Here is a 70,401-nt window from a genome sequence, read left to right on the forward strand (position 1 = left end):
CTAGTCTCTTGACTTACAGGTCTTCATGTCAGTTGTCAGGTCCGTTGACCCGACTGGACTTCTGCCAGCTGTCAGGTCCTGCAGACCCAACCAGACTTTCTGCAAGATCTCAGGTCGGCCCGTTAACCTATCTGGACTTCACACCAACTATCTGGTCCTGCGGATCTGGCTGGATGTCAGGTCCTTCAGACTCATCAATTCCTGCACACTTAGTAAAACAATCAGATCACAAAAACACCTAACTTAACTCACTTGTCATTCATCAAAATCTGAGTTAGACCGTTTGTGCAAACTGTACCAACAAGGTATGCATTTTTTGTTTCCTCTAATTCTCATTTGGATCTATGAATGCACCAAAGACTCTAAATGCATAGTTAAATCAAGCTTGGTCAAAAATTTAATTTGTGAGAAATAATATAGGTTTTTTAAAAATGAAACAAACTGATTTCAAATTGATGATTGTTAGATCTATTTAGCATTGCTGAGGACATGTGGTGGTATATTAGAATATTAAGAATATTGTGGAGACATTTCTTTGGCAAAACATCTGAGCAGAAACTCTTAGAAATGGGGTGGAACAGAGACTACCTAGATCCAAGGAGCCTTTTCTTATCATTCAAATTTCCATTATTTCTTTGGTTTCGTGAAATCTCAACTTTAACCAATGGAATGTGCAGGCCTACACTAGAAACTTGATGATTCATCCCTAGAATATAGTTGACTTTACCAACCACTGGTTCCTTTATGGTTACAGTCAGTTTGATATCAGTTTAAAAATTTTGAACGCTGATATTAACAATAGAAATACATGACATTTCAAATCTTATGGAATTAGGTTTTAGTGGAACATGGATATTGTTTGATGACAATATTGTCAAATTCTATTTTATTTGTAAATAACAATTAACAAGCATTTCCAGCTGTTGGTCCAAGCTGAGCTTACTTTGATGGATAGATAGGAAGGGGAGGAGTGGGGAGAGATAAAGCTTTAACAAAATTGCACATAGAGTATGAATTCCTTATCTACTTTTTCTGTGTTACTTTCCTGCTTCCCCTTCTCCCTCCAATTTTTCTATCCAAGTAAACCTAGCCTTATGGTACTAGAGAAGTTGTGATAATAAATGTCCGTAAATGTATTAAAAAATAAAAGCATCCTTTTGCTTCCAGAAAGATAATTATATTTCAGAGCATACTAATATATGTGCATAATGTTTGCTGAGATCTACAAAGATAATATCTACAAATAACCTCTATAGGTTTCTACATCACTAGAATTAGAAGCTTAGATATATAAAATCTGTCAGTAGAAATATAATAGGATAGATGATGTGTCAAAGCTATTTAAAAATTAAACTTAAAATAACTATTTAATCTGAGAAATGGCAAACCACATGAGGAATTGATTAGTTCCAATGTATGGTGATAGTTTCAAACAATTGTTTGAGTGTCCTTCTGAAGCTTTTTCAAGAGTTTAGAGTGTCTAGTGAAGTACACGGATTTTCAATGGCTTGTGAAGTGAAAGGGGCATTGACTATACTTATTTATCCTCATATATCTGTTGGTCCCCGTGGGTGTTTTGATGTGATCAACCAAGTTGGTTAGGTCCTGCTGTGTTTGATCCCTGTGTCTGAGTGTGCAGGAGTTTAGGAGCACAGGGAGTCGAGCGGAAGACGCAGCTAGCGAGAAGGACGGCACGGGAAGGGAGCCGACGGGCTCGGTGAGTCTGAAGGACGAGAGAGCTGCGGAAGAGTACTCCGGTGGAGCAAGAAGAACGTGCGCGGCGTTCGAGGGACGAGAAGCCGGACGGAAGTCTGCTCGAGGAAAAGGCCGGGAATTGGGTTCGGGTGAGCCCTATTCCGATTGGCCGCAATCACCCAAAAGATTGGAGTATCGGAAGCCAACGCAAGAGAGCTGGAAAAAGAAGTTGTGCTGAAAAACCAGCTCAAGGCGCCTTCAACAGTCTTGAAGGCGCCTTCAAGGCTTGTTCAAGGCGCCTTCAACGGTCAAAGTTGACCATTCTTGCGCGGATATAGTTTTATCCGCTGACCCAGCTTGGAGGCGCCTTAGACCCTCAATGGAGGCGCCTTGGAGCTTCGGGATAGAATTTCCAGGGGCTATAAAAGGTCCCCTGGAGCTAGGAATTAACAATAACTTCTACATTCAACTCTGTAAACAATTCCAGGCAATAGTTCTGAGCCGTTAGAGTGTAAAAGGCTTCTCCGCCTTCAGCAAAGGAGAATTTTCTTAGTGTGCTTTCTTACTGCCCTGGATTAACAACCCTCTTGGTTGTAACCAGGCTAATTCTGTTTCTACTTTTATTTCTGCCTTTATTTTATTTTACTATTGCATTAATCGAGTTGAAATTCGAGGAGGGTAGTTTTATTTTTGTTTTCAGTAATTCACCCCCCTCTTGCCGGCCTCCGCTGCACCTACAATTGGTATCAGAGCCAGACAGCTCAGAAGGACTAACCGCCGACTGACGCACAACGATCAAAACGATGGCCGGAGACAGTGACTACCCACCTACATTCGAGGGGGAGTTTGCTTCATGGAAGCAAAAGATGGAGGTATACCTTAACTCTAATTTTTCTATTTATTTAATTATGAAATCTGGTTATGAAGCACCAAAGAAAGCAAACGGAGAAGAGCTCGAGAAATACCTCTGGAACAAGAAGCAACGTGACGAGTTTATGGCAAATGCACGGGCTGAATTTCATCTTCTAACCACAATACCAAATGAAGATCTCGACAAAGTCGGAGAGTACAATAGCGCAAAAGAACTTTGGGAAAAGTTCTTAAAACTCCACGAAGAACAAATTGAAGTTGAATCCGACTCCTCGATGGACACTGATCCAACGTTAGAAGAGTCTGAAACTGAGGTAAGTGCCGAGACAGACCAACTTGAAGACCTAGAATGCTCATCACAAATGAGCATCGATGAAGGGGGAGAAACATCAAAATACGAAAACAACTCAAAGGGGGAGAATCAACCGCCGACAAGGTAAGTCAGGTATGGTCTCCACCTCTTGGCAAATTAATTGTTTCAATTGAAATATTGCCGAAAGGTTTTCGTGAATTACAAATTATTTCGTCGAAAGAATATTTTAAATTAAAAATTGAAAAACTATTAAAGAATATTGAGTTAAAAGACACAATTTGTCAATTAAAAGATTTTGACAAACTAACAATAGAAAATGTACAATTTTTTGCATGCTCAATATTTTTTGCCATAATTCTAAAAAACTGTGAATTAAGAACTTATGAGAAGTTAAAATGGAAATTTAAAAATCATAATATTTGATCTTAATTGAAATATTAGACTTAGCGCTTTTAGAGAAGAAAATTAAACAGTAAATTTCTTTATAAAGTTTTGTTAAGGAAGTGGTTGTTGCTCCAATAACCAAAAAGGCCTAGTGCCTCGCCACGATCTGGAAGCTGAAATATTGAAATGAAAGGTTTAATTAACTTTCTGAAAAAGCATTTAAAAATAAGAATTAAATAATGCTTTGAAAGTTTAATCAAACATTTTTGAAAATTTTGTTTATAATTCATTTTTAGAAATATTTTTTCCTAAAAAAATTCTAAAGACTTAATTTGCTTTTTGACTTGAATTTCTTTTTCGAAATATTCTTTTGGAAAATTCTAAAAGTTCATTTACTTGGAATTTTTTTTAAAATTCAAAAAGCCTTTTAACTTAGAATTTTTTTTTCAAAAAATTCATTTTGGGTAGAAATATTTTTTCTGGAAAGTTCTGTTTGAAAATTCATTTACTTAGATTTTTTTTTTTAAAAAAAGTTCCCTTTAATTAAGACCCCATTTTTGCTGTGATCAAAGGGGGAGAGAAATGTACAAGTTGAGGGGGAGTTAGGAAAATTAAAATTTTTCTTTCTAACTATGTTGCAATTTTATTTTATTGCAAAACTTATGCTTAATATGTTAGTTTAGTAATTTTTCTTTAAAATTACTTTTTGTGTCTATTTTACCCTAACTTGAACTTGGGTTGATGCACATCAAAAAGGGGGAGATTGTTGGTCCCCGTGGGTGTTTTGATGTGATCAACCAAGTTGGTTAGGTCCTACTGTGTTTGATCCTTGTGTCTGAGTGTGCAGGAGCTTAGGAGCACAGGAAGTCGAGCGGAAGACGCAGCTAGCGAGAAGGACGGCACGGGAAGGGAGCCGACGGGCTCGGTGCGTCCGAAGGACGAGAGAGCTGCGGAAGAGTACTCCGGTGGAGCGAGAAGAACGTGTGCGGCGTTCGAGGGACGAGAAGCCGGACGGAAGCCTGCTCGAGGAGAAGGTCGAGAATTGGGTTCGGGTGAGCCCTATTCCGGTTGGCCGCAATCACCCAAAAGATCGGAGCATCGGAAGCCAACGCAAGAGAGCTGGAAAAAGGAGTTGTGCTGGAAAAACCAGCTCAAGGCGCCTTCAACAGTCTTGAAGGTGCCTTCAACAGTCAAAGTTAACCGTTCGTGCGCGGATAAAGTTTTATCCGCTAACCCAGCTTGGAGGCGCCTTAGACCCTCAATGGAGGCGCCTTGGAGCTTCGGGATAGAATTTCTAGAGGCTATAAAAGGTCCCCTGGAGCTAGGAATTAACAATAACTTCTACATTCAACTCTGTAAGCAATTCCAGGCAATAGTTCTGAGCCGTTAGAGTGTAAAAGGCTTCTCCGCCTTCAGCAAAGGAGAATTTTCTTAGTGTGCTTTCTTACTGCCCTGGATTAACAACCCTCTTGGTTGTAACCAGGTTAATTCTGTTTCTGCTTTTATTTCTTCCTTTATTTTATTTTATTATTGCATTAATTGAGTTGAAATCCGAGGAGGGTAGTTTTATTTTTGTTTTCAGCAATTCACCCCCCTCTTGCCGGCCTCCGCTGCACCTACAGTATCGTGGTTTGCAGGCTCTATTCATGCCATATGATCATAGGAACATCACGCCAGCCGAATCGATGTCAAATTTGATGGATTTAGTATTGAGGGAATTGAACCATGTTCACTTCGAAGACAAGTGCTTAGTTGGGTCAGGTGGAGGTTTGGTTGGGTTAGTTTTATAAGAAACCAGTTGAATTCTTAGTAAATTCAATAAGCATATTTGTGTATAATGGAACGAACTTATTTCAGGTACCTTGCTCATGGAACCACAACTGAATATATGTATGATGCCATTAAAGTGCCAATGGCTTTCACTTTTGAGGTTAGTTGAATACACTCTTTTACCATGTCGTTTACTTTGACATCGCTAATGTAGGACTGATTTTGTCTGCACCACAGATTTATGGTGATCCTGAAGCTTCCTCGAAAGACTCTTTCAAAATGTTCAATCCAATTGATAAACATGTATTCAACGTATGCCATTTAAGTAACACGCCTAACTATCTTTCATCCCACACGCTTGATTCCTCCAAAGTTCATAATGCCTTTTTTTTCCTCCCTGAAAACTGTCCATAACACTATTCATGTTAGGAACTTTGCGGCTCATGGACGCCCATTTTGCTCCATCAACTGACTTAAGAGAGTGGGTTCCATTTGGCGATAGAGTTGCAGATGGAAGCCTTATTGGAGAGATCAAGAACAAGATGGATGGACTTGAACTTGGCAAGCAAGACACGCACACTTATTTCCGGCTGTTTTTGTTATCATATTCATCTGTGCTTTTATTGTTCTTGTTCTGCTCAAAGATTACAAAGAGCAAATATAGACAAATAAATTAATACCGTTAACTTACTGAAGCTATAATTTCGACATTCCTGTTGAGCCATGCCTAGCAACTTTTCCTGGCACCATCAGCTGCTCCGCCAGCATTGTTAGGTATGCACACCAGTAGCTATATTTCCATTACCTAAACTAAATGCTTAATCTTTAGGATCTTATTACTGTGCATGAACTTTGCAGGTCTAAATATTTATTGTAACTAAGCTTCCAAGGTACTGAATGCGGAAGAACATTCTTGCAACTTGGTAGATTTTAATATCAGAAGAGTTTCTTCAACAATTCTATCACAATCATTGCAGCCCATATTTCTCTTTTTTTTCTTCCTCTGTAGAAATATTATAAGTTCATGCCTTACTAAATCCGAATTTGTAAATTTGTTTGAGAAATAACATGTGTAAAGGTTCAGACATATAAAGAAATTGTAACCAGATTGTCCATGGATGGATGCATATTAGTTATGAATAATTTATTTTATATATTCTTGCAGTCTTATCCTGTTTTTATATAAAGGTTTAACAGGGTAAAATTGCATATAATAAATTTTTCCTTGGGATCTCGCATAACGAAAATTTGGTGCATCGGATTATTTTTTTTATATTCTGGTCAGAGTTTACATCAATTTGCAAGTATATTTATGATCACCTAACAGTGTAGTCTAAATTAATGGACGCTAATTTAATCTTTGAACTTTCTTGCATAAATTGTATAAAATACTTGGTGTTGCATCTCTATTTCAACAAATTTAATTCTATATAATGTATAAAAATAAACTTAATTTGTCATTTGTGCTGCTATTTATGCCAATTAATTCAAAATTATAAACATACACAATTATTCATGTCACCAAGAAAAGGACCACTCACCCAATCCCCTAAATACGGATCATCCATTTCAAACTAATAGTAAAATTAATTGATCATGACTCCATGATTCCACCTAATTCCAGCTGACGAATTCCATAAACACTTGTTGGTAAATATAAAATATTCTTTTTTTGACAAATACAAATGAATAATTACTAAAAAAACATTTCTTATAATGTAGATAGATCTTTGGGTTTGACTTTCACGGCTGGCCCATGACTCCATATCCAGATGCGTACTCTGCGCACGACGTATCTTTCAAAGGTCAACGTTCTCCTCATCTTTTCAGTTGCTAACAAAAGACGGCAAGGCCACCTGTCTGTTCTCGCCGTCAGCAGCCCGAAAAATTTACCAAAAGGTGCGATTTTTAATCTTGTGGATTTTTGTACGCCTCTTCGTTTCCGAATCTTCTGAATTTCCCTTCTTAACTACCTTAATCCTGTAGAGTCGACCAATCCATCCGTATCCAATTTGTTCATCCCCCCTTCCCCCTTTCAGCTACTCCCATGGCCGCCGCCCTGCGCCTACTCCTCGTTCTCGCGCCCCTGGCGGCGCCGGCGGCCTCTGCCGGCCTCGGCTTCGACTTCCACCACCGGTTCTCCGACCCCGTGCGCCGGTTTGTCGAGGCGCACGGCGGCGGCGGAGGCGGCGCCGCTTCCTGGCCCGGAAAGGGCACCGCCGAGTATTACTCCGCCCTCGCCCGCCACGACCGCCGCCGCTCGCTCCCGGAGCTCTCGTTCGCCGACAGCAACGCCACTTTCCGTATCAGCCAACTGGGATTGTGCGTTCCTCGTCTCCTCGATCCCTCAAATCAGTACCGAAACTCGAAAGCTGCGATTTTTATTTCCATCTGATCGTTTTGATGTCGGTGGATTGTAGCTTGCATTACGCGATCGTGGCGTTGGGGACGCCGAACGTGACGTTTCTGGTGGCGTTGGACACCGGGAGCGATCTGTTCTGGGTGCCCTGCGATTGCAGACAATGTGCTCCGACCACTTCTCCTTCATATGGAGTAAGTCAAATTCTGTTCTGCTGATGTTCTTGTTCTTGGTAAAAGAATTCATGTATGCAAACAGAGTTCAACAGATAATCAAGCAATCCCAATTCCTTTGCTGAACAAATTTGATTTGTTTCTGATATCTCTTTGCCTTAACAATGATTTTAATGGTGACCATTCCAATCATTGTTAACAGGATATCAGGTTTGACATCTACAGTCCGAGTTCATCCTCAACAAGTCAAACAGTATCCTGCAGCAACAGCTTATGCGATCGGAGCCAAAGTTCTTGCAGTGGAGCAAACAGCACTTGCCCTTACTCGGTGCGATACGTATCGTCTAATACCTCATCTTCTGGAGTTCTAGTTGAGGATGTTTTGTACTTCACAACTGAGAATACTGCTGTGCCTCAGATTGTTCAGGCACAAGTTGTTTTCGGGTACTAAGTTGAGTTATAGCTTTGAATCACTATCAGTTTGCTCAATTCAGTGATACATTTTATGCTGAAAATGTTCTTTTGCTTTAACCAAATCTTGTAGGTGTGGTCAAGTTCAGACAGGCTCATTTCTAGACGGTGCAGCACCGAACGGTTTGTTCGGGCTCGGTATGGAGAACATATCTGTTCCTAGCATTCTATACAATCAAGGACATACTTCCAATTCCTTTTCGATGTGCTTTGGAGACGACGGGTTTGGAAGGATCAATTTTGGAGACAATGGTAGCACAGGCCAACAGGAAACTCCATTTGTGATTGACAGGAGTTTGTAAGTAATGTAGGTGTTTTCTTTTCGATAATTTTCTTGATTGCTAACTCAGTTTGATCCAGGCCTTATTACGCGATCGGCATAACTGGAATTGTAGTCGGGAATAGCTCGATACAAACTTCTTTTAGAGCAGTGATTGACTCTGGTACCTCCTTTACTTATTTAGCTGATCCAATGTATACTGAACTCGTTCAAAGTGTAAGATGTCTTCTAAACATATCCCAGACAATGTGCATATCTAGTACCTCACAATTTCCTTTCTTTTATTACAGTTCAATTCACAAGTACAGGATCAACCGAGCAATCCCGATCCGAGAATCCCTTTCGAATATTGCTATGATGTCAGGTCATTTTCATGAACTAACCCACTCGAAAACTTGTAAATGTTCCTCAGATGTCACCTAATGTGATCCCAATTTTGCTACAGTCCCAATCAAGATGCGATAGTTACACCCAATATAAGTTTTACGACGAGCGGTGGTGACATTTTTCCGGTCAATGATCCAATAATCTTGTTCACCACCGATCGGGTAAGGGCTAGATAGTTTGTTGTTGTTCAAAGTTCTTGAGAAAATTTACCTTTCTTGTTCTTTGTGATTTGCAGGAGAGTGTCTACATGTATTGTTTAGCCGTGAACCGGAGCGATGGGATGAATATATTCGGGCGTAAGTTCACAAAAGATTGAGCAAATATTTCGATTCTTTGATGGCATTGTCGATGAATTAGAGTATTCAACTTGATGAAGCATACATATCTTATGTAGAAAATTTCATGACCGGCCTCCGAATTGTCTTCGATAGAGAAAGGATGGCATTGGGCTGGATGAACTTTGATTGTAAGTGAAAAAACCAATCATTTGCATCCAAGTTCGATACGACCTTTACCATAACTTTGCAACCCTTTCCTTCATGTTAGGCGGGAACTCGACCGACACCCCAGAAGGACCAAACACCACCCCTCTGTTCCCTGTATCGAGGCCTCCAAGCTCCGGTAGTGTGAAACATAAAATGACCACAAGAGCCCTCTTCGCGTTGTTCCTAATTCTAACGACTTCGGTCGTTCTTTCATCGCGTTCCACTTGATCTTATTGCAGTTAGTACAAACTTATAGGAGACACGGTGTACATGAATTTTGATCCTCTTCATGTTCATTTTATCTTGTTAATAAAATAGAAACATGTTCATTGTGATTCTCTAAAGTTGTGTGCTTGTTAGTGTTTGTTAATTAGGCAGTTGGAAGTTATGTAACTATAGACAGAGACTCGATCGAGCAACAACAACGGGCCGGTTGTGAATCGCCTTTGCCTTACGCCTAGTTTACTTGCGAAAGAGAGGAAATGCGCACACATTTATCCGGTAGTTAACGAGCCGAAAGGCGAGATTAGATTGAAGTATCTCTTGTGTTCTTCAGTTTGCTTGTCACAAAGCTTCTGTGTTGTAAATGTGTAGCCATGCCTGATTTCGAATTTGGGTTAAATTAAAAAAACTAAAAATAGGGGTGTAGTTTGGAAAATGTAAAGTTAGGAGCACAATTTAGGAAATGTGCCTTTGAATTATTCTGAAACGCACCTAATTTTTATGATTTAAGAGTACAACCAATTTGGAGAAGGGCCGATCGTGAGGGTATAAATTAAAATTTGCCTAAGCCTTGCTGATCACGGCCACCGCCATCGACACCGTCTATGGCGAGGATGCATCACGGCGGCGATTTCACCTCCCCGGACGACGCTTCCCAATACCCTCCTCCGCCTTCCAACCCCTACGCCTCCGAGCTCCACCCTCCCAATTCTATCCGGCCGTCCTCCTACGCCTCGGCGCCACCTTTCTCCCAATTCGCCACCGATTACTACGGCTACTCGTCCGATGCCTCCGCCGCCGCTTATTCCCATAACCCAGAACCCGTGCCTAACGTTCCCCCTCTCTCCGTCCCCCATTATCAACCACAGTTGCCGCCGCAAACTCCCCAATGCCCCACCTTTCCGCATTACTATCCCTCGCCGGAGATGCAGCCCTCTTCGCCTACCTATCCGCACCTCCAGGATGATTCTTTGTACTACCGATATGATCCCAATCACCCGGAAGCAAATTATGCCTCGCAGTTAAATTCTACCTCCAATCTCCATCCTTACCCTACTCAAAGCTCCTTCTTTTCTGCTCCTTTTAGTTCCTATATCGACTCTTATGAAATCAAAGGATCTCGATTTGATCAAGGAAACAGTTATTTATCTGATAATCCCAGTAAAAATGTCTCGAGCGTGGCTGGTGGATATGGTATTGGGATTGGCCGTTCCGGGTTCGAGCAGGATTTCTATGGAAAGAAGCCAGAGAGCCCGATGCGCTGTGATCCTGGTGATGGTATTTATGCTTATGATGGGGCTAAGTCTGAGCCTCATGGTGCAAGGGGTAGGGTGCCTAGTAGGTCTTCCACTTTGTTTGATGATTATGGGAGGTCGCTGAGCTTTCCTTCTAGTGAGAAGGACCAGGGACTGGACACGGAGAAGATTGTAAGAGCAGTGCCAACGACGGAGACTCAGCAGGATGTGAAGAATGGGGTACTAAAGTTCAGAGTCAAGATCCTACCGGAAGGGGGGAGTCAGAGTACCATGGATGTCCTTTGTCAGGTACTTATAAAAGAGAGGAAAAATAAAACACTTCTATTAACTGAAACTTCATTCAATTTTCATATCATTTAACTAGTACTACATGTTTTTAGTTGAATTGTTTATATTTGCTGCCTACCATGTTAGGGGTGGATATCTGTTTGGTTCTTTTTAAATTGTTAGTTGGAGCCATTGATCTTTGTCTGGTGCTGGCTGTACCTTGTTCTGGTTGACTTGTATTTTCTTATTGTTTGTGAGTTCAGGATTTCTTATTCATTGGTTATCATTGTAGCCATTTTTCATTCATTGGATAATAGAATATTGTTAAGATCATATGCCATTCTTATTGTCGTGGTTGTTGGCGAGTATCTGAGCAGGATTTCATATCATTGACTTCTGTTATGCATTGTTCTCTATTACTTACATTGAAGTACCTGGCTTGTTTTGTGGCAATATGCTTCCCCCTCTCATGGTTTCATTTTGAGAATTTATGCAATTATTAAAGCAAAAAGCATATGGGACTAACATCATGATCAGATGTCAATTTTGGCTAAACCTTTACAATCATGATATAAGTATTAACAAAACAATTTCTGAATTCGTCTCCTACCACTGCCTTGCCCATCTAAAGAATACTATTTAAATCAACTCGGCAGTTGTGATAAATCACTTGCCTTTTTAACCTCTGCTTGGAACAAGAAGTTTCGGACAAGTTTAAGTGCTTGCTTGGTCAAGTTTGTCTCTTATATTCTTGCCTATCAAAAGAACACAATTAATATCAACTCAACTGTTTTTTGAGTCTTTGTTTCTTTGCTGGAAACAAGAAGTTTCAGATAAATTTAAGCGATTTCTTGGTCTAACATATTATTTGAAAATTCTGACACCTAAGATTGTGATACATAGAGCTATTAGAGTTTCAAAGATACATTTTTTTTTTTCTTTAGTTTCTATTATAAAGCCAATTTCTTGTCTATTCTGCACGAAATAATATTTCATCATAGGCTAAAGAAAAAACACACTTCAAATGGATGATTGGAAAACCAGTTACTTTATTCAGGTACTTTTATGAACTGCTTATATGTTCTTTATGTGCTCTTACAGATTGGATTAGATGGAATCCGCATGCTTGATCCAAGCACTAGTAGAACACTAAGAATCTATCCTCTTGAGAATGTGACAAAATGGGAAGTAAGTTGGTTGCATGATTTTTCTTATAGTCATATCTTTTTTGTTTCACCTTGATGGGTCATTGTTTGTCAAATGCTTCTACTTCTAGGTAATAGATTCATCTATATTTGCCTTTTGGTCCAAAAGCTCAGTTGACAAGGATCCAAGGCGCGTCAGGCTGCAGTCAAATAGCTATCCTATGAATACCATACTTGACATTGTGACTGCTGCAGTAGTCCAGGTTAGGCACTGAACTAGTGATTACGTCAGTGTGTAATTTTAGCTTGATGGATGAATTAGCTTCAATGCAGTCCTGCTGAACTGAAGCCTAAAGTGCACATGATTCTCTATATTTATTTACTATAATTTTTTTTAATTGTATGCATATGCTAGCGGGTAAGCTTTGTACCAACTCTTCAAACAATGATAATATCATTTTATTTTAAAATTTGTGAATCTATTAACATTTATTGTCTTTTACAATATCATAATGTCAGCAATGATCATAATAATGCCGTTTAAGGAGTACCAAGGGAAGTTTAATGTTGATTATGAGTAGTAAATATATCACAGGCCAGAATCTATCATTAATTTATTCAGCTATTAGATGTGATTTTTCTGTACGTTGCTTTTATTTTTGCAAATGTTTTATTAACTTTATTTTTTCAACTAATTTTTATTTCTTCAACTTATTTCTATCGTGTGAGCATTTTACTTGCAAAATTCCTCACCATGTGATGCTAAATTATTAGCTGAAGGAGATCGGTGGGAAAGACGACTTTTTTGGTGGCAAAGGAACTGCTGATACTATAAAGCAAGTCCAACAATCCACTGAAAAGAAAAAGGCTTTTGATTGGATGAACTTGATAAGACCTCCCAATGAAGAGAAAGATCACTGGGTAATCTCAAAACTTTATCTGAATGCTCATTTGGCTGTGTTCAATTCGAGATTTGTTGGCAAATGAACTTCTAACTGTGGTCAGTGAAACAATCCATTCATTTTAGTTGTGCTGTTTTAAATTTTAACATGATTTTTGCATTATTCTGTGTTGAATGCTCATTATTCTGTTGGCAAATGAACTTCTTATTCTGTGTCCAATTATCTAATATTTGAGATTGAAGGAAAGGGACATGGAAAGGTTTGTATCTCTGTCTCTGTTTGCTTGATCTCTCCTTTCTGCTAGGCGAAAGATGTTTAAATTGATTTTATTCTTAATAGCTCGAGCTTTTGACATAAATGGTTACCCAATTAACTTTAAGATGCTTGAATTTTAATATCTTTTCAACTTGTTTTGAATGTATGAATCTGGTTTTAATTGCCTAAAGTACTTATTTATGTTTTCAGTTACCAGATGAAGCAGTTAGTAAATGCAGCTCATGTGGCTCAGATTTTGGACCATTTAATCGCAGGGTGGGAGTGCAATCCATAATTTTGGACAGACAACGATGCACCATTTATTAGTTGCAAAGTTTCATATATAATACCTCTCTTTTCATCCTCTTGCAGCATCATTGCAGAAATTGTGGTGATATTTTCTGTGACAAATGCACGCAAGGAAGAATTGCTCTCACCGCAGATGAGGATGCAAGGCCTGTTCGAGTTTGCGATAGATGCTCGGTACACATTTGCTCTTAAATTGTTTATAAAAGCATTGCAACATGATTATTTTACATTAGGAAAGAATAGAGTCTCTACCATAGCCACTTTTCATTAAATTTTCTTTTTTTGTTAAATTCTTTTGACAGGAATATTTGAGTATCCCATAGATATAAATGATTGTAGATCTTAAAAAGCAAACTGTTTCGATTAGAAACAATTGAGTAAAAACATTCATATGCATTGTAATAACTCTAATGAATGTCCAGTGAATTTGCTATACATTATAACCTCTAGTTGTCATTGGAACATTCACATCCAAGCCACAAAAGTTTTAATTTTGTTATTTAGTGGTTCAACTAGCCACATTCTTTGCCATTAAAATGTATCAAAATGAGTAAAAACTAGTCAAAACTCATCGACTAGTAGGACCAAAACCAAGAATGCATTACTTAAGTTATGTTTTGAAATAAGGTGATACCTATCTTCATTTCTTGGTGTCTTGAAGTATTTCCTGTCACATCAACAGGCAGAGGTTTCTCGTAGACTGAACATTTCAAAGGAGGCCTCAAACAAGTCTGTGGGGATGCACAGTCATGAAGAACTAGCTCGCAAACTTCAGGTTAGTTTTCAGGTTCGATATAATTCATTGAAGTTCCTTTTCCACCCACCTAAGATAGCATAAGTAATGCATGAATTTCAAACTTGATCTAAAGTTGCTCCAATTGCCTTTCCAAAAATTGTCCATCCAAATCTTTAGCTGTTGAGGATCCAATTCAATGAACTTCCTCTTCTGTCTTCTATAAGTCTGTCTTCGAACCTTTGACTTGTGATCTCGCCCATTTCCCAGAACTAAAATGAAATCTAAAAACTGAAACTTGAGATTACCCTATTCAGTCATACATTCTGTTTGTGCTAAACTGGTATTTGCTGCAGGCGGAAATGGATAAAAATCGGAAACCCTCTTCAGGTGAGTAAACATCGTCTTTAACGATCTCATATTGTCAGTTCGTAACTCGTGCTTTCCGACGACAATTCTTTGGCAGCTGATGTTTTTGTAGGCTCAAAATCCTCAGATAATTCTGGGAAGAGGATGACGGAAATCGCATGTCCAATCTGTACAGTCCATCTTCAGGTTTGTATCACTCAATGAAACTTTTATCTTTTCCTTTGTTACCAAATTGATAAATTACTACACTGCATTTGCCTACATGGTCGAATGTTTCTCCAATCGGCTCTCTTTCAGGTACAAGTTCCAGCCTTAGGTTCCGAAACGATGGAATGCAGTGTGTGCCAAAATCCATTTTTAGTCAGCGCTCGTTGATATCTAGTGTATCGTGATAGTTCTGTTTGGGATTCAGATGTTAGATCTTGTTTCTTCGAGGGACAACGTAGTTTCTTGTAAGATGAATGCAATGTGTACAAATTGTCGTGTGATCCTATCTTTATTCTTCCGTTATGTTACGTCACAGCTATTGCATTGTTCAATGGAAATGATATTGTTAGTACATCCATACATTTTGATGCGAATAGATGGATTTTGATATGCTGCATGGCATATACCGCACTGCACCATCCGCAATTGAGGGCACGCCCCCCATGTGGGCATGGGCCCATTGCCCTTGGTTGCGGATGGTGCTGCGCAACGCGCAGCATATTAGGTTTCTTGAATAGACATCAAGAAGTTCTCATGGCGTAACATAGATGATCTTTTCGATTATATTTGTGAGATCAGTATCAGGGGTCGTTAAGATAGTAAATTTATTTTTTTTTAATATATATTAAGAAAATTATCCTCACACTAATGATTTAAAATAGATTTTTAAAAATAAGATCACTTAAATGTAACATATTATTTTTACAAGTAGAAATATTTTATAAAACAATATTAATCTTTATTTCTTTTTAATTGTCAATTAACTTATTAGGGAGTGTTTGGAAGAGTTTTATTTATTTAAAGTGATTTTTATAGAGATTATTTTGTGGTTAATGAGAAACTAAAGTACGGGGTGTTTAGAAATAAAAGTTAAAAATTAATACAAGGCAAACTTGGAATGTTTGATAAATAATTATTTCTAAGTTTATTTTTTAGTTAAATGATATTCTTAAACTATATAAATTTTAAAAAAAAATTATTTAAATATAATTTTGACACATTATTTGTTTATATAATTATTATTATATTTTAAATAATGTATGAAAATTATTTTTTTATAATAAAAATATATATATAATTAATCAAAATTAAAATTAAAAAATGACAAAATTTATATAAATACACAAAAATATGTATAAAAAATTCTAGAAATAAAAATTACATAAAAATATAAAATATTATTTAAAAATAAATATCTCAGAAATTTGATGATAATTATATAAAATGATAAATTTATTAAGATCTAAAATATGGTGGCAATTAGGTAAAATAATAAATTTATTAAGGACATAAATACTAATTTTTAATTTTAGACCATAAAAGAAAACAAAAGCAAGAATAAATATCAAATTCTTACTTTCAACTTTTAAGTAAAAATTCTAGAAGCTAAAGCAAAATTGACATACACACGAAAGTGTTTCCATGTAATTAAAATGTAACAAGCACTTAGTAAAAACTATCCCAAACACTCCCTTAATGAATCCATAAAATTATTGAATAAACAAAAACATCAAAAAACAAAAGTTGTTGTAAAATAAAGTATGTGGATGCTCATAGCCCCCAATAACTTCATAAATTTCCTCATCTATGTAACCTATCATCTTTTAAACTGCTAAGTTATCTAAATTCATGAGGAGTTTCAATATGATTATGTACCTATAAATACATATGTATATATTCATTTCAATGAGTAAGAAAGATAATGGAGAAAAGAAATATGTTAATAATATTTCCTTTTCATATGCAATTGTTTATATAATTTCACAATATGTTATCAGCACGAAGAGCTCTACTTTTTTTTTAAATCAGTTATAAGAAATATAAAAAAAAAATGTATGGATATATTTATATATTCATTTTTTTCTCTCAATCAAAATTATTCGCATGTCAAGAAGTTACATTTATAGTTCCTTTATCATTTGTTAGCTATTATTTAATTAACTATTAGTTAGTTACTTATTTGTAAGACTTGCAACATTTCAAAAAATTTATAATATTTTACAGTTAAGTATTACCAAATCATCTTTTGATTATATCATTGATCCTGTCCGAACGCTAAATTGATGGACGCTGGGCACGTAGTGCTCTCCCAACCGATGACGTGGCTATCTGACTGACCGTATGGAGCTCCGACGAACCTGCAAAGAAGTCGAGCCGGGAAAGGGTTCCCGGCGACGACCCTCCGACGCTCAAGTCAGGTAAGGGGAAAACAAGAAAGTGGCTCCAAGGATCGAAGATTATATCGTCCCCCTTTCCGGCGAAGTATGAGGACCCTTATATAGAGCTGTGAGGAGGTTTGTGCACACATATCGAGGTGGACACGTGTTCTGCACCATACCTCAGTATGGGTCTGTCAGAAGAACATGCCTTACGCCATACTGCTACAGTCTGAGCACCTCCTTGATGGGACAGAAGAGCCTTCCATTGTACGATTCTGTGTAGGGCCTGGTCCTCGAACATGCCTGCTGTCAGCAACAGGGGTTGCTAAGATGACGTCCCCACTGTTCCATACCTTTTGACTTCTTCTTCCCGGACCGACCGTCAAGCCGCTCAGCTAGAATATTCACCTTTGATTTGGCGTAGGTGGTCGTCCGTCCGGGAAGATTCAGGGTCGTCGCCTGCTCGGCTCTCATAGCCTAACACCCTGGCCGAGCGGGCGGACTGCTCGGCCTTTATACTCTTGCCTTGCACCACGGCCGAGCGGACTATCCGCTCGGCCATATGATCCTCTTTCCTTCATTGGAAACTCTGGCTCACGGCCAGGTAGTTGTTCCCTCGGACGGGGGTCATTGCCTAGTGATTGGCATGTCCCGCCCGCTAGTCGAGCCCAGGGGGTTGACCCCCCTTTGACTGTTGACCTCCACGTGTCGTTGACCTTTCCCTCATGAGGGCCCCCCGGCTTTACCTCCGGATCAATCATGTTTTATCGTTTATTAATAAATATATATGATGCACGATAATTATTATTATTAATTTAGTTTTCTTTGAAATAGATTCTCACCATGTCCAATCTTTCAAAGTTAGAGTTTGTGGCTCTTGACATTTTGGGAAAAAATTATCTATCGTGGATTTTGGATATGGAGATTCATTTGGATGCTATGGGTCTTGGAGATACCATAAAAGATGGAAATAAGGAATCTTTACAAAATCGTCCAAAAGCAATGATATTCATTAGTCACCATCTTCATGAAGCATTGAAAATTGAATATTTGACGATTAAAGATCCACTTAACCTATGGAATAATTTGAAGGAAAAGTATAGCCATTATAAAACCGTGATTCTTCCAAATGCTCGTTATGAATGGATTCATTTACGTTTACAAGATTTTAAATTTGTAAGTGAATATAATTGAGCAATGTTTAGAATTAGCTCAAAATTAAAATTATGTGATGAAAAGATATGTTGGAAAAATCATATTCTACCTCTCATGCATCTAACATGCTCCTACAGCAGTAATATAAAGAGAAAGGTTTTAAGAAATATTTTGAGTTGATTACATGTCTTCTGGTGGCTAAGCAAAATAATGAGCTTTTGATAAAAATCATGAGATCCGTCCAACTGGTGCTAGTCCAATCCCTGAAGTGAATGAGATAACTGGTAAAAATGATAAACGACAGCACAGACAAAAATTTCATCATGGTCGTGGTCATGGTCGTAGATACGGAAATGATCGATCTCAAGAAAATCATTATGGTTATAATAAAAGAAACACAACAACTCACCGGAAGTGGGTTAACAATAATGTTCACCAAAAGTAAACAAATGACAATGATAAAAGGGTTCAAAGTGGACAAGATAATGACAAAAAGAAATTAGAAAATTCATGTTATAGATGTGGCATGAAAGGACATTGGTCACGTACTTGTCGTATGCCAAAATACTTTATTGATTTCTACCAAGCCTCTTTAAAGGGCAAGGCAAAAGATATAGAGACAAATGTTGTCTTTCAAGATAATAACACAATTGTTGGTCCTTCTATGACAATACATTTGGATGTTTCTGATTTCTTTACAGATCCTAATGGAGGGATAGACAATTTGATTGGAAATGAAGATATTTATGGAAATATCTAAATTAATCAAATATTTTAAAATAAATTAGTTCATTTGCTATTATGTTTTTTTACTAATCTTTTAGTTGTTTTCATTATGTATTTCTTTTGTTTTAATGAAGAATATCATGGCTTTTGGATTCAATAATGGAGATTTATGCTTTATTATTAGTGTAACGACACATTCTATATTCAGAAAGAAAAAAAATCTTATTTAGAAATGGGTGAAAGATATGTTAATACAATATTTGGTACTACAAATATTATTGAAGGTTACGGAAAAGCTAATATATCATTATTTGGAAGAACAAAATTTGTTATTGACAATGCATTGTTCTCTTGTAAGTCTCAAAGAAATTTGCTAAGTTTTAAAGATATTCGTCGAAATGGATATCACATTGAGACATATGATGAGAATATTAAATATCTCTATATTACAAAATTAGTGTTGGGTAAGAAACATGTATATGAAAGATTACCCGCTTTTTTATCTGGTTTGTATTACACAATAATATATGCAGTAGAAACAAATACAATAGTAAACCCGAAGTTTACTAATTCAAATGATTTTATACTTTGGCATGACCGACTGGGACATCCTGGTTCTACAATGTTTCGAAAAATTATCAAGAATTCACATGGGCACCCATTAAAGAACCAGATGATTCTTCAATTTAATGAATTCTCAAGTTCTGCTTGTTCTCAAGGAAAACTTATTATGCGGCCTTCACCATCTAAAGTTGGAATTGAATCCCTTGCATTTCTGGAACGTATACAAGGCGATATATGTGAGCCTATTCACCCACCATGTGGACCATTTAAATATTTTATGGTGCTAATTGATGCCTCTACAAGATGGTCACATGTATGTTTATTATCAACTCGCAACCTGGCATTTGCGAGATTGCTCGCCCAAATAATTTGGTTCAGAGCTCAATGTCTAGAATATTCTATCAAGAAAATACGTCTTGATAATGCCAGTGAATTTACATCCCAAGTATTTAACGACTATTGTATGCCTATTGGAATAACTGTTGAACATCCAGCTGCTTATGTTCATACACAAAATGATTTAGCTGAATTATTTATTAAATGCCTCCAGTTAATAGCTAGACCATTTATTATGAGAACTAAACTCCCTACATCTATTTGGGGGCATGCTATTCTGCATGTAGCAACACTTATACTTATCAAGTCAACTAATTATCATATATTCTCCCCTTTACAATTGACTTTTGGTCGAGAGCCTAATATATCCCATTTGAGAATATTTAGATGTGCGTTATATGTGCCAATTAGCTCATTACAACACACTAAAATGGGACCCCAAAGGAAATTGGGAATATATGTTAGATATGATTCTCCTTCAATTATAAGATATTTGGAACCAATGATAAGGGATGTTTTTACGGTGCGATTTGCCGACTGTCACTTTAATGAAACAATTTTTTCCAAAGCTAAGGGGAGAAAATAAAGAGTTTCCCAAAGAAGTCACTTGACATGCATCATTATCGCTGATCCTGTCCGAACCAGGAGTCAACGGACGCTGGGGATGTGGCGCTCCCTGCTGGATCCTCGAGTGCTCCGGCGAACCTGCAACAAAACCGAGCCGGGGGGGGGGGGGTGTCCCGGCGACGGCCCTCCGACGCTCAAGTTAGGCGAAGGAATAAGAGAGTGGCTTAGAAAAAGTAGACTTGTGTACCTCCGGTTGAAGAAGTGGAGGCCTTATATAGACCTCTCGAAGGAGCCTGGGCACACCAATTGAAGCAATCACCTGCTTTCGACCATACCTAGGTGTGGGCCTGTCAGAAGGGCATCCATAAGACCATACTGCTACTGTATCAACCTTTCCGTGACGTGATGGTGGGGCCTTTAATAGTGCCATCTTGCGTACAGTCTAATCATCATGCCTTTGCTGACATACCATATCCCGAGCCGAGCGAATAGGCCGCTCGGCTAACCACTGTTCCCTCGCCACGATTCCGGCCGAGCGGACACCTCCGCTCGGTCACTCTGTCCTCGGCCGAGCGGACACCTCCGCTCGGCCATTCGGCTCCGGTTCTCCTGCTTTGGCGTCGGAAACCCAAACCTTTGGCTGGGTAATCTCTGGTTCTGCTCGGACGGGACCCCATCTGTGGGTCCCCCATTCTTACCGCCGGATCAATCGCAATTTGATCCTCATACAAATCAATGTGAACTTGAAGTTCAAAGAATAATACATTTGCAAAATATTGCAAATCAATTGACTGATGCATTCACTGACTTGAAGAGAGTGACTAAGTCACATATACCAGCTGATCCTGTCCGAATGTTGAATCAATGGACGCTAGGCACGGGGCGCTCTTCGACTGCTGTCGTAGATCTTCGACTGGTGGCACGAAGCTCCGGCGAACCTGCACAGAAGTCGGACCGGGAAGGGGTTCCCGGCGGCGACCCTCCGATGCTCAAGTCAGGCGAAGCTCAAGAAAGAAACAGTGGCTTCAAAACTCGTAGAATGCGTACCTCCGGCGAAGAATGAGGGCCTTTATATAGGGCAGCGAAGAAGTGAGTGTACACCTACCGAGGTGTACACATGTCCATGACCCATACTCCAGTAAGGACTTGTCAGTGAGCTTCCCTAACCCATACTGCTACAGTCTCAGCATGTCCTCGATGGGACAGCGGAATCCCCTGTCACAAGATTTGGAGCATGGCCCACACGTGAAACATACCTGCTGTCAGAAAAAGACGTTCCTTGTCCTTTTCCCCTTTGCTCCAGATCTGGCTTCCGGGCGGACAACTCCCTCAACATCCGACAGGACATATGCGGTGGTATACTTGGGGAGATCTTCCATCACGTGCTTTGTGGAGACTATTAGCAGTGTTACCTTATGGCTTTGGCCGAGCGTGAAGTCCGCTCGGCCCCGCGACCTTTTCCACTGAGCGCCGGAACCCTGATTTCGACAGGGCGCCTTTAACCATCAGCCGAATATCGTCCGGTCGGCCAGCCGATCGGACCCATCCCTCTCCGGACGTTCGATTCCACCGGGCGGCCGGCCGGCCGTCCGATCGGACCCGGCCCTCTCCGGATGGACAACTTCCACTATGACTTCCACGTGGCGTTGACTCCACAGGGCGGGGTCCCCTGTTCTTACTACCGGATCACTTGCCTCCCCTTCAAGTCTAGTCGAAGGAGGCGAATAGTCCGACTGACTGGACTAAGAATCTGGCCGAGCGGCTCCCCCGTGCTGGTATCCTCCGCTCGTCCAACCATAGAGGTAGCCTTAAGCGAATCAACAATGGCATTCACCGGATCCCCTCATGTTCTGCGCCAATCTTCGACATTAAGGTTGAGCCTGCTTTCATTAAATACTCCGAATGATTGAATGCCACGTGGAGCACTGCCATCGGCGTACGGCGGCGGTGGCATGGTGTTTTGATGTGATCGAAGCGATTCGAAATGGACGGCTCGATGCATGCTTTGATTCCCGTGACCTGGATCCAACGGTGGAGGCCGCCCGGCCTTCACCCTATAAATTCTTCGTTTCCTTCTATCCCTCACTTGCCTCCGCGATTTCGACCATTGCCCCCTGCGCTTTAGAGCTCCGGCGATCCTGTTTCTGCTCTCCGACGCTCTCCGGCGCCTTTTCCTTGATCCCTTTCCCCGCAGCAAGGTTTATATCTTTCCTTCCTCCTTTCTAGTGTTTCCTCCGCATTTCTTTCTCAGTTTCGATCCTTGAAACCTCCTTTCGTTTGCCGTTGTTTTTCTCCTGCCTTTTTGCCTTTTGATTCCTTCCGATCGGCCCATGGCTAGCTCTTCTAATCCCGAAGATCAGTCGCTCGGCCCATGGTACACCACCATGCAGTCCCGATTCGAACAGCGGGACTTCGATATTTTGACAGACAATTTCGAAATCCCAGAGGATTTCGAAATTCGATTAGCTGGTCCTTCCGCTCGGCCTCACAGGCCGCCGCGCGGAGCTTTCTGTGTCTTCCGAGACCAGTTTACCGCCAGTCTTCGTTTTCTTGTACACCCTTTCATCATAGATGTCTGTAATTTTTTCGGTGTGCCGCTCGGCAGTTTAGTACCCAATACCTTCCGTCTCCTCTGCGGTGTTGTCGTTTTGTTTAAGATTCACAACATCTCCCTCCGACCGGAGGTCTTCTTTTATTTCTATTACCCCAAGCAAGCCGAGCCAGGCACCTTCATGTTCCAAGCTCGGCCCGGCTTGGTCTTTTTCAACAAATTTCCTACTTCCAATAAACATTGGAAGGATTATTTTTTCTACATCCGTATGCCCGATCGGGCCAACTTCCCGACCCAGTGGCAGGTCAGCCTACCCCCCACTCCCGAGTTGAAGAAGTTCAAGACCCGACCGGACTATCTCCACGCTGCAAATATACTGGCCGGTGTGCGACTTGACATCAACAAACTTCTCCACGAGGGAGTGATGTACATCTTCGGGCTGAGTCCTATACGGACTCCTCTTCCGACCGGCTTCGGTAAGAACTTTGCTTGGGCATTTGCTTTAATTGCTAACTGATTTCTTTTCTTTCCCTTGCAGCGGATATCGTCATGAATTCGGTGATGGCCGGCGTTTTGAAGAGAAAGACGGCGGCGCTAGAGGCCGCGGCGGCCAAGGAGATGGAAGCGCTGGGTATCCAGCCGGTCGGATCCCACGAAGGAGAGAGCGGGACTCAAGCGGAGTCGGCCGCTCCACTTCTCAGCAAAACGTGGCCAGCGGAGTCACCCCTCCTGGAGAACCAACTGCCCCCAAGGAAGGTTCCGCTCGGGAGGAGGAGCAGCCCCTACAAAAGAGGCGCCGAGTGGAGACTCCCCTGCGGTCGGCAACCTCCGCGGTCCAACCATCCGAGCGGGTCACTGCAACTGCTCGGGGCAAGGCGCCAGAGACTGAAACCATCTCGTCCGACCGGACGCCTTCGGACTGGGACGAGCCAGTTGCTCCGGTGGAGGCTATTCCAATCAGCACCCTTCCGCCCGCTCGCCACTCAGCCCAGCGCTCGACCATTCATTCCCAGTTTTCTGCGCCGGCTTCTGATCCCCTCCCGACAGCCGGTCGGACGACCCCTGGTCACGGTCGCACGATTCGGGTCACTCTTCACCTACCGACTGAAGAGCTACTTCCAGAAGCCGAGAAGCCGACCGCCCATCCGCGCCCGAGCACACCATCACCTTGAAAGGGCCCCTAGCTGAGATGTGGGCCGATGCTCGGGCACGCACTGCGCTGATCCCCCTCCGAAACTTGGCCAATAGCCACATGCGGGAGGCCACAGGGGTAAGTTCGCTCTCTACGAAGTTTTGTATGCATTCTTTCCGCTCGGCATCTAACAACTATAATTTTCTTTTGCCAGAGATGGGTGGAGGAAATTGCGGTTTCCAACCGCTTGGCCCTAGTGGATGAAGAGCTGCGACAACTGAAAGCAACAGTTGGTCCGTCCGGCCCTCAGGGCCCTTCATATTCTGAGCTACAAAAGGAGCTGCAGAAAACTCAAAATCTGCTGGCGGCCGAGCAGAAGAAGACAGCCGATCAGGCCCACGCCTTGGCCGAGTCCGAGCGACAAGTCAAGTCGCTCGACACAAAAATAACATTGGCCACCACTCGGAAAAATACAGCTATCTCCAATCTGGAGAAAAAGAACGTGGAGGCTCGGGGCCTGGAGCTGAAGATAAAAGAGTTGACAGAGCAGCTCGACAGGGAGAAGGCGGGCCGCTCGGCCGACGCGGATAAGCTCCAGACTCTGAATGAGGCCCTTACTAGCTCCCAGGCGACCTTCAAAGAATATCAAGACGCCGAACCGAGTCGAATTGCTGCCTTAAGATAGAGCTACATCCGCTCGCCTGAATTCTCGGAGAAAATATGCGAGCGGATGTACACAGCTTTCGACATGGCTATGACCGCCACCACTACTTATCTGAAGTCTAAGGGTCTTCTTCCGGAGTCTACTACTATTCTGGCCGGCGATCAAGTGGAGCTTCTGAATAACATTCCCCGGGACCTCTATGATTATATTGAATAGTTTTATGTAACTCGCCCACCCGCCTGGATATCATCCTTTTTGTAATTGGGCCGCTCGGCTTAAAACTTTACCTTTAATGCAATGTTTTCCTTGTATTTGTTGTCTCCTTTCATAACCAAGATGTGTGTTTATCCGCTCGCCCATTATTACACCTCTGGCATTCGAAAGGAATTTTTGCGAAGTACTTGGCGTTGCCCTTCCGCTCGGCTAAATATTTCGGATGCGTAACATTCCGTTTTGATAGCAGAGACCGCTCGCTAGAAGCCGACGAGTACCTTTGGGCTCTTAGCCGAGCGGAACGTAGAGTCGGTGGAACGATATTGGCGGCGAGCTTCTCGGACACTTGCAGTCTTTTTTTTTTCCCGCTCGGACGTTTATAGACGTCGGCCCGTCTCTCGATATTTAACGTCGGAGCTCGACGGTCTTCCGCTCGGACGTTTATAGATGCCGGCTCGTCTCTCGATTTTTAATTTAACGTCGGAGCTCGACGGTCTTTCGCTCGGACGTTTATAGACGTCGGCTCTCTCGATTTTTAACGTCGGAGCTCGACGGTCTTCCGCTCGGAAGTTTATAGACGCCGGCTCGTCTCTCGATTTTTAACGTCGGAGCTCGACGGTCTTCCGCTCGGAGGGTTTATAGACGCCGGCTCGTCTCTCGATTTTTAACGTCGGAGCTCGACGGTCTTCCGCTCGGAAGTTTATAGACGCCGGCTCGTCTCTCGATTTTTAACGTCGGAGCTCGACGGTCTTCCACTCGGAGGGTTTATAGACGCCGGCTCGTCTCTCAATTTTTAACGTCGGAGCTCGACGGTCTTTCGCTCGGACGTTTATAGACGCCGGCTCGTCTCTCGATTTTTAACGTCGGAGCTCGACGGTCTTCCGCTCGGAAGATTTATAGACGCTGGCTCGTCTCTCAATTTTTAACGTCGGAGCTCGACGGTCTTCCGCTCGGATGTTTTATAGACGCCGGCTCGTCTCTCGATTTTTAACGTCGGAGCTCGACGGTCTTCCGCTCGGATGATTTATAGACGCCGGCTCGTCTCTCGATTTTTAACGTCGGAGCTCGACGGTCTTCCGCTCAGAAGTTTATAAACGCCGGCTCGTCTCTCGATTTTTAACGTCGGAGCTCGACGGTCTTCCGCTCGGAGGGTTTATAGACGCCGGCCCGTCTCTCGATATTTAACGTCGGAGCTCGACGGTCTTCCGCTCGGACGTTTATAGACGCCGGCTCGTCTCTCGATTTTTAACGTCGGAGCTCGACGGTCTTCCGCTCGGACATTTATTTACGCCGGCTCGTCTCTCGATATTTAACGTCGGAGCTCGAAGGTCTTCCGCTCGGACATTTATAGACGCCGGCTCGTCTCTCGATATTTAACGTCGGAGCTCGACGGTCTTCCGCTCGGACGTTTGGCACCAATCTTCGAGCAACTTTCCTGTGAATCGCCGCCCATTGTCGGAAACCAATCGACGAGGGATGCCGACCCGACAGATGATGTGTTGCCAGATGAATTTTTTGACCATTTGTTCGGTGATCCTGGCTAGTGGCTCGGCTTTCACCCACTTGGAAAAATAATCGACCGCCACTAGTAGAAATTTCCGCTGTCCGGTCGCCATAGGAAATGGACCAACGATATCCATTCCCCACTGGTCGAACGGACATGAGACCGTCGATGCCTTCATTTCCTCTGCCGGTCGGTGATAGAAGTTGTGGTATTTCTGGCACGAAAGTCACGTCGACACGGTCCTCGCGGCATCTGCTTGTAAGGTCGGCCAGAAGTACCCGGCCAATAGGATCTTCTTAGCCAGCGATCGTCCGCCCGGATGCCCACCGCAGGATCCTTGATGCACTTCTTGGAGGATATACGCCGCGTCTTCCGGGCTCACGTATTTCAGTAACGGGCGGGAGAAAGCCTTCTTGTAGAGCTGGTCCCCGATGAGTGTGAACCGACCGGCTCTCCTCCTTAGCAGCTGAGCTTCATTTTGATCGGACGATGTGGCGCCTGAGCGCAGAAACTCCGTGATGGGTGTCCTTCAGTCGCTCGGAAATGCGAGACCCTCCATTCGATCGACTTGCGCCACCAAAGATACTTGTTCAATTGGCTGCTGGATGGTGATCGGTGTCATTGAACTTGCAAGTTTAGCTAACTCATCAGCCGCTTGGTTCTCCACTCGGGGTATCTTTTGGATGATAACTTCTCGGAAGTTAGTCTTGAGCTTCTCGAAGGCTTGAGCGTAAAGCTTGAGCCGAGCGTTGTTGATTTCAAAGGTGCCTGTCAGCTGCTGAGCGGCCAATTGGGAGTCTGAATGGAGTGTTACCCGTCTAGCACCTACATGCCGGGTGGCCTGTAAGCCGGCTATGAGGGCCTCATACTCTGCTTCATTGTTGGTAGCTTTATAATCCAGCCGGACGGATAAGTGCATCTTTTCTTCTTGAGGGGAGAGCAACAGTATCCCAATCCCGCTTCCGAGCCGAGTGGATGATCCGTCCACAAATATTCTCCACATAGCTTCCGGCTCTGAATTCTGAACTTCAGTCACAAAATCCGCCAAGGACTGCGCTTTGATTGCCGAGCGGAGCTGGTATTGGATGTCAAATTCACTTAACTCCGTCGTCCATTTAATGAGCCGCCCGGACGCTTCTGGATTCTGCAATACACGCCCGAGCGGGCTATTGGTTTTGACAATGATAGTATACGCCAGGAAATATGGACGAAGGCGCCGAGCGGCGAGGACCAGAGCGAAAGCTAGCTTTTCGAGCCCAGTGTAGCGAGATTCAGCATCTTTTAAAATGTGACTAAGGAAATACACAAGCTCCTCTCCGCTCGCCCTCACCAGTGCTAAGCCGATTGCCTGCTCGGTCGAGGATAGATAAATACAAAGTGGCTCACCAATAGTCGGCTTGGCTAATACCGGGAGCGAATTCAGATATGCCTTTAAATCTTCGAACGCCCAGTCACATTCTTCGTCCCAGTGAAATTTTGTAGCCTTGCGTAAGATCCTGAAAAAAGGAAGGCTCCGGTCGGCGGTTTTGGAGATGAATCTGGACAGAGCGGTTATCCGACCGGTCAAACGCTGCACTTCCCTTGTATTTCTTGGAGGCGGCATATCTTGTAGAGCTTTCACCTTGCTGGGATTTGCTTCAATGCCCCGCTCGGTCACTATGTACCCCAGGAAACGCCCTCCTTTTGCTCCGAACAGGCACTTCTGGGGATTTTGCTTGACTCCATATTTGCGTAGCGTTCGGAAGGTTTCTTCCATGTCCTTGAAGAGATCGGCCGCTCGGACGGACTTAATGAGAATGTCGTCCACATAAACTTCTAGATTCCGCCCGATCTGCTCTCTGAATACTTTATTCATCAAGCGCTGATATGTGGCCCCCGCATTCTTTAATCCGAACGGCATCACATTATAGCAATATGTGCCGTCGGCCGTCACGAAGCTGACTTTTTCTTGATCTTCACGGGCGAGCGGCACTTGGTGATAGCCCTGGTAGGCGTCGAGCATACAGATTAATTCACAGCCGGCCGTAGAGTCCACTAGCCGATCTATCCGAGGCAGAGGATAAAAGTCTTTCGGGCAAGTTTTGTTGAGATCCCGAAAATCTATGCATACTCTCCACTTGTTGCCCGGCTTGGAGACTAATACTACGTTCGCCAGCCAGCTCGCGAACTACACCTCGCGGATATGGCCGACCTCCAAGAGTTTTTCCACCTCCGCTCGGATGATGGAATTCTGCTCGGCGCTGAAATCTCTCTTTCTCTGCTTTACTAGCCGTGCGTCCGGTCGGACGTGTAGTTCATGCTGCGCTATACTCGGTGAAATTCTGGGCAGCTCGTGTGTCGACCAGACGAAGACATCATGGTTTCTCCTGAGGCATTGGATCACCTCCTCTTTCTGGTTGGCCTCCAGATCGGACGCGATGAATGTTGTAGCCTCCAATCGGGTGGGGTGTATCTGTACTTCCTCTTTTTCTTCGTAAACTAAAGAGGGAGGCTTTTCTGTGATGGCGTTTACCTCAATCCGGGGCATTTTCCAAACGGAATTGGCTTCTGCTCGGACCATCTCGATGTAGCATCGCCGAGCGGCCAGTTGGTCTCCCCGTACCTCTCCTACTTTGTCTTCGACGGGAAACTTGATCTTCTGGTGGAAGGTTGAGACGGCTGCCCGGAATTCGCTGAGCGCCGGCCGTCCTAAAATGACGTTGTAGGACGAGGGAGAGTCCACCACCACGAAGTTCACTGTCCTCGTCCTCCTGAGCGGCTCTTCTCCCAGTGAGATGGCTAGCCGGATTTGCCCGACCGGCAGGACTTCGTTGCTCGTGAACCCGTAGAGTGGAGTTGTCATGGGCAGCAGCTCGGCTCGGTCAATTTGCAGCTGATCGAACGCCTTTTTGAATATTATGTTGACCGAGCTTCCTGTGTCAACAAAAACGCGGTGAATAGTGTAGTTGGCTATTACCGCTTTTATGAGCAGAGCGTCGTCGTGGGGCACTTCAACTCCTTCCAAGTCCCCTGGACCGAAACTGATTTCCGGTCCGCTCGCCCGCTCTCGGCTACAGCCGACTGCATGGATCTGGAGCTGCCGGACGCCCGCCTTTCTTGCTCGGTTGGAGTCTCCTCCGGTCGGCCCACCAGCAATGATATTGATCTCGTCTCAGGAAGTATTGCTTCTATTTTCTTCCTCCCGAGCGGATGGTCGAGACCTTTCTCTTGACGCTCGGCGATTCTCCTGTCTTGGAGAGCGATGCCGATCGGGAGTCTGTTGCTGTCGCCTATCAGCTCTCGCCCGGTCGGCTTCATGAGTTCTCTGTCGCTGGTCGACTGAGGGAGACCGTCGGCCGCCATTCCGGGGGACGGGATGAGCCACAAAGGGAAGACTGCGACAATCCCTTGTGTTGTGCGTGTCCGTCCGGTGGAAAGAGCAGAACATCGGGGTCCATTTCTTCTTTGGCTTGGGCCGGGCGGTAGCTACTTCTTGCATGTGAGACCTGGTATGGGGGGAGCGGATTGCTTCTGCCCTCGGTCCTCTGGGCGGCTGATGGCCGGCGTGCTGTTTCTGCTCGGCAGGAGGAGCCTGCTCGGTTGGAGTTTCTTTTTTCCTGGCCGCTTGCGCTTCCTCCACGTTGATGTATTCGTTGGCCCGGTGTAGCATATGGTCATAATCTCGAGGAGGCTTCCGAACGAGCGAGCGGAAGAAGTCCCCGTCCACGAGGCCTTGTGTAAAGGCATTCATCATAGTTTCCGAAGTGGCCGTTGGAATGTCCATCGCCACTTTGTTGAACCGCTGGATGTAAGCTCGGAGCGATTCACGGGCTTCTTGCTTGATGGCGAACAGGCTCACGCTCGTTTTCTGGTAGCGCCGACTGCTCGCAAAATGGTGGAGGAAGGCCATTCGGAAGTCCTTGAAACTTGTGATGGATCCGTCCGGCAGCCTCCGAAACCACCGTTGAGCCGATCCCGAGAGAGTAGTAAGAAAAACTCGGCATTTTACTCCATCTGTGTATTGATGGAGCGTAGTTGTGTTATCAAACTTACCCAGATGATCATCTGGGTCAGTTGTCCCATTATACTCGCCGATCGTCGGAGGCACATAGTGCTTGGGCAAGGGGTCTCTTAGAATGACCTCCGAAAATTGGCGGTTAATTCGCTCGGGCGATGCATCCGCTCGGGGGGCTTTTCCTTTTCTGTCATCCCGTCTAGGCCTTTCATCAAAAGAAGATCCCCGATCTCTATTAGTTGCTGCGGCTTCGGGGGTGCGGAATAGGGCCCGATGAAATGCAACGGTGGCCTGTAGTGCCTCCGCTCGGCCACCAGACCCTGACGTTGCTTGCTGCTCCTGCCGCTCGGCTGTGACTTTCTGTTTTTGCTCCACAAGCTTGGCGACCCTTATCTCGATCAGAGCGTCGAGTTCCTCCGTCGAAAGCGTCACCGTGTGTTGTCGTCCAGCCTCGTCCATTGTTTCCGTTCGGATGCAGGAGCGTTCCCACAGACGGCGCCAAATTGATCCTGTCCGAATGTTGAATTAATGGACGCTAGGCACGGGGCGCTCTTCGACTGCTGTCGTAGATCTTCGACTGGTGGCACGAAGCTCCGGCGAACCTGCACAGAAGTCGGACCGGGAAGGGGTTCCCGGCGGCGACCCTCCGACACTCAAGTCAGGCGAAGCTCAAGAAAGAAACAGTGGCTTCAAAACTCGTAGAATGCGTACCTCCGGCGAAGAATGAGGGCCTTTATATAGGGCAGCGAAGAAGTGAGTGCACACCTACCGAGGTGTACACGTGTCCATGACCCATACTCCAGTAAGGACTTGTCAGTGAGCTTCCCTAACCCATACTGCTACAGTCTCAGCATGTCCTCGATGGGACAGCGGAATCCCCTGTCACAAGATTTGGAGCATGGCCCACACGTGAAACATACCTGATGTCAGAAAAAGACGTTCCTTGTCCTTTTCCCCTTTGCTCCAGATCTGGCTTCCGGGCGGACAGCTCCCTCAACATCCGGTCGAACATATGCGGTGGTTTAATTGGAGAGATCTTCCATCACGTGCTTTGTGGAGACTATTAGCAGTGTTACGTGAAGTCCGCTCGGCCCCGCGACCTTTTCCACTGAGCGCCGGAACCCTGATTTCGACAGGGCGCCTTTAACCATCAGCCGAATATCGTCCGGTCGGCCAGCCGATCGGACCCATCCCTCTCCGGACGTTCGATTCCACCGGGCGGCCGGCCGGCCTTCCGGTCGGACCCAGCCCTCTCTGGATGGACAACTGCCACTGTGACTTCCACGTGGCGTTGACTCCACAGGGCGGGGTCCCCTGTTTTTACTACCGGATCACCAGCTATTAATGATCCGGCTCATATTGATGTACCAATTGGATAATCAATTAATGATATTACGACTCTTCTTAAGCGTGGTAGACCAATCGGTTCTAAAGATAAAAATCTTTGAAAAAGGAAAGGAGCAACTAATCAAGATGTTCATTTTGAAGTGTCTAGGTCTCCTATAGAGACAACTGACATAACTTTTGATAAAACTCCAGAAGAAGTCAAGATACTTGAAAATAATAAAGAAATCTCAATAAATTATGTCAGGACAGGGAAGAAATTGAATTGATCAAGATTAGTTATCGACAATAAATTTACATACAATGTAGCGCTTGAAATTATTTATGAAAATAATGATCAAGAACCTAAATCTATTGAACAATGTCATAGTATACATGATTGGCCAAAATGGAAAGATGCAATTCAAGTGGAATTATGAAGAAGTCCAAACACTTGCAAAACGTGAGGTTTTGGGACCTGTAGTCCAAACACCAAAAGGTGTAACCCCTATAGAGTACAAATGAGTTTTTTTACGAAAGCGAAATGAGAAAAATGAAACATAAGATATAAAGCTCGTTTAGTGGCACAAAGTTTTTTCTCAAAAACCTGGTATTGATTATGAAGAAACATACTCCCCTATAGTGGATGCAATCACATTTCAATATCTTCTTTGTATGACAACACAAGAAAAGCTTGAAATGCGTTTGATGGATGTAGTAGTAACTTATTTGTATGGAAAACTTGATAATAATATTTATATGAAAATCCTTGAAGGCTCACAATGCCAGAATTCAAGCATCAAGTTGAAATTTTAAAAATATTTATTCCATTAAATTACAAAGATCTTTGTATGGATTGAAACAATCTAGGCGTATGTATAAATGTCTAAGTGATTATTTGGTGCATTATCGAATCATTCTGAAATACTTGCAATACATGAAGTAAGTCGGGAATGTGTTTGGTTGAAATTAATGATTCAACATATCAAGGAAAAATATGATTTAACTATTAATAAGAAAATTCCAACAATATTATATGAAGACAATACAACATGTATAACTCAATTAAAGGGAGGGTACATCAAAAGGGATAGAATTAAACATATTTCACCAAAGTTCTTCTTCACTTATTATCTACAAAAGAATGGTGATATTAAAGTTCAACAGATTCGCTCTAGCAATAATTTGACAGATTTATTTATTAAAACATTACCTACAGCAATATTTAAGAAATTAGTACATGGTATTGGAATGCGGCGGTATAGAAATTTCAAATGATATTTCAAATAAGAGGAGTAAATTTTCACTATACCATATTATGTTGTCCAGTAAATTTATAGTGATACAGTTACAGAATGATGTTCTCTTTTTCCTTACTAGGTTTTTTTCCATTGGATTTTTCCTAGTAAAGTTTTAATGAGGTTGATTCCTTAATTATGGACATCCAAAGGGGAGTGTTGTAAAATAAAGTATGTGAATGCTCATAACCCCGAATAACTTCATAAACTCTCTCATCTATTTAATCTATCATCTCTAAAATTCTTAAGTTATGTAAATTTATGAGGAATTTCAATATGATTATATATCTATAAATATATATGTATATATTCATTTCAATGAGTAAGAAAGAGAATGGAGAAAAGAAATAGGTTAATAATATTTCCTTTTCATATGCATTATATAATTTCACAATAAAAGTAACTAATTGTAGAAGCATAAATTTTAATAGCAAGCAATCCACGAATTTATAATTAAAAGTTAATAGAGATATAAATTAAGATTTTTTGATAAACATATATTAATAACTGTAATAGACAAAAACATCAATAGACACTTGCACATATTAGAACAAGATCATCAACTTCCACAATCACAACAAAACACATCAATAGACACTTGCATATATTTGTAAATGACATGTATACATATATCCATGCATTCATGTCTTTCACAGTACATATCTAGATTCAAATACATTAGCCATCATCCATACATATTTTTTGCCTTATTGAGATCAAATTAGAGTTCTTATAACACCTATCGCGTCATCGACTTCACATATTGCCATCATCGACATATAGCATACTTTAAATAGCAAAATCCAATAACAATGAGTTAAGTCCCTCACAAGTTGAGGCCATGGAGAGTGGAAGTTGGATTGGAAAGCAGATGCACCACCTCCCTCATCGTCGGCCTCGCTGAGCTGCTCTCCTCCACGCAAAGCATTGCCACCTTGAACAGGTTAGTGATTAGGTCCATTGGAGTTGAGGCCAGCCTCCGGTCGATCACTGAGAAGATGGCAGCAACTTTGTCAGTCCCTCCGGTTGGCACTTCGGATATTGTCTTGCTAACCCATCGGACAATGTCCACACCGTCCCCAAACCCGCCCACCGGATGGCGGCCAGTGATAAGCTCCAGCAAAACAACACCGAAGCTGTAAACGTCGCTCTTCTCATCCACCCGCAGGGTGTATGCATACTCTGTCTCCCGCAAATAGATGCAGACAATAGCATTTTAGGAAAGTATCAAGAAAATGTATAATAGTGAACACTATCAATTCAAAAATAACATCTGAAAAAGAATCAAGTCAGCACAGTCTCCATTTGTTTCGGGCTCAACTCGATAGATTCTAACCACTACAGCTTATTCAGCTAAAAATTCTAAAAGTTCAAACAATGACATGTTTAAATATCATCACAACTCAGTTTACTCAACCTTGAATAAGAATGATCTCAAAATCAAACTGTAGATTTCTAGTTTGATCGTCCGACCATGTAGATAAATGCCGGATTACTTATCCCTAAAATTGTTATTGCTACAAACAGACCGATGTCAAACAAACCTCCATTATATAGTATAAGAAAAGAAAATTTGATTAGAATTTATGAAAGTTTGAGTAGAATGAGACTGAGGAAAACTTCAGCTAATATAACAAAAGAAAATAATTTAGTTATCGATCAGAATATTAGGAGTGATAAAGATAGGTAGTTGCCTCTACAAAAAAAAAAAAAAAAAAAAAAGGACACTTAGTTCAATCATAACTTAATCATAACTTCATGATGATGAACTTAGAGCTCAGTTTGGAGCTCCTAAAGTGTATCAGGTGTCCAAAAGTGTAGTGGGTCTGTAAAAGCCCCCCTTTATTTGGTTTCAAGGCGAGTGGCGGTCCAATAACGGAGCTCCGCGTGGATTGAACGTCTAGATCGATCCAATCCCTACAAGGGGCTTCAATTGTTAACTAGGTGGACCAGACAATTGCACAGGGAAGGAAGCACAGAGATTGAGCTTTCTTCAGATTGTCATTATTCTAATGCACATCAATATGATACTAAAAATTTAAGATTTGGAGAATGACTAGCATGAAATCTTATATGAATATCATCAAACTCTGTGAATGATGCTTAAAATCTAAGATAGATTTGTAAATTTATAAGTGGAAACGAAATGGATGAACAAGCAAAAACATGGATTATTTCTTCTTACTTTGTGCCTGTAAAGTGTTCGAGCAATTTACTTGTACCTGGAGCGATGTAGCCGTAGGAGCCGGCGATGGCGGACATGCACTCGGAGGCGCCCGGGTCGTGCAGGAACTTGGCGAGGCCGAAGTCGGCGACATGGGCCTCGAAGTTGGAGTCGAGCAGGATGTTGTTGGACTTGACGTCGCGGTGCAGGATGGGCGGCGAGCAGTCGTGGTGGAGGTAGCAGAGCCCCCTGGCTGCCTCCGCCGCGATGCGCCACCTCGCGCCCCATCCCAGGTGCGCCCCTTTGTTGCCGTGCAGCATCTCGCCCAGGCTGCCGTTGGGCATGTACTCGTAGACCAGCAGGTTCGTCTCCCTGTTCGACATGAAGCCCAGCAGACGCACGATGTTCCGGTGCCTGCCCCCAGCGTCGTCACCTCCGCCGTGAACCCCCGGTCGTGCTCCGCCCCGGCCCCCCGCCCCACCAGTCTTTTGATCGCCACCTCCCTCCCGCTCGCCATGCTCCCTCGGTAGACGATCCCCGCTCCGCCCTTTCCGATCACGTTGTCGTCTTTCAGGCATTCAATCACGTCCTCAGCCGTGAAGTCCAGCCGCTGGAACGCCGTCATCTTCCACCCCTTGTTCCGTCGGTCCCTCCACAGCGCCCAACCCTTCGCCGCTATCGCCGTCAGAGGCACTGCCGCCATGAGGGCTGCCCATGGCAGCACCCTCTTCGAGTCCCATTGTCGCGGCCGCACAGTGCCCCAACCGGAGGCGCCGTCGAAGTTGCCCCCCTCTGGGCAAGGGTCCAGCGGCAGGCCGCACAGCCCGGGGTTCCCTTGGAAGAAACTGCTGTCGTTGAACACCAGGAACTGCCCTTGTGAGGGAATTCGGCCGAAAAGGAGGTTGTGCGAGAGATCGAGTGCGGTCAGACTTCTCATTCGCTGTAAATCCGGCGGGATTTCACCGACCAGCAAGTTTCGAGAGAGGTTCAAGGTGTTGAGGATCTCCAGCTTAGCGATATCCTCCGGAATAACTCCCATCAATTTGTTTCGACTGAGATCGATCGAGCCGAGGGTGGAACAGCGGGTCAGATCAGCGGGAATGACACCGGAAAGCATGTTGCCGCTAAGATTAAGCTTGGAAAGCTGCCTCATCAGGCCTAGTTCATGTGGGATAGCGCCGGAGATCCAATTAGCGTCGAGAGCGAGAGTCTGGAGTGCAGGTAAACCGCCGATCGCCGGCGGTATCAAGCCGCTGATCAAATTGTTGGAGAGGATCAGCGTGCCGAGGCTATCCCCTCCGATCACAGAAGGCAACTCGCCGGATAGGAAATTATCGCTGAGCTCCAACATGTCGTTGCGAGGCAGATCAAAAAGCCCACTGGGGATCGTCCCATTCAAGAAGTTCTTGCCGAGTCGAACCCGAGTCAGCGACTTGCAGCCACCGAGTTCTTCAGGAATCGAGCCGAACAGTTTGTTGTTCATCAGCACCAGCATCTCAAGCCGCCCGCCGAAGCAGAGATCAGGCGGAATCATCCCCGTTATCCGATTCGTAGCAATGTCCAATTTCACGAGGCGGCCGTTGCGGCCCAGCGATTGAGGAAGCGCCATGGTGAAATTGTTCTCCCACAGCTGGAGCACCTCGAGATTTGGAAGATCCGCGATGAACGCCGGGATGGCTCCCCGGAGTTGGTTGTTGAAGAGGCTCATCAGCTTCAGCTCCTTAAGCTCGGCAAAGCTGGAGGGAATCTCGCCAGACAGCTCGTTGATGGAAAGATCCAGCGATTGCAACTTGTCGAGTCGTCCGAGTTCCAGCGGGATCTCACCGGAGAGCCGATTGATCTGGAGAAAGAGCGTATCAAGCTTTTTCAGCCGTCCAAGGCTCGGCGGAATCGTTCCGGAGAGGCCGCAGTTACCCATATCGAGCAAGACTAACGAAGACAACCCACCGAACTCCGGCGGTATGCCGCCGTCGAAATTGTTATAATACCCGAGGTACAAATTCTTAAGCTTCGACAGCCGGCCGAGGCTCGCCGGGATACGCCCGCCAAGCGCATTACCGTTGAGGCTGAGGTACTCGAGGTTGGCGATGTCGGAGTAAGCCTCAGGGATCATCCCGGTGAAGTAGTTCCCGCCGAGGTGGAGGTACCGGAGCCGCAGCGCACCTGCCAACCCCACAGGAAGCGGGCCAGAAAAGTTATTATTGTAAGCGTCGATGACCTCCAGCTCCGGGAACCCACCGGCGGCAACGTCCGGGAACATCCCGTCGAAGTTGTTGTCGGAAACGTTGAGATACCGCAGCGCAGGGAGCGCCGCCAGCTCCGCCGGGAGGGGACCGCGGACGCCGGCGGAGGAAATAGAAAGGTTGACGAGGCGGCGAAGGCGACCCACGTCCGCCGGGAGCGTGCCATTGAGGGGAGTAAACGAGAGGTCCAACGCCACCACCCGCGAGTCGTGATCGCAGGTGACGCCGAACCAAACGCAATGACCATCGGCGGCGGCCGTCCAGTCATCGAGCGCGGAGCTCCCGGTCGCCACCAGACCAGCCTTCACCTTCAACAAGGCATCCAACTCTCCGTCGCCGTGGTCTAAACCAGTAGCACCACCACCAGCAGCAGCTGAGCCGATCGAGGCAACCAAGGAAAACAGCAACAGTAGCCACAGGTACGCAGCCTCCTCCGCCATGCTTCTTCCTCCTCCTCCTCCTCCTCCTCTTCTCTCCGGTCTCCACTGGTTCGCACAATCTGCTCGCTTCCGCTGCTTTTGGCGGGTGTAAAAGCGAAGCCGCGAGGGAATGCGATGCGAGCGCATGCAGCCGGTGAGTGGCGAGGGAACAAGGTACCGTCCGGGTCGCGTTAATGGCCAAGGAATCGCAGGAAAAAGAGTGGCGGGGGAGCGAGCAGAGCGCGATAGCGTGTGCGGTCACGTGTGTCAGCGCGGGGGAGGGGCGCGAGCTGTGCGTCGTGACTCGAGGGCGCAGCAGCCTTTTTTTCCTCTGCACTCGAGTACCAACACCAAAAGGATACCTACCCTACCAGCCTAACCCAGAACGATAAGACAATTACAGAAAGTTAATTAATTCTTAACCAACTTTAATTAAATTAATCCCCTCAAGTCAACGTTAATTAGGAGCGAAAGCATAAGAAAGTCCTTCGAGGGGCACTGAGCGCTTGGAACTTATTCCGCTGTTAGCAAATGGCTTTAACCTTAATTAATTTATTTATTTGCCTCGCAAGTCAAAACTTTAGTGCATTTGCGCTGGGTAAAGCACGCTTAATGACTTGCTCGCTTTATTAAGGAGAATGTTCGAGAAGACAGAACATTACTGTGTTAAATAAACGAGACAAATGCCATGGCAGGTACGTCGACAAGGACATCCTTTATCGTTTACTTAATTTATTCTAGAATCTTGGTCCGTCTTCAACTTATATATTTATATCGGGATTTTAAAAATAATATATTATTGCAATAGCATAAAAGCTATTATAATAGAGTATATTACAACAGTAGGAATATCATTTTCGTTAATTTAAAATAATTTTAGTTAAATTAATAAAGAATATTCTTTTGGACAAAAATAATAATAAAGGATTGGGCTTAACACTGAAGAATCAACCCGATGGGCCGGTCACGTGATGAACGAACCATCGCAGTCATGCTTTTCTGAGGCAAATCCTACGGTCACCGTCATTTCAAGGATGTACACGAATCTCGACTCATCATCGTGGAGAGGTTTCGGAGTGCGCGCGACGACGACGCCGCTTTGCGCCGGCGGCGTCGTCGTTGCCGCTTGCAGCATGGGCGAGTACGCCGTCGTCGGAGTCCCATAAGGATTTTGACATCGAATCTCAGAGAAATATCTGCTCGAACCATCGCATTGGAGTTTCTGAAGTCAGGAAGAGTGTAAAGAGTTTCCTTCGCCGCTAAAGTGTTCGACGCAATGCCCCAGTGAGGCGGTAGTCCTTTTTTTTCTCCTGCCAATACGGTGCTGCATCCTTCTACTTGTCTTTATTCAAGCGTTCTCTTCTGGCACTGCTCGATGTTTACTTTTTTTTTCAATGGCATTAAAGTAACTGATCTTTTCCTCCGCCATCCTCTGTATCCTCCGCAAAGACGACGACAACCGTACCACCCTCGTCGCCATCTCTGCTCACCGGCCGCGCATCTTGGTTGCGGCTTCCTTTAGTTGCTGTCTCTCATCTTCTCAGCGCAGGGATGCCTTTGCTGTCAGACGTACGCCTTCATTTGCTGTCGAGTCAGACCTGCAGCCATAGTGTACGACACATTGCCTAGATGACCGCCTTATTCAAATTTCAAATTAGTTTTGGATATTTTTAATATTAAATATATAATAAAATAATATTTTATTTTTTTTAAAAAAATAGCATGAATGTTGATGATGGCAAAATGAGGTGCCATTTTTATTTTTATATCTGATAATTTCAAGCAATTACCAATGCGCCCTACATTGCTGACCCAAGTCCGGCAAAGCATCGGCCTGACCAATCCATATGCCGGTAGGAATTTGGGTTCATATTAAATGACAAAAAATTCTCGAAGGTAAATCCATTTCCAACGTGTTCCAGCTTCGATATCCGATAAAAAATTATTATTAAGGTTTTTAACTCGGACTCGTACCATACCGTTCGGCATGCAGTTGGTCCCATATTGTTCTCCATTTAGAAAGTTCGGTATGCAATTGGGTTAGTAAATTTGATTGTCGCGGCGTCCCATCCGCCGTGACATCGGACGACGAAGCTCCATCTTGTTGTCAGTCGCTTCTCGGGCCCAGTCGCGGAAGACGACGGCGGAGGCTCTTCAAGCACCTCTCGCTTTCTCGATTCAAATCTGGTGGCTTGGGAGGGAGAATTCCAGCTCCAAAAGAAAGAACTGCGGCATTGGATTCTCGTTCCTTCAGCGCGCGGCGCGTTTTCAATTTTTGTTCTGCTCCGATTCCGCCGTACTCTCCTGAAGAGGAACCCGAGGAGGAAGAGGGAGGAGATCCGCGAGTTGGGTAAGAGTATCGGCTGGGAAAAAACAAATGGGGGTTTCAGATAACACCAAGGGCTTCATTCTCGCACTTGTCTCGAGCGCCTTCATCGGATCCAGCTTCATATTGAAGAAGAAGGGACTCAAGCGTGCAGGAAAATCTGGCGTCCGAGCAGGTCAGAATGGAAAACCTAGCTTCTTTTGGATGATTGACTATTTTCTCTTGTGAAAAGATGCGCTTTTTTTCTAGTTTCCGTGTAAAATTTTCTTCAACATTTGATTTTGACCTCGTTGTTTACCTTTTCTACTAATCCGGTATGCTAATTATGTTTTTGAGGCATTTTTCTTAGCAAAAAACTATAAACTTGACACACGTAATGATACGATACATGCTTAGAATGATATAATGTGTTTTGATATGCGAAGTGCATACTCTTCTGAGTTCATCACTTTAAATCCTTTGATCCCTGAACCGAGGAATGCTCTTCTCTGGTTTAGAATTACAACTCCTGAAGATGCCCTCTATTAACTAGGGCAGTTGTCTGGGTAGTTACTGTCCAAGTTAGTAGACGTAGAAAAGGATTCTCAGTGAGAATTTGCCTACCTCATTGTTTCTTGTTATCAACATTCAGATAGTAACTTAGCTAGGAACTAGGTTACACCTAGAGAGTCTTAAAGACACAATATATCACTGAATCAATAAGTCCCATTCTTTTATCTGTGCCCATGATCTTTGCATTCAATGCTTCCCATGGATGATGCCCAGATCCAGCTCCATAGCTGGGACCTGCATCTGCTGCCCTAGCACGTTCACTCCATGGACATATAGAGAATCCCATCATAGAAGATCTGAATTACCAGCAGAAGCTGCAGCTCTTTCCTATTGATGAGTATTAGCATCCTCTGGTCTTAGCTTTGCTATCTCATGAATAATTGGATAACGAAATCATAAACAATTTGGTGGCATTGCATTGACCAGCTAAGCTCATTATTTCTCATAGATGATTAACAATTTGGTGTTTCCAATACGCAAAGTTGATGTTGGTTCAAAGCTGATTTTTGGTTTTGAACCCAAGGCAAATAATATGGATGATGTGTATGATGATTGTGTCCATGCAAATAGACTCTAATAAAACTCCAATCATCTCTGCTTTCCCTTCTTGACTGATTCCTTATGATACTTCCATTCACATAATCTTTTCCATTGCAAGATTTTGTTTCTCTTATTTATATTTTTAGGGATTTTGGCCAGTTTATTGTAGAATATGACTGAATTTTTTTAACCTTTTTCCTTGATTCATAGGAGTTGGTGGATATACTTACTTACTAGAACCGCTCTGGTGGATTGGAATGATCACAAGTAAGCTAACTGAGTACATATTAGGAATATTGTAGTGCTTTGATAATTATAACACACAAAACAAGATTTGCTATGTTGTTGATATTTGAAAGTTTCTTGACAAACAGTGCTCCTTGGTGAGGTTGCAAATTTTGTGGCTTATGTTTTTGCTCCAGCTGCTTTAGTTACTCCTTTGGGGGCATTAAGCATAATAGTCAGGTATTGATATAAAAGATTGAATGCTTAAAGCTTCATTGGAACTAACAAACTTTTATTTTTGAGCAGTGCTGTATTGGCACACTTGATGCTGAAGGAACGATTACAGACAATGGGCATTTTGGGTTGTATATCTTGTGTTGTTGGTTCTATTGTCATTGTGATTCATGCACCTCAGGAACAATCCCCAAGTTCTGTAGAAGAAATTTGGAAGCTAGCCACTCAACCTGGTAATAAGCTATCATTAATTCTGTTATATTAATGGAGAGTTAACTTTAAAAATCTTGAAAACATCACTAACATTATTTTCTCTTTTTTTTCCAGCATTTTTAGTTTATGCTGCAGCTACATTATTCGTAGTATTTGCCTTGGTATTATATTTTGAACCCCTATATGGGCAAACAAACATATTGATTTATTTGGGCATCTGTTCCTTAATGGGATCGCTAACGGTAAAAAATGCTTCCAAATCTCAAGACTGTACATACTCTAGCTACATAATTAGCTTTTCAATTTGGTCACTTATGATGCCATTTTGTCTTGTGTGTTCCTTTGAATTTGTCCCTACAGGTTGTTAGCGTAAAAGCCATTGGAGTTGCTATCAGACTTACATTAGAGGGGACAAGTCAGGTTACATATTACCAAACCTGGCTTTTTGCCACAATTGCCCTTGTTTGTGTCATCTCTCAATTGAATTACTTAAATAAGGTTTGTGCAACATAATCTGTACTGAGAAAATGTGATTTTTTTAATCTCTATCAATTATTTTCCATGATCATCTGGCACATTTATTGGCACAACTAAACTATAAATATTTTGTTCTTAATTGAGTTTTAAATGTGTTGTAGTCGTTATCATCCAACAGCCATTTTGTGTGCATCTAGTCGACTAGAGACGTTTTCTAGTAAACTGGAGGCAATCAAAAGTGATTCATTTGAGGGCTATGTATATAAGCTCTTTTTGAGCTTTTATGCAAGAAAAACTCATCAAAACATCTCTAATTTCCTGTGCTCAAGTAATGCAAGTTCTTAAAAGGATCCAAGAGCTTGGAGAAGAATTGCAATACTTCAATGATTAAACTATTGGTAATTTACCTCTTCGCTAATCTTTAACTCTAATCTTTTGGAAGATATGAGTATATGCTTTAGTGAAATTCTCATCAAGGGTCAAGCTTGTATTAACTTGTGAAATCCCATTGATTGGGTCAAGGCTTGAGCCCTGGATGGTAGAGGCGTACCCCATCATGTCTCGTAAAGAGATGATAGTAGTGGATTATTTGGAGGTGGCGCACCAAGCACGTTATAGGCCATGGAGTAGGAGTAGCGCTTCCGAAGCATGTTACATTGTGTTCTAACATGTCATTTTATCTCTGGTGGGTATACACTTAACATGATCAACTGAACACACACTAGCAATCATGTTACTAATGTTGTTGTCTTTATATATAAATATGTGAGGAGTACAAGAGTCATTTGTAATAATCCCTTTCATCATAATGCGTATACAAATGGTAGAGGGAAACGACCTAGGTTTTCTAATGAAGAATCATTTCTCCATAATACAAAAACATGAGTTTTATAAATCTCTTTGGTTCTCTCTACCAGGCACTGGACACTTTCAATACAGCAATTGTGTCACCAATTTACTATGTCATGTTTACCACTCTGACAATAGTTGCAAGTGCAATAATGTTCAAGGTATACGTAACAAAAACTTAATGATTAAGCGTCATTATTTGTTCTTGCTCACTTTCAATTCTGCTATAGGATTGGTCCGGCCAAGATATCAACAGTATAGCTTCAGAATTGTGTGGGTTTGTTACAGTTATTTCTGGGACTATCTTATTGCACTCAACCAAAGAACCCGATGTGTCTCCTCCAACAGGTTCGCACTATGCTAAATGCAATTTACCCTCAATAATGTTCACAATGCCCCTCAAATGTGTTGTTGTTTGTCTAGCTAATCTCATATGTGACTACCTTATTTTTCGATGACAATTCTATTCCAATTGCGAAAATAATCTAAAATATTATCTTCGTGAGTTATCTAACTATCCAAACTTCTACCAAGCAAAGCCAACTTTGCCTTAGATGTGTCTGTATAGTTCTTCAAGATCTGATGCAACAAAAAGACAAGCAACTAAAATGGGAAGTCTTCAATTCCTTTTTTCAACTATTGATGGAGAAATTCACACATACATTCTTTTGCATTCTTAACCTGGCACAGGTTCAATATCTTGGTACATTGGTAGAGGCAGTGCTGGTGATCCCATGAAGAATATCGGCGATGATCATTTCATTATCTTGCAAAGTTCCGATTGATCATGTCCGAGTCAAGTTAAGTTCCACTCAGAAGGTATATTTCAGATACCATCTTGCTCAACAGAGGCTGTATATTTTTTTTATTCATTTTTTTTTTTTTGAAATATCTTTGTTTCTCACAGTATGGCCTTAATTGAGACATGCAAGTTTAAGAGGTTAGAAACTAGGCAGTTGGAGGTTGCCTCTACCTCAGTGAATAGGTGAATGCAAGTCTAGAGATCTATTTTTCTTCTTCAAAATAAGACATGATAACAAAATGTATGGCAAATAATTTTTTTTTAAAGAAAAAATAGAATCATAGAACTTAGAAAATCTCAATTGTGAAAGAGAAAGGACAATGTTTTTACAACAAAATGCGCACGACTGCTAGGCCAGCAGCAGAGATAGAAACTAGTGTTCCCATGCAGTATTTTATCACATCATACTTTGCAGCTTCTAATTGTGCTCTCAATGTGTGAATTTCCTGTAAATAGCAGTCACACTTAAAAAGGAAACATACTTAATCACCACCAAAATAGCTTTACACAACACTTGTAAGTTACCCTGTCAAGCTTGGTGGTGAAAAGAGTAGTTTCGGCATTCTGCTTTGCTAGTTCATCTCGCATCTGCCTATATTCAACAAGAACACAATTTCATCAAGCTGAAGATTGATTGCGAGTTCTCAATTGTTGTTTGTGTTCTTGGATCACTTACCCCCTCTCGAGGTTTAGATCCAAACGTTGTCCGGCAGCAAGTTTGTCGATCTCATACCTATCGCAGCTCAGAGGATCAGCATCATTTGAAGTAATAAAAATAAGAACAGTGCATGAGCAAGAACCTGAGCTCACTGCCCATCTTTTCCATGGCAACCTGAAGCTTTTCGGCTTCTCTTTGCAGGGAAGAGAAATGGTGCTCCTGTTTCCATATCGACAAATAGATCAAACTAATGAAACAAAACAAAAAGAGGAAGACAAACAATCAAAGACATGTTTGTACTTGGGAGCTTTCTATGAACGATTTGAACTTCGAGAGATTGGCATCTTGGATCAACTGATTCTGCAATGGCAATTTCCATTGAGGTTGATAAAAACAACAATAAATTTCAATGGTAAATATAGTTTCATACCTTGTGCACTTCCTCCTTTGGGGAATAGGACTGAGCCACTCTCTCCAGAGTATCGTTGAGGACTTCTGTGATGGCAGAGGTAACGGCTTCTGCTTGCTTTGTGGGGAGACCTTGCACCTCCAAGCTTTTCACCAAGGCCAATGTGTCAACAAGGAACACCCTGTTGGCTTTAGGCTTCGCAAGGAGTTGCGAAGAAGACGAAGAGAAAGAGGAAGAAGAAGAGCATCTGTGGGAGCTGAATTCACTGGCCATGGACCAGGGCGAAGGCCATCCTGCTCTTGATTGCGATCTAAATGCTACTGCCCCTCCTCTCTTGCATGCGATGGCTGCAAGGGAGGACATTGCTGCAGCAGGCGAGCGAGCAGATGCCCACCTGGATTTATTTTCCAAGGAAACTGCTGGCTGGTCTTTCACCTGCACATGAAGCCTCTTGTTCTTGGAAGAAGAAGGATTTGTTGGTGAAAACAATGGTGCAATGGAACTCCATCCAGTCACATTGTCTTCCTATTTTGTGTGATTTCCAAAGATAGAGAGGCGCCGAGGAGAAAGGATTGGCTGGTGGAAATTTGTTGAGGAAGAGAGGGATGAATGGACTGCAAAAGAATTGCATGAGGTTGATGAACACACTTCATCTTTTCTTAGTGATAAATAAATTGGCTATTAGAATAGAATTTAGTGCTTATTTTGAATTTTAGAGCATATATATATATATATATATATAGTCTGAGTAAGCGATAGAAAGGGGGGTGAATAGCACATGTCACTTTTTACTTTTATGGAAAATATGAGAGATAAATGCAGCGGAATTAAACGAATACAAAAACAATGTTAAGATACTTTCTTTTTACTTGGTTCACAACTCATCGACGCCCGCACTCGTTCAGTGCTTTTGTTGGACAATTCAATAAAATACGAAAAATTACAAAATTTGAGTACAAAACAATAAATAAATTATACCGACAACATACAAGAATTGAAGATAAAGCGTTGGTTGTCGGAGCAATGTTTTAGCATTATAATGAAGGTTATGGAGCAGCATGCAAAAAATGAAAGTCGTATGGAATGAGTATTCTAAGCTGCTGATCAAAGTCTTCTTTTATAAGGCATTTCGGGCGCTTGGATTCTTTTCGAGAGCCTAGAGTTGACCTGATTCGATAAGACTCCGTTGACGATAATCCACTTCCAGGTGCTTTGATCATTTCCGAGCGCTTAGACCGTTGACGTGGTTGTACCTCAGTGAAACTTAGTCTAAGTCACCTCTATCTATTCTCAGACATTTGGATCCCTTCCATGCTTCTGGAGTCTAACATGTGCCAGCCAACTCTACTGCATGCGTGGATGGGTTCAGGGTATTCTAGACGCTTGGATCCTTTCTGGACGCTCGGACACCCGGGTGCCTAGATCTCTTTCAAGCGCCTAGAATTCCCTTAGTCCAGCTTCTCACCTGCATCACAAAGTTAGCACACAAAAAATATATAATAATGATATTTAGCATAAAAAGAGTGAGTCAAATTTGGACTGTTTGATCTTGACTTTTGGATTTCCAGTGAAATTCTGGGTCAAACCGACGCCTACTATTCCTTCATGCGGAATGTATCATCGCCCACTCCTCTTAAGAGAGTTTATCTATTTACTAAACATCCTGTTCTCCAAACCTGTTTGGACTTTTGTTTAGCATTCAATTTTGACTTTTAGGACTTCTCGCTAGATATTTGATTCTTGACCCATCTAAATTTTTGCCTAGTGTCCGCGACCCCTAGAACTTCTTCCTAATATCCTTGACCCATAGGACTTCTACCCAACATCCTTGATCTGCCAAGACTTTTACCTAATCCACTCGACCATGATTTCCTTGCTCAATTCACTCGACTAGGACTTCTTGCCCAATCCACTCGAACATGACTTCTTTGTCCAGTCTCAACTAGGATTTTCCTGTACACTTAGTTAAGTTCGTTAAATTACAATAACCCTTAACTTTTAACCTTTACCAATATCAAAATATAAGTTCAAACTGCTTCTAACACAAATAATCTATCTTTTTTTTATTTATGACAATCTGATTCACCGTTAGTTAAAACATAGCATTTTGAAACACACTTAACACAAACAAAAAACTTTAAAAAAATTTTCAAGTGTTAATAACATTTTCCAAATTAATTTTCAAGTATAGAATTTTCACATATGCCCGCCCGCGTTTTAAATGCATGCGTATTTTGAAAATCAACGCATCTTGAAAATTTACATATTATTGGTAAAATATTAATTCCTTTTCTAAAATATTAACACATCTTAAAAATTTACATTTTCTTTCTAAAATTAACTTTTTCTAAAATATTAACTTTTAACCTATTATTTCTTCCCCTTTATATATATATAAAAACATTGTTAAGTAAAAAAAAAATACATTTTGAAAAATAAGATAGGTACTTTTTGAAAGATAATTAACAATAGGCATTTATTTGAAAAATATAGGTATTTTTGGAAAACTTTCTTTTAAAAAAATAATTAACTATAGTCATTTCCTTTTTGAAAGGGGCATAAAATAAGATAGTTATTTTTTTTTTTTTGAAAGACATTTAAAGATAGACATATTTTGAAAACCTTTTTAAAACAGTTTAAACTTTAAACTAGGTATTTTTGAAAACATATCATAGACAAATTTTGAAATACCTTTCTAAAAAAAATATGCACCTGAAAATTTGCCAAGGGAAAAATAAGGACGTTTAAAAAAAAATTAAATATTTTTTAAAAATAGTCAATTTTGGAAAAAAGAATATTAGTACCCAAAATATATTTTCTTTTTCAAAAATATTTAAATGTCAAAATATAATTTTAAATCCAAGAAGTAAGCTTAAATTTGAACATTCAGAATTTAAATAATTAAAGTTGATTGTGTCCTTATAGTTCAAGCATGCATAATATTCTAGGAAATTGTCTCTATAGTCCATAAGTAAATCATACCATTTTGACAAAATTCTAAGGAAGAATAATTGGGTCCCTTAGTGTCCACGCATGCATCCCATTTTAATTTTAGATTATTCGAATTAGAATTTGTAATTTAAATTTAATTTATTAAGTTTAAATTTTGGTCGAAATTATTAAGTAAAATTAAATTTAAATTACTAATCATTTATGTTAACATTCTTAATTGAATTTAGCTTATTTGAGTTGATTATTCTTGTTTAATTTTGTAAGTTTAGGTTGAATTAGTTAGATTAGTTAAATTTGTATTAAATTAACTAAGTCAGATTTGAATGAATTTTTATTAATTAGGCTAACTTATTTTAATTTGATTAATATTTTAATTGAGTTAGATTAAGTAAGTTTTAATTAACTTAAGTAAGTTGGATTAATTAATTGGATTTTTAATTAGAATATCTAAGTTTTAATTAAATTAATTTTGAATTAAGTTAAATTTTGATTAAATTAGTTAATTAATTAGGTTGAATTAATTAAGTGAAATAGGTTTTAATTTGAATTGGATTAATTAATTTTTAATTAAATTAGTTAATTAGGTTGAATTAATTAGATTAATTAGGTTAAGTAAATTAAATTTATTAATTAGGTTTAATTAAGTTAATTTGATTAATTAAGCTTATCTTAAGAATTATTTTCACTCTTAGAATTTTTAATTAAGTTTGAGTTAATTGAATTTGGATTTAATTTGTAATTATTGAGTAAGCTTAATTAGGTTAAATAAGTTTAAGTTCGATTAAGTTTATTATTAATTTTAAATTTAGGTTTAATTAAGTTTATGTTTGAGGTTTATTATGAATTAAGTTAAAATTAAAATTATAAGTTTGATTAACTAAAGTGAGAAGTAGTAATTAATTTTGAGTTAATTGAATTAATTAAGTTAAATTAAAATTAAGGTTGAATTATTTAATTAAGGTTTAATTGATTAAGATTGATTAAGGTTTAATTGGTTAAGGTTTATTTAAGTTTAATTGATTAAGATTATTAAAGGTTTAATTGATTATGGTTTATTTAAATTTAATTGATTAAGCTCATTTTAAATTAGTCCTAAATCATCTCACACATTTCTAGATTTTTAAATAGGGAATCTTATAGTTTATGTAAGATGGTTATTAATTTTATTTTTATTAATTGAATATAATTCTAAGGATTGATTGACATTTGAGTTATATTCATGTTTAACTATTAGTCAGTTAAGTGCATATTTTAAAAATTAGCTTTCAAACTATGAGATGATTTATAGGAGTCTTCTTGGGTATCGGAGCAACGACTACTTCTAGACAAAATATTTAAAAGAAATTATATACTTAGCTTTTTTCTTAAGAAACCCTGGTCTAACTAGTTTAGGATATGGCGAGGTAGCTTCGGTTAGTTTCACTTAGCTAAGTAGACTAAGTCGGGTACGTCTTGCCCTACTTGACTCTCTAGACTAAGTTTTCCTAACGTACTATCATCTCGTTCCACTCTGGTACTAGGTTGGGAAAGTCTCAATGAAGTCTAAGTTCTTATCTAATCATTCTAAGCTAAGAATAGAAATAAGCATGTAAAGAAAATTGTAAATCAAACAAACATGCAAGTTTATCTAATGACAAAAATAGTTTTTCTATTAGCTTTCCTTTGATCATAACCTCGATAAGGTCTATCTAAATAATGAATTTGGGGAATCCAATATTGTTTTAGTTTAACTTTATTAATCGAACTTGTTTTAAAAACCCATGTTTGGACTTAGTTTCTAATGGTTCAATTAACAATTGATAAATATGATTTGTAGTGAGACTTAGCCTTATATCCTAGTTCATATTGATTGTACATGACCCTTTATTTTTCAAGAATCATATCAAGATTTTTGGAACCTAATATGAATTGTTTCAATGAATTCAGAAGTTCTTTGATTTGAATTTTCAAAGTAAATTTTTTTTTCCCTCAAGTTGTTGGACTTGAGTTTTAGTTTCACTTTGAACTAGTTTAGTCAAAGAATTTGGGTTAGTCTCCTCTTTAAGGGCTTTTACTTCCTTTTGGAATGTCTTGACTTGGACATTGGACATAGCTAATTTACAAGTTAAATAAGAAATCATGTTATACAAATTTTCAACTAAAGCAAGATTTACAATGATGTTGGAACCTTTCAAACCGGATACGGATCCGTGGCTTGACTCGGATTCGAACTCGGCAACGTGAGTTTGTATCGATAGTGCCAATAAGCTTGGTTGAGTTTGTTTTGTTGGTATAGTTAGTACTAATAATCAAACTCAGGTTTTGATGTATGACAAATGATTAAAGTTAGATGTTGTGTGTTTTAATCTATTTATCAAGTATGAAGGACTGAAAGACTTAATAAGATCTGACACCATACTAAAATCTAGTTAGGTTGATAACTTGCACCAGAATACCAGATACGTTGATATCTGGCAGGAAGTCTAGATGTGTTTACGGGACCTGACAATTGGTTGAAGTTCAGATGGGGCATTGCCCTAAAAAGAAAAATAACCTTTCTCAAACTTCGGACTAAGTTAGGCAAACACTTGTATAATAATAGAAAATAAATTCATAAAATAAAGACAGATGTAAGAAAGATTTACTTGGTCTGCAATCAAAGAATTGCTAATCCAAGGCAAGTGAAGCTCACTATGTAGATCTCCTTTGGGAGGAGTTGCCTCTTACAACGTTGACAGCTCACACAATCGTAGAACAGAAAGAGAACTTTTTTACAAGTGTTGTGTTTAACTACTTAAATCAGGATTGTATTTATAGACATGATCCGGGCATCTGGGTGTGGATAAAATTTTATCCATGACGTAACAGATCGCGATAGCGTGGCCAGATAGAGTTTTCTGGTTCGGGCGCTCGAACTGAGCCAAACTAGCCCTTGACCAAGGCGCGAGCCCAGGGTGCCCTCCAGGGGTCTAGGTACCCAAACCGGGTTGGACAGTCAACCACCTATTGGCTATCCAATTTCTCCTCATTCCAGCTCCGCTCGGTTGGGTGATTTCGGCCAATCAAAATAAGGTTCACCCGAACCCATTTTCTGGTCTTCTCGAGCAACCTTCCATTCCGACTTCTCGTCCCTCGGAAATGCCACGCACACCATACACATACAAGGATACAACATATCAAAGATGATCGCATAATTAAAATTTTACGAGAAGTAAATTTATGTCAGGTATACCTTACGAATGACTTGTAACGAGAAGGGCATCAACCGTAGTGATATTGTCGAACCTCGCCTCTATTCGTATCCACGTTGAGCTCCTCAAGATAACTCCTTGAGTACAAGTCTCTCCTTCAGAAGTTACTAGCCACGAGTGAAGAAAATAAATCAAGAGGAAAAAGAAGAGAAGCACGTTGTGGTGGTCACGGCAACAAGAAGGAGAGCCCTCTTGTTGGCGGCGGGAGAGAGAGGAGAGGGAGAGGAGGATTGGGTTTTCAAAAGTCAATCAACCAAATAATGAAACTTCTATCTAATTCTCTCCCAATTACATCTATATATAATCCTCTTTAATGAGTTGAATTAGAAAGCTCAAACACAACCCATCATCCCTTAACCAAAAATTAGCTCATTAATCCCTTGGTTTGGTTCACAACTAGACCAAATTGATTCATGACTAATTCATGATTAAACCAAATATGATTCAACTCTACCATAAGAGATGTAGCACATCCGCGTTTCCATTATGACAAATATTTCTCTATTTGTCTTATGTATGGTCCAACCAAATAGTTATCTCTTGATCTAATAATCTTATTCTTTAACTTATTTTACGTCTTTTAGAGACTCGTTAGTGCGTGTGACCCAAAAGGTTCCCGATTTATCTTGGACGACCATAATTAACTACTTAATTATAGAACTATCATGACTGACACCTAGTAGTACATCATGATCTCTAATTAGCTAGAAAATCATAGTTGATCTTAGAACTAATTCTAAATCCTTTAGCAACTATAGTGAGTCGTGTCTTATTCATTTCACCCGTCTTATACCCACTTGGTTCAGTGTTGGTGCAATATCCCTCAGGTCAAGGTTGACCTGGGTAACCAAGCTGAGTCTTGGTTTGGGTTTAGATGTTTGACAATAAGATATTGATTGAAGAAGAGTCAAGTAGGTCAAGGTTGACCGGATACTTGACTAGGAAGTCCTAGTGAGTGAAGCTAGGCAGAAGAAAAGTCCTGGTGAGTGAAGCCAGGCAGAAGGAAGTCCTAGTGAGTGAAGCTAGGCAGAAGAAAAGTCCTGGTGAGTGAAGCCAGGCAGAAGGAAGTCCTAGTGAGTGAAGCTAGGCAGAAGAAAAGTCCTGGTGAGTGAAGCCAGGCAGAAGGAAGTCCTAGTGAGTGAAGCTAGGCAGATGGAAAACCCTAGTGAGTGAAGCTAGGTGAAAGTCCTGGTGAGTGAAGCCAGGCAAGGGAAAATCCAGATGGATCAAGGATGATCGGACATCTGGTGCTGGGAAGTCCAAGTAGGTCAAAGGATTGACTGGATACTTGGCATGAAAGAAAAGTCCAAGTAGGTCAAAGGGATTGACCGGATACTTGGCACAGAGAAAAGTCCAAGTGGGTCAAAGGGATTGACCGGACACTTGGTAAGGGAGTCCTAGCAGGTCAAGGGAGTGACTAGATGCTAGGCATGACATACCAACAGGTCAAGGTTGACCGGATGTTGGTTTGGGAGGTTTGGGACTTGGTTTTGGACAAAAATCAAGTGCTGGATCGATCAGTGGATCGATCCAGGATCTGGATCGATCAGTGGATCGATCCAGACCTGTCCCAGCGAACAGAGAGCCTCTGGATCGATCCGTGGATCGATCCAGAGGTCCCAATCGATCAGTGGATCGATTGGGACGCGGCTGCTTCGCGCGATAAGCGCTGGATCGATCCACGGATCGATCCAGGCGTTTTCCCAGAGCACAGAGGCGCTCTGAATCGATCCATGGATCGATCCAAAGCCTCCCCGATCGATTGGGAACATTCGAATCGATCGGGATCCGACCGTTGGCGTCGTTTATAGCTGCAGGCGTGTGATGACTGCGGCATATCTCTCTTCTCCGATTCACTCCAGATTTCTCGCCAGCTCCTCCACAGCGCTCTCAAAGATCAGATCGCCAGTTCTTGAAGGATCTTGGAAGCTTTCCAAGTCAAGAGGCGGATCAAAGGCAAGAAGAGAAGCTAGGGTTAGGGTTTTCTGTACTCATTGTAAGCTTTGCGCTTGTATTTTGTTTCCCTTTCTTTTCTTCTTGTACTGAGAGTCTTGTAGGGCTTCTCCGCCCTCGGTAGTTACCGAAAAGGAGTGTTTTCATAGTGGAGGGTGCGTGCATGGTGTGGATCCTTGGACTAGTCACCTCTTGTGAGGTGGATACCAAGTAAACCAACCGTGTTAGCGTTGTTGTATTTGTTTCTGTATTTTCCGCTGCACATCTTTGAAGGAACAAGCAACGCCGAGCAACGAGCGAACGCGACGAGCTATTCACCCCCCCTCTAGCTACTTTTGGTCCTAACAAGTGGTATCAGAGCGAGGCCGCTCTTCACCGGAATCATCGCCGGAAGGGTCAAGCATAACAAGAAAAGCTAGAGGGTGAAGAAGTTGAAGCAAATTCTTCAAGTTCAAGACTTTATCAAGCTCAACTTCAAGATGCAATTCCAAGATGGACTTGGATTTGACACAAGGGTGGCTCCACCATATTCATCTACAAGCTTCGATTCTTGGAAATCAAGAATCGAAAATTTTCTTATGATGGAGATAGAGCAATGGTTTGCTCTCATGGAAGGTTTTGAAGCTCCCACAAATTCCAAGGGCAAAGTACTCAAAAGGAGCAAGTGGAGCAAAGACCAAATCCAAAGATGTGAGGCCAATGACAAAGTGACTAAGCTTTTGGTCAATTTATTGCCAAGCAACATCTTGGAACAAATTGGAGAGTTTGAAGATGCCAAGGAGCTTTGGAGCAAATTGGCAAGAATTCATGAGATCCCTTCCACTGTATCAAATCAAGGAGAATCCAAAGAGGGCGACTCATTGGATCAAGACCAAGAGGAGGACTCCGAGGTTGAGAGATGCTCAACCTCCGAAGAAGAGGAAATCCAAGAAGCTTCATCCTCAAGGGAATGCACCGAAGGGAACAAGGAGGGAGCATACTCCTTGTTTCATATTCAAGATGATGAAGCCTCCACCTCTAGGATTGAGGGGGAGCAATCCTTGGTGACGCCGGATCAAGAAGAAGGAGAAGCTTCTACATCCGGGTCAAGAGACGAAGAGGAGGAAGTAGATTCTACCTCCACAAGTCAAGAAAAATCAAATGGAGGAGAATCAAGGTCCGATCAAGAGGAAGCTTCTACCTCCGGATCCAAAGAAAAAGATGCCACCCCTACAAGCAAAGGTATAAATATTTCAATTAATAATAAAAATCATATTATATGTTTTGAATGTAGGGAACATGGGCACTACAAGAGCAAGTGCCCTAAATTGGCCAAGAAGAAGGGCCAAATGGCACAAAAGGGCAAGGAGAAGCTCAAGGAGACCACCCCCGGGACAAAGAAGAGTAAGGAGCACATTGTGTGCTTCTTGTGTCAACAAAAAGGGCATTACCGAAGTCAATGCCCCAAGGGGAAGAAGATGGTCAAGGCTCAAGGAGGCACTAGTCAAGGGGGAGCCTCCAAGGTAAAAAGGAAGGTAACTTTCATTGAGCCTATTCCCTTGCAAAATGGTAAAAAGCATGCTAGGTCAAATTTTTATCATTTTAATGCGATTTACCATAAGAATAGGAAGCATGAGGGCTTTAAGGAAAAGCATGTGGCCCTACATGCCAAAACTACTATCCCTAAGGCTAGGAATGTAGGTAAAAACCTAGGCGATAACTCTAAGGATTTAAGATACAAGCCTAGAAACAAAAATGCTCATGGAACAAATACTAAGGACTTAGTGAGAGAAAATCAAGTCTTGAGGTCAAGACTTGATAAAATGGAGAAGACCCTAAAAATGATGGAAAATATCCTATTAGGGCAAAGTGAGCATAACTTAGGTTTAGGAAAATCAAAGCCATCCAATGGCCATAAAGGTTTGGGATACAAACCAAAAGCTAAGAAGGATGTGCCTAGTTATCATAGGGTTCCATATAGTTATGGAACGAACCCTAAGTCTAGAGGTCAAGTCAAGGATACAAGGGAAGATATCCCTAGAAGTATCTTTGCAACCAAAGTGACTAAGACTTCTAAGAAGTCTAAGAAAGTCACGAACAAGGTTACAAGGGAGGCTATCCCTAGAATTGACCTAGAAAATGTGACCAAGGCTTCTAAGAAGCCCAACAAGGTCACTAGGAAGGTATCTAGGGAAGTTATCCCTAGTGAGTACCTAGAGCATCCAAGGAGCACCAATAGGTGTTGGGTTCCTAGGAGCATCTTCTCTACCCCATAGATGGGTTAGAGAGTGTCAACTCCGATTAGAAGGATAGTTAACCCAACTTTGAGGAAATTGACACTCAAGGAGCATTTTCAAGGTTTTTGTTAACCTTTGAAAATGAAATGGAATTATTATTTACTCCTTGAAAGAGTAAAATGTGCCAAATTGGAGAAGTATTGATTTTATTTTAAAGTGGCACAAATTTAAGAAAACATAAGAACTACCAAGTTTGGATTTTGGTATGTTCTTAGGAAATTAAAGGCAAACTAAGCCTTAATTTAAAAAGTGCTACTCTTGTGGAAAAATGAAATATGCCAACATTTGAGGACATATTTATTTTCAATTGGCATACATTAATCAAGGAAATTAGAAATGCCAATTTAGGTTTTGGCATTTTCTTGAAGCACTTTAGGGCAATCTAGGTTTAAGTCGTAAGTTTAGCTAAGATTTTAAGGATACTTAGATACTTAATCTAGGTATATTTTATTTATGCTAAACCTTGCCATGATTGTTTGCCCATCATATGCCATGACATCATATCTATTTTTGCATTCATGTTTTATTATGAAAAATCCAAAAATACCATGTCATGACATTCATACATCATGTAGCAATAGGATATTTTCTTTTGAAAATTATTTTCTTTTGATGTATGTCATAACATAATCATGCATTAAGTTTAATTCCTTGTAATTAAGGACGAATGACATTTAACGACACTTATTGACAAGTGACATCCTGGGTGGATGTCTAATATCTCTAAAAAAAATGCCTAGATAGATATGCATGATCCCTAGAATAGGGCAAAACCAAATTTTACATCTCACAAAGACCTCTAAGATGACTTGTATGTGTTTTGCCCACAATAGATACAAGTGAGATGTTAGGAAGATGAACAAAACTCAAGATGTTGATTTAGTGCATTCTTTTGAGTTTTAGGTTCATCAAAACACATAGTTATGTGTTTTCCCATCATTGGGAAAGCTAATGTACAAGTCATGTGCATTAAGCCCAAGGAATGTGATGGGATATTGGTTTTGAAAATGTTTTTAAAATGTTTTTGGAAAACCTTGGTGAAGGCTATCTTTTGATAGCAATCACCATTGAATAGTTAGACACAAACTTGAAGAGAAACACTAAAGTTTTTGTAAGTTTTCAAGTTTGTGTCAATCTTTGAAAATATGAAGTATTTTCATAGAAAACTATTTTTTCGTGATAGTAAACGCCCTAAATAATGTCTACACGAAATTTCATAATTTTTGGATTTTTGTAGAATTTTCTAGGGGTTTCTGAAGTTGACTGAAATGGAATTTCAGCAACTATCAGAGCTTCGATCGATCCATGGATCGATTGGAGTTTCTGAATCGATCCATGGATCGATTCAAACGACAATTCCCGCGAGCAGAAGCTCGCTGGATCGATCAGCCGTCTGAATCGATCAGTGGATCGATTCAGCAAGGTTCAATCGATTGGAACCCAACTTCAATCGATCCAAGTTGCTGGTTTTGGCTGGGAAGGCCTGATTTCAGTATCTTTGAACCTATTTTAGTCTAGGTAACCATTCCAAACCCCTAAAATACATCTGTATCCATAAAAAAGGGTGTTTTCATGTTGAAAACAAGGATGGATTGGTTAACGAAGACTAAGTAGAAGTTTAGGTTGAGGTTGTTTCAAATTTTGAATATTTGAACCTCAAAACTTCTAAATTTGGGTTTCCTAATGTTTTAGGGATTCCAAGTCATTGTTGGTGCAATGACAGAAGTTACCACCATGTCTTTAGGGGGAGGGACTCTTTAAAGACATGAAAATTATTTTTCATGAATCTTGGAAGGTGGTTAACCTTCTGTTGTGAACTTGCTCAAGGTTGAGCATTTAAACTTGAAATGGGGAGAAATGGGGAGTGGATATCCTCATTATTTCAAGTGGATACTCAAGTGGTAGATAATGCTCAAGGTTGGGTAGTTGTCTACATTGAGGGAGAAGTTAAGGATAAATGAACGGTATGGGACCTTCATTATCGTGTTGATCACAACGAGTGATGTTGTGAACAACGATGAGCAACTCTTCAGGGGGAGAGTCTTCAACAAATGGGTTTGTTGAAGTGTGCCCAGAATTGGAGCATAAGTTGATGTGTGTCCAACGATGGGTTGATGTGTGCCAATAGGGGGAGAATGTATGGTTAAGCTTAGGCCTTCATTACCTATGGGAAGGTCATAGGGGGAGAATGAAAGGACTCATGAAAGGGAGTAAGTTAGGCTTTCATTACCTAGAGGGAGTTTGCCCTCTTAGGGGGAGAATGAAGAGCTTAATTTATGCTTTCATTACCGTGGCATGAAGAAGGAGGCTATGGAATTAGCCTAACTTACATATGGGATTGTAAGTGTTATTGTGGTATTGTCAAACATCAAAAAGGGGGAGATTGTTGGTGCAATATCCCTCAGGTCAAGGTTGACCTAGGTAACCAAGCTGAGTCTTGGTTTGGGTTTAGATGTTTGACAATAAGATATTGATTGAAGAAGAGTCAAGTAGGTCAAGGTTGACCGGATACTTGACTAGGAAGTCCTAGTGAGTGAAGCTAGGCAGAAGAAAAGTCCTGGTGAGTGAAGCCAGGCAGAAGGAAGTCCTAGTGAGTGAAGCTAGGCAGAAGAAAAGTCCTGGTGAGTGAAGTCAGGCAGAAGGAAGTCCTAGTGAGTGAAGCTAGGCAGATGGAAAACCCTAGTGAGTGAAGCTAGGTGAAAGTCCTGGTGAGTGAAGCCAGGCAAGGGAAAATCCAGATGGATCAAGGATGATCGGACATCTGGTGCTGGGAAGTCCAAGTAGGTCAAAGGATTGACTGGATACTTGGCATGAAAGAAAAGTCCAAGTAGGTCAAAGGGATTGACCGGATACTTGGCACAGAGAAAAGTCCAAGTGGGTCAAAGGGATTGACTGGACACTTGGTAAGGGAGTCCTAGCAGGTCAAGGGAGTGACTAGATGCTAGGCATGACATACCAACAGGTCAAGGTTGACCGGATGTTGGTTTGGGAGGTTTGGGACTTGGTTTTGGACAAAATCAAGTTGGATCGATCGATGGATTGATCCAGATCCGGATCGATCGGTGGATCGATCCGACGAATCAGAGCCTCGGATCGATCCGTGGATCGATCAGAGGTCCCAATCGATCGGTGGATCGATTGGGACGCTGCCGCTTCGCGATCACCGGATCGATCCACGGATCGATCCAGCGCTTTTCGAGCGCAGAGCGCGCTGAATCGATCCATGGATCGATCCAAAGCCTCCCGATCGATTGGGAACATTCGAATCGATCGGGATCCGACCGTTGGCGTTTATAGCTGCAGGCGTGTGATGGCTGCGGCATATCTCTCTTCTCCGATTCACTCCAGATTTCTCGCCACCTCCTCTCAAAGATCAGATCGCCAGTTCTTGAAGGATCTTGGAAGCTTTCCAAGTCAAGAGGCGGATCAAAGGCAAGAAGAGAAGCTAGGGTTAGGGTTTTCTGTACTCATTGTAAGCTTTGCGCTTGTATTTTGTTTCCCTTTCTTTTCTTCTTGTACTGAGAGTCTTGTAGGGCTTCTCCGCCCTCGGTAGTTACCGAAAAGGAGTGTTTTCATAGTGGAGGGTGCGTGCGTGGTGTGGATCCTTGGACTAGTCACCTCTTGTGAGGTGGATACCAAGTAAACCAACCGTGTTAGCGTTGTTGTATTTGTTTCTGTATTTTCCGCTGCACATCTTTGAAGGAACAAGCAACGCCGAGCAACGAGCGAACGCGACGAGCTATTCACCCCCCCCCCCTCTAGCTACTTTTGGTCCTAACATTCAGGACATGGTCTATGTGTCTGTCTCCACTAGACTGACTGCGTCACATCTAGTCCAAGTAATATTTCCTCATTCTACGGATTCAAATTACTCGTACATGTGTATAATCTCGCACTCTTAACATGTGATGCTTTGGCCAAAGACTTTGAGTAATAATCCTAACAAGTTGCCATAGGGTATACGTCTCCTCGCAAGAAGCGGTGAATCCTCTGTGGGCTATCCAAATATCTTCGGACATTTTAAGTTATACCCAATCATCCCGGGTCCACACCTTATTGAGGTGCTTGCTTAAGATGTCAAACTATAAGTTTTCATGACCAAGATGACTTGTATACCTCAAGTCGAAGGAAACTTGCAGTCAAGCTGCAATAAGAGTTTCGCAAACATATCCATATATATAGATAATCATATGAAGTGTTACAGCGAGTCACTCTAATCAACTAATTACCATAACTAGCATCCACATTTAACTCTCGACATCTCAATGTCTCCAGCCAATGAGAAAATAGTTGCTTGTCGAACCAAGGAGTATAACAGTTTTATAGAATTGATGATGTCTGAATGCATCAATTCGACGACTAGGAAAATTTCAATACGTTCATAATTGCACATGTAGAGATAATCACTAGTTGTGATCCAATCATAATTTTTCTCTCATGCTATGAATTTTATTACGGATATTCAGTAAATGAGTTTAAGACAATCAAACATATAATATGCACTCAAATACTGAATCTATATTTAGTAAAAATAGTAAGGTGATTGCCTTAGGACATCCCTAAAAATCTAAGAGACTCTCTCCCGTATTGTCTTTTTCGTTAGCTGCGTCTTTTGCTCAACTTTCTGTGCTCCTAAGTTTATGCATACTTAGACACAAGACATCAAACCACAATAGGACCTAACTTGACTTAGTTGATTGCATCAAAATCACCACGGGGTACTTACAATCTCGGAATCTCCCCCTTTTTGATGTGGATCAACCCAAATTAAGTTAGGGTAAAACAATACATTAAATTAAAAGAATATGCAAGTTTAAAACAGTAGATATGCAATTTGCAAAAAATTTATCTCCTTAAACTTAATTTCTAACTCACCCCCTTTGATCATATTAAAAATAAGGGTTTTGCCAAATTAGATTGAAATTAAAGTCTAAGGAATACACGAACAGTGACTAACACTTTAGAAAAATAAATAGAACTTATTCTAGAAATTTTGATTTTTGTGATTAAAAAGTGATTTTCAACAAAAATAATAAAAAATTATTTTATTTGTTGAAAAATTTTATAATTTTTTATAAAGGTTAAACAGACATATCCAAAGTAGTAATAAAATTTTTATGAAAAACTAAATCAATTTAAGCAGTAATAGATTATTTACTATAGATAGATGATTTTTTTCTTAAAAATGCTTAAAAATAGTTTTGGGATTCAAAATATTTTGTGAATGTAATAGAGTAATTTTTTTTTTTTTTGGTAGAAAAGTTAAATTTTCAAAAATTGAGTATTCGAACATTTTTAATACTAAAAATTAACATTTGGATAAATAATTCATAGAAAAATTAAATATTTGTCAAAAAATTTTAAAAATATTTTGTTGGAAAGAGAATATTATAAGTTTTTACCAAAAAATAAATTTGGTAAAGATAACTCTGCAAAATATTTTTAAATTGAAAAATATAATATTTGTTAAAAAAATCATAAAAATAATACAATGGTAAAAAAAATTAAAATTTTATTCTACACATAGGAAATGAAATCCTATTTTTTTTAAAAAAACTAATACCTAATTAATTTTGAATAGAAATTGTATGAAAAAAATTATTTTAGCACATTAGATAATTAAAAGGCAAATATTAAATCAAGTTAAAATTAGAAATATGTACAATTTAAACTAAGCATGATTTTGAAATCCTAAGTTCTTTCCTATTGGATTTATCAAATAATTTCTAGTAATGTATATTTTTATTATTTTTTTGATTTGACCCTTTTGAAATCTATAAAACCAATTTAATCCTTGATAATATCTAAATTTTGAGCATGTAGACTTTGTTAAATTTTCTATTTGTTCCTTTAAATTAGCATTTCCAATTTTTAATTTTTCAAGTTCTTCAATTAAGCAAGATTTTTTCAAGATTCTTTTTATTTCTAATTCTCCTTTTTAAAATTTTTATTTTTAGTTTTAAATTTACACATTGATTTAGACATTAACTTAATACCATAATACTGTTGATCTGGAGGTAAGAGACATACCTCACTTACCATGTCAGATCTAAACTTGATTCTATTCCTTCGTTGCATTCATCTAATGTTGCTCCCCTTCATCGATGCAGGCTTCTGAGGTGCTTTGTTCTTCGTGACTAGCCATTAGTGCTAGTCTAATGTATGCTTCTATTTCTGACTCGGATGATGAGCTTTCGTCCCAAGTGGCCTTGAGATTCTTGTGCTTGTTTTGCTTGGGTCCTTTATCTTTTTCCTTTTTGAGTTCTGGGCAGTCCTCCTTTATGTGTCCTTCTTTTTGACACTGGTAGCATCGAACTTTTTTTCTATTTCTTAGATTTTTTATATTATACATTTCTTTAAATTTATTCTATTTAAAAAAACTTTTTAAACTTCCTTACCATATAAGCTTCTTGGTCTGCTACAAAATCTGAGTCTGACTCCGGTTCATCCTTCTTGGTGGCTCTTAGTACCATGTTCTGGCTTGACTCTTTTGTTGTACTTACACATCTAATTTCATGTAATTCTAAAGTCAAAAAAAGTTCCTCTAGGGTACTTACCTCCATGTCTTTTGGGATGTAGTAGGCGTCTATTATTGAAGTTCATTCTGGAGTTCTAGGAAAAGCGTTAAGTACGTAGCGTATCGTGTCCCGGTTGGTTATTGTTTCATCGAGGTTGACCAATCCGATGATTAGCTTCACGTGTTGTTAGGCTACCTTCTCACCTTTTTCCAGACGAATGTTTATTAGCTTGTTCCGAAGGATGTCCCGTCGTGCAAGCTTCGCTTTGGATGTGCCTTCGTGAAGTTCCAAGAATTTCTCCTAAAGTACTTTGGCCGATGTGTAGCTTCCAATGCAATTGACTTCTTGATACGGTAATACACTTAGTAAGTGATATTCCACTCTACTGTTGGTTATGAAGTCGCTTTGCTCCTTTTTCATCTAAAGGTACTCTTCTTTCTCCACTCCTTGTTGATCCATAGGAATTACAAAACCATACTTGATTATTAAAAGTATATCATAATCAATTTTAGGAATACCTCCATTCGGTGTTTCCAATGTGCGAACTACCCCTCTAACTTTGGTAAGATGAGGCTTGGTCCGGCGATCAATTTCTTTGCTTCGGTCGGCGGTTAGTTCTTCTGAATTGTCCTTGCTCTAATACCAATTGTTAATCCCTTGACGGTTGACAAAAGGGGGGTGAATTGCCCTGAAAATAAAAATAACCTTTCTCGAACTTCGGACTAAGTTAGGTAAACACTTGTATAATAATAGAAAATAAATTCATAAAATAAAGACAGAGACAAGAAAAATTTACTTGGTTTGCAATCAGAAGATTGCTAATCCAAGGAAAATAAAGCTCACTGTGTAGATCTCCTTTGGGTGGAGTAACCTCTTATAACGTTAATAGCTCAGACAGTAGTAGAACAGAAAGAGAACTCGTTTACAAATGTTGTGTTTAACTGTTGAAATCAGGGTTGTATTTATACACCTAATCCAAGCACCTGGAAGGGTTCCTAGCGCCTGGTGTGGATAAATTTTTATCCATGACGTAATAGATTGTGACAGCATGGCATAGATAGAGTTTTCTGGGTCGGGCGCCCAGACCGGGCTGAACCAACCCTCGACCAGAGCGCGAGCTCGGGGCACCCTCCGGGGGTCCAAGCGCCTGGACCCAGTCCGAGCGCCCAGACTGGACTAGACGGTCAACCGCCTGTTGGCTATCCAGTTTCTCCCCATTTCGGCTCTGCTCACTTGGGTGATTTCGATCATCCGGAATAGGACTCACCCGAACTTATTTTCCGGCCTTCTTGAGCAACCTTCCACTCTGACTTCTCGTCTCTCGAAAATGTTACACATTTTTTTCTCGTCCGCCAGCATACTCATCCGCAGTGCCTCATCCCTTGGATTCATCGAGTCCGTCAACTCTGTCCCATGTCGTCTTTCTTGCTAACTGCATCTTTTGCTCGACTTCCTGTACTCCTAAGTTCCTGTACACTTAGACTAAGGCATCAAACCACAACAGGACCAAACTTGATTTGGTTGATTGCATCAAAATCACCACGGGGTACTTACTGTTGGTGCATGAAGCATCCGACGATCGAACCTGAGTTTTGATAATGGCAAAGGGTTCAAAGTTAAGGTTATTTGTTATCTAACAAAGCTCATTTAGATTGCACGGAAGTCCTAAGTTATCTTAGGCAAAAGTCCTAATGGATTTTAGGCAGGTGAAAACCCTAGGGGGTGATAACCCTAGGTTCTATGGGGAGGTAACTCTAGGTGGAGGAAAGTCCTAGCTGCGGTTAGGCAGGTGGAAAACCCTAGGGGATGGTAACCCTAGGCAGAAAGTCCAGTCGGTCTGGAGGACTGATTTGGCAACAGGTAAACTCTCCTGAGAGGAGTAGGTGAGAACGCGTTCCCCGGTGAGGGAACAGTAGGTGTCAATTCGACCTAGGTTTCCAGAGATGATATCTGAAGTCAGAATCGGACAGTTCGAAGACTGTCAAAATAACTTTCTATATATCTTATTTTATTGTACTAACATTGTTTTGCAAGATATACTTTGTTTATAGACTAGCATGTCAAGCAAGACGGAAATTGCACAAGAAAACCTCAGATGAACAGTCCCGAGGCGCCCTCCATGGACCTTGGAGGCGCCTCGAGTGACTTGTTCAACAACCCCGCAGCAAGGCGTGAGGGAGCCCTCTATGGAGCTTGGAGGCGTCCTCGACACTGGATGGAGGGCGCCCTCCATGGAGCTTGGAGGCGTCCTCGACACTGGATGGAGGGCGCCCTCCATGGAGCTTGGAGGCGCCCTCAGGCGGATAAGCAGCGAAGATGCAAGAGCTTATCGACGCTGCGATTTTGGCGAGGTTGGAGGTGCCCTCCATGTAGTTGGAGGCACCCTCAACAGGCTATTTAAGTCTGGTTCGACCAGTAGCTACAAAACACTGGAAATCACAACCCTTCTTCTGTGTGATGCTCAAAGAACGATCCGACAACATCGTAACTCAACTCCGACAACCAGAAGCATTCAATTCTCATTTCATTACATGTCGGTATAATCTTTGTATTGATTTTGTACTTCAAAGTTGTAATATTTTCTGAAGCTATAGTGATTGCCCATCGAAAGAACTCTTATGTGTCGGCCTTGGAGTAGGAGTCGTCATAGGTTCTGAACCAAGTAAATCCTTGGTATTCATGTATTGTTTTTATTTTTCCGCTGTGTGTTTTACTCTTAACAAACGAAATAGCCATGAGTGTTATTCATCCCCTCTAGCACTTTCGATCCTACACTTACAGTCTATTTATGTTTACGGGACCTAACAACTGGTTGAAGTTCGGATGGGCCATCTGACAAGAAGACCTAGGGTTAAGAGTTAAGTAAGTCTATAATGCTAAGTGAGGTAAGCAACTAGAGGGGAGACCTAATGAGGACGTGTTCCTGGTTGAAGGACCAATAGGCGTTGATCAGATCTGGGGTTTAAATGAAATCCAAAGTCAGGACCGGACAGTCCCAAGACTGTCAAAATATTTATCTTTTTATATTATTCTTGTTGTACTAACTCTTATTAGATTTTGAAGGATGTCCTAAGGCAATCGCCTTATGATTTTACTATTTATTTGATAAATATCTGATCCTGTCCGAACCAGGGGTCAACGAACGCTGGGGACGTGGCGCTCCCTGCTGAATCCTCGAGTGCTTCGGCGAACCTGCAACAAAACCGAGCCGGGAGGGGTGTCCCGGCGACGGCCCTCCGACGCTCAAGTCAGGCGAGGAATAACAAAGAAGTGGCTTAGAAGCAGAAGACTCGTGTACCTCCGGTTGAAGAAGTGGAGGCCTTATATAGACTTCTGAGGAGGCTGACGTACATATACCGAGGCACACACACGCGTCCTCAACCCATACCCAGTATGGGCTTGTCAGAGGAGCTTGCCTGACTCCTTACTGCTACAGTACGAGCACGTCTTTGATGGGACAGTGAGCATGTCTTTGATGGGACAGTGAGCATGTCTTTGATGGGACAGTGAGCCCATGTCCTTGATGGGATAGTGAGCCCATGTCCTAGGATCCTGCATATCATCTGCTGTCAGAAGATGTTCCTATCCTTGCCTTTTCTTACTCCCCGTCAATCGTCTGACCGGTCGGCCGTTTCCTCGCGTCCGGCCGATCGGATGTTCTGATCCGCACGGGAGCTTCCGGGTCATGTGCTCTGGACTGTTCGCAGCGTTGATGTTTTATTTCTTCGGCCGAGCAGGCCCTCTGCTCTGCCTTTCTTACTGTTCATCATGAGCGTCGGAACCCCGCCTCCGGCAAGGTATATTGCTTCCGCTCGGAAGCCTCAGCTGGTCGTCGCCCTCCTTATCCGCTCGGCCGAGGCCTGTGGCCCTCCTCGCGGCATTGACTCTGCTAAATGGGGTCCCCCATTCTTACTGTCGGATCACTTGCCTCCTCTTCAAGTCTAGTCGAAGGAGGCAGTGAGTCCGACTGACTGGACTATGTGTCCGAACGGGCGGTCGTCATCTTACCGCCGCTTATGATATACCTAGAGTCGTTCGGCCCTCATAACTCATCATCCGCTCGGCTCTTCGTTCTGAATGTCTTGGCCTCCAGCGTGGATGTTTGCTTGTCTAAATCTTCTCGAAAATCGCGCAAATCTTTTCCATTAAGTCGAAGCATGCGCGGTATGGGCGCATTAATTGCGCCTGGTGACAGAGTGCCACGTGGCTCTTCTCGCGGGGCGGTGATGATCCGTACGATGGGACATGATTACTTTGAAATGGACGGTTAGATGATAACCTCGTCTCTCGTGACCTGCATCCGACGGACGAGGTCGATCAGCCTCGTTCGCATAAAGCCTTCGTCTCCACCCTTACGCCGCATTTCTCTTTTTCATCGCTCGTCCTCTGTCGAAGGTGCCCGCGGCTGCTTCATTCCGGTTGTCCTAGCTTTCGCCTCTTGGTGGTTTTCGGCTTTCTGGTGATCTTCTCCGTTCACCTTTCCTCAGTAAGCTTCTCCCTTCCTTTCGTTCGGCCTTTCCTTTTCGCGTGGAACTCCTTTCGTTCCCCTACTTGCGAACTCTTGTCTGTCCTCCGTTTCCGAGTTTCCTTCGGCTTCCTTCTTTCTTTTTCTTGATACTTCAGTTATGGCAAGTACTTCCGTACCCACTGTGGATGTTCATGGCCCCTGGTATATGACCATGGAGAGCCGGTTTGATGAAGAGGGTGCTCGGCGTCTTGCTCGGACGTATGGGATCCCTGATGACCATGAAATAATCATAGCCGACCCGTCCGATCGGCCCCATAACCCGCCGATCGGCACCATTTGCTTTTTTCTAGACCAATTCCAGGGCGGCCTTAGATTTCCTACCCATCCATTCATCTTGGAGGTTTGTAATTATTTCCGCATCCCGCTCGGCCAACTTGTGTCGAACTCCTTTAGGTTGCTGAGCGGGGTGGTTGTCCTCTTTAAGCTGTATAGTATCCCTCTTGACACCAAAATATTCCACTTCTTCTTCTACCCCAAACAATCCGAGTTGGGCACTTTCATTTTCCAGAGTAGAATAGGCTTTAAATTTTTTGATAATATGCCGACCTCCAACAAGCACTGGAAGGAATTTTTCTTCTATATCCGACTTCCCGAGCGGCCAGTATTTCGAACAAAATGGCAGACCGCCGTGCCGACCCAGCCGGAGCTCGGCAAATTCAGAAGCAACCCGGCTTACCTTCATGCGGCGAACTGGTTGTCCGGTCAGCGGTACAAGATCGACCAGTTGCTTCTCAAGGGGGTGTTGTATATTTTCGGATTATCTCCCGTTCGGGCCAATCTCCCCTACCGCATGAGTAAGGACTTTTTACTCTCCTCGCCTTTTTTGTCTAACTGATTTTAATTTCTTCCATTACAGCTGAAGTCATGTGGCGCTCCAAGGCCACCGATCATCTGAAGTTGAAGTCCGTGGAAATTGAAGCGGCGACTAAAAAAGAACTCGCCGAGCGGGGTCTTATCCCCAGCCGCCCGGCAGCTACAGGAGAGGGGGGGACGCAGTCCGCCCCTGAAACAGAAGTTACCTCAGCCGCTTCAACGGAGGTTGAGGCGGATCCTGTTTCCTCTGCTCCAGCAGAGCTGGGAGTCCCCCAGGTCGGGGATCCCCCACTGGAAGTTCGGCGGAAACGTCGAAGAGACCCCAGCCTCCCGCCGACCCAAGAGGGGGAACCACAGGTGCCGATCGGGGTAGATTCGCCAGACCGCACGCCGCCGCAGATCGGGACCCCCGTGGCTTCGCCCACCGCACAGCCCTCGGGCTCTCCTCCCCAAACTCGCCGTCGCTTACGACGGTTGGGCGAAACCTCTACCATAGGAGTCCTCGAGCCAGCGATTGCGGCCGAGGAAGGCCGGCCGGCCACCCGACCATCAAGACTACCATTCGATTCCCATCGGAGGAATATTTATTGTCCACCGATCGGCCATCAAGCCCCGTTCATGAAATAACCTCGACGGGTCCGCTCGCCAAGCTTTTCGAGGACGCCCAGATTCAAGTGGCCCTCATGACGCCCAAGCAGCTCGGCGATAACAACATGCAGCAGGCGACTCAGGTAAATTCATTTTTCTTCCTGTGCCATGCTTCAGTTGGGTCGCTGATCTTATTATTTCCCTTACAGCGTTGGGCTGAGCAAATCGCCACTAGCCATCGGCTAGCCGAGCTGGAGGGTCTTCTGGAAAAACTCCAAGTGTCGGAGGGTCCATCGGCCGAGCGGGAGAAACAAACCCTCGAGGCCGAACAGAAGAAGTCCGCCGGCCTGGCTACAGAGGTGGCTCGGCTAGAGGGCCAAGTCAAGAAGCGCGAAGCGGATGCCAAACGCGCTACTGCCCGGAAGAAGCGAGCAATAGCTGATCTGGACAAGATGAAAGTAGATGTCCGTGCGCTAGATCAGCGATCCAAGGATCTGGAGGCCCAGCTGAACGCCGAGCGGGAGGACCGTTCGGCAGAACGCACAAAGGCTGCAATGGACTTGAAGGCAGTCCAAGATTCCTTAACCGCTTCCCGGGCGGCGCTCAAAAAATATAAGGAGGGAGAGCCGAGCCGCCTAGCAACAGCGGGAGGACCATTCAGTGAGTGCGAAGTATTGGCAAACTAATGGCCGATCGGACTTAGTCAATTTAGTACTTGAGAACGCTCGTTATCTGGCGTCTTTAGTTTCGACAGCGCGGATATTTATAGCCGGTCGGCGCGGCTCTCGATTTTTAACGACGGTGCTCGTCGGCGCGGATGTTTATAGCCGGTCGGCGCGGCTCTCGATCTTTAACGACGGAGCTCGTCGGCGCGGATGTTTATAGCCGGTCGGCGCGGTTCTCGATCTTTAACGACGGAGCTCGTCGGTTTTCCGCTCGGAGAGTTTATAGACGCCGGCTCATCTTTCGATCTTTAACGTCGGTGCTCGACGGCGCGATTATTTATAGTCGGTCGGCGCGGCTCTCGATTTTTTAACGACGGGGCCGGTCGGCGCGGCTCTCGATTTTTAACGACGGAGCTCGTCGGCGCGGATGTTTATAGCCGGTCGGCGCGGCTCTCGATCTTTAACGACGGAGCTCGTCGGTCTTCCGCTCGGAGAGTTTATAGACGCCGACTCGTCTTTCGATCTTTAACGTCGGTGCTCGACGGCGCGATTATTTATAGCCGGTCGGCGCGGCTCTCGATTTTTAACGACGGTGCTCGTCGGCGCGGATGTTTATAGCCGGTCGGTTCGGCTCTCGATCTTTAACGACGGAGCTCGTCGGCGCGGATGTTTATAACCGGTCGGCGCGGCTCTCGATTTTTAACGACGGAGCTCGTCGGTCTTCCGCTCGGAGAGTTTATAGACGCCGGCTCGTCTTTCGATCTTTAACGTCGGTGCTCGACGGCGCGATTATTTATAGCCGGTCGACGCGGCTCTCGATTTTTAACGACGGTGCTCGTCGGCGCGGATGTTTATAGCCGGTCGGCGCGGCTCTCCGGTTTAACGTCTGGGCTAGACGGGCTCCAAGGCTAACTCCTTACTAGGTCAAGCGACCTTGGCCTTCATAACTTATCTCGCGCTTGGACAGTCTTTGTGCCCGGCCGAACGGCACGGGTCATTTGCTTGCGAATCCAATCGGCTGGGAGGCCTTTACTATTCGGGCGCTTGGTTCAGATAATCCATATGCCCTTTTCACCTAGCTTGAAGAACGTACTCCTGGCCGAACAGCTCAGGGTCTGCTTCGTCGAGCATTTTGGCTCGGATAATTTACCTCCATCCGGAAGGTACTGGGTCTTCGATCTTCGAGCGCTTGGCTCGACCCATTTACCTCCGGCCGAACGACGCGGGGCCTTCGTTCCTTGTTGACGATGCCTTATATTTGTTCTCTTGATTTTTCATTTCTGCATTTCAAGTATTCAGTCGAAAAAAGTACACAGGATGATTTACATTGGCACACCTTTCACCCCGCCCGGTAAGGCTGGAGGTGATTCGCGCTCCACGGTCTATCTAGCTGTCGGCCATCCTCATCCTCCAAATAATATGCGCCCGAGCGGAGCTTTTCGATGATTTTGAATGGGCCTGCCCACGGCGCTTCAAGCTTGCCGACGTCGCCGACCGGTTTGACTTTCTTCCAGACAAGGTCGCCGACCTGGAATGATCGGGGAATGACGCTGCGGTTGTAGTTTTGCTTCATTCGTTGACGGTATGCCATCAGCCGAACGGATGCCTTGGCTCGTTCCTCGTCAATCAAATCCAGCTCCATGTTCCTCCGATCGGCGTTGCCTTCATCGTACAATTAGACCCGGACGGACTCGACGCCAACTTCAACCGGGATGACTGCTTCGCCGCC

The 70,401-nt window shown here is 42.4% G+C and overlaps 5 protein-coding genes and 1 pseudogene across 10 annotated transcripts in view; 4 read left to right on the plus strand and 2 right to left on the minus strand.

Moving 5' to 3' along the window:
• The window catches only part of LOC122050852, an 11,328-nt gene extending 5,140 nt beyond the window's left edge, over positions 1-6,188 (plus strand). Inside the window, exons 6-10 of the mRNA XM_042611725.1 lie at positions 4,900-5,039; positions 5,120-5,192; positions 5,270-5,357; positions 5,462-5,806; positions 5,891-6,188. Coding sequence (XP_042467659.1) covers positions 4,900-5,039; positions 5,120-5,192; positions 5,270-5,357; positions 5,462-5,709 — 549 coding nt within the window. The 3' untranslated portion in view covers positions 5,710-5,806; positions 5,891-6,188. The remainder of the gene's footprint in view (positions 1-4,899; positions 5,040-5,119; positions 5,193-5,269; positions 5,358-5,461; positions 5,807-5,890) is intronic.
• Positions 6,189-6,793: 605 nt separating this feature from the next.
• LOC122053161 (aspartyl protease family protein 1-like) lies at positions 6,794-9,531 on the plus strand. Its single transcript, XM_042615079.1, has 11 exons — positions 6,794-6,931; positions 7,019-7,354; positions 7,453-7,585; positions 7,767-8,008; positions 8,109-8,333; positions 8,396-8,531; positions 8,606-8,679; positions 8,761-8,863; positions 8,938-8,998; positions 9,097-9,168; positions 9,249-9,531. The coding sequence occupies exons 2-11, from the start codon at positions 7,080-7,082 to the stop codon at positions 9,413-9,415; spliced, it is 1,488 nt and encodes a 495-aa protein (XP_042471013.1). The 5' UTR covers positions 6,794-6,931; positions 7,019-7,079; the 3' UTR covers positions 9,416-9,531.
• A 385-nt stretch (positions 9,532-9,916) lies between these two features.
• LOC122053160 (protein FREE1-like) lies at positions 9,917-15,206 on the plus strand. Of its 3 annotated transcripts, none has more exons than XM_042615076.1 (10): positions 9,917-10,953; positions 12,034-12,120; positions 12,209-12,340; positions 12,852-12,998; positions 13,445-13,510; positions 13,607-13,717; positions 14,226-14,318; positions 14,633-14,666; positions 14,743-14,831; positions 14,943-15,206. In XM_042615076.1, exons 1-10 carry the CDS (start codon positions 10,015-10,017, stop codon positions 15,018-15,020), a joined length of 1,776 nt encoding a protein of 591 aa, XP_042471010.1. In that variant the 5' UTR covers positions 9,917-10,014; the 3' UTR covers positions 15,021-15,206. The 3 variants fall into 3 exon arrangements, with proteins under 3 accessions (XP_042471010.1, XP_042471011.1, XP_042471012.1); XM_042615077.1 differs by having other exon boundaries at positions 14,758-14,831; XM_042615078.1 differs by having other exon boundaries at positions 14,773-14,831.
• Positions 15,207-33,613: 18,407 nt separating this feature from the next.
• Positions 33,614-38,011, minus strand: LOC122053162 (annotated as a pseudogene).
• On the plus strand, positions 37,919-44,454 carry LOC122053163 (probable magnesium transporter NIPA6). 4 transcript variants are annotated; one of them, XM_042615081.1, is made up of 10 exons: positions 37,919-39,185; positions 39,314-40,365; positions 41,493-41,549; positions 41,657-41,747; positions 41,814-41,974; positions 42,069-42,196; positions 42,315-42,452; positions 43,349-43,441; positions 43,511-43,628; positions 43,971-44,454. In XM_042615081.1, exons 2-10 carry the CDS (start codon positions 40,242-40,244, stop codon positions 44,063-44,065), a joined length of 1,005 nt encoding a protein of 334 aa, XP_042471015.1. In that variant the 5' UTR covers positions 37,919-39,185; positions 39,314-40,241; the 3' UTR covers positions 44,066-44,454. The 4 variants fall into 4 exon arrangements, 3 of the variants coding, with proteins under 3 accessions (XP_042471015.1, XP_042471017.1, XP_042471014.1); XM_042615083.1 differs by having other exon boundaries at positions 38,234-39,760; positions 39,858-40,365; XM_042615080.1 differs by having other exon boundaries at positions 38,234-40,365; positions 43,971-44,099; positions 44,188-44,452.
• Positions 44,409-45,422, minus strand: LOC122050853 (protein FMP32, mitochondrial-like). Its single transcript, XM_042611726.1, has 6 exons — positions 45,171-45,422; positions 45,041-45,100; positions 44,883-44,959; positions 44,759-44,815; positions 44,608-44,674; positions 44,409-44,528 (listed from the first exon to the last, which is right to left on the minus strand). Exons 1-6 carry the CDS (start codon positions 45,420-45,422, stop codon positions 44,409-44,411), a joined length of 633 nt encoding a protein of 210 aa, XP_042467660.1.
• Positions 45,423-70,401: the final 24,979 nt, after the last annotated feature.

Source organism: Zingiber officinale, chromosome 3A (assembly GCF_018446385.1).
Source record: "Zingiber officinale cultivar Zhangliang chromosome 3A, Zo_v1.1, whole genome shotgun sequence".
In the NCBI taxonomy this organism is placed as follows: Eukaryota; Viridiplantae; Streptophyta; class Magnoliopsida; order Zingiberales; family Zingiberaceae; genus Zingiber; species Zingiber officinale.

Bases quoted from the DNA above. Each gene is read 5' to 3' on its own strand.
- LOC122053161 (XM_042615079.1), top strand. From the start codon at position 7,080: ATGGCCGCCGCCCTGCGCCTACTCCTCGTTCTCGCGCCCCTGGCGGCG. The intron at 7,355-7,452 runs GTGCGTTCCTCG...GGTGGATTGTAG, and splicing joins CGTATCAGCCAACTGGGATT to CTTGCATTACGCGATCGTGG. The intron at 9,169-9,248 runs GTAAGTGAAAAA...CCTTCATGTTAG, and splicing joins GGGCTGGATGAACTTTGATT to GCGGGAACTCGACCGACACC.
- LOC122053160 (XM_042615076.1), top strand. From the start codon at position 10,015: ATGGCGAGGATGCATCACGGCGGCGATTTCACCTCCCCGGACGACGCT. The intron at 10,954-12,033 runs GTACTTATAAAA...GTGCTCTTACAG, and splicing joins CCATGGATGTCCTTTGTCAG to ATTGGATTAGATGGAATCCG. The intron at 14,667-14,742 runs GTGAGTAAACAT...ATTCTTTGGCAG, and splicing joins AAATCGGAAACCCTCTTCAG to CTGATGTTTTTGTAGGCTCA.
- LOC122053163 (XM_042615081.1), top strand. From the start codon at position 40,242: ATGGGGGTTTCAGATAACACCAAGGGCTTCATTCTCGCACTTGTCTCG. The intron at 40,366-41,492 runs GTCAGAATGGAA...CTTGATTCATAG, and splicing joins AAAATCTGGCGTCCGAGCAG to GAGTTGGTGGATATACTTAC. The intron at 41,975-42,068 runs GTAATAAGCTAT...TTTTTTTTCCAG, and splicing joins GAAGCTAGCCACTCAACCTG to CATTTTTAGTTTATGCTGCA.
- LOC122050853 (XM_042611726.1), bottom strand. From the start codon at position 45,422: ATGGCCAGTGAATTCAGCTCCCACAGATGCTCTTCTTCTTCCTCTTTC. The intron at 45,101-45,170 runs GTATGAAACTAT...TTGCCATTGCAG, and splicing joins CAAAGGAGGAAGTGCACAAG to AATCAGTTGATCCAAGATGC. The intron at 44,529-44,607 runs GTAACTTACAAG...TGCTATTTACAG, and splicing joins TCACCACCAAGCTTGACAGG to GAAATTCACACATTGAGAGC.